General features: G+C 54.3%; 3 protein-coding genes across 6 annotated transcripts; all 3 read left to right on the top strand.

The window, feature by feature from the left end:
* The first annotated feature begins 1,951 nt into the window (after positions 1 to 1,951).
* Positions 1,952 to 17,112, top strand: FRS3 (fibroblast growth factor receptor substrate 3). The gene is made up of 7 exons (XM_064733094.1): positions 1,952 to 2,138; positions 5,938 to 6,055; positions 6,241 to 6,329; positions 7,512 to 7,698; positions 10,956 to 11,117; positions 12,433 to 12,584; positions 13,394 to 17,112. The coding sequence occupies exons 3-7, from the start codon at positions 6,264 to 6,266 to the stop codon at positions 14,258 to 14,260; spliced, it is 1,434 nt and encodes a 477-aa protein (XP_064589164.1). The 5' UTR covers positions 1,952 to 2,138; positions 5,938 to 6,055; positions 6,241 to 6,263; the 3' UTR covers positions 14,261 to 17,112.
* Positions 17,113 to 21,998: 4,886 nt separating this feature from the next.
* On the top strand, positions 21,999 to 31,959 carry PGC (progastricsin). The gene is made up of 9 exons (XM_064732813.1): positions 21,999 to 22,033; positions 24,227 to 24,380; positions 25,006 to 25,123; positions 27,217 to 27,335; positions 28,032 to 28,231; positions 29,252 to 29,374; positions 29,488 to 29,632; positions 30,413 to 30,511; positions 31,702 to 31,959. The coding sequence occupies exons 1-9, from the start codon at positions 21,999 to 22,001 to the stop codon at positions 31,852 to 31,854; spliced, it is 1,146 nt and encodes a 381-aa protein (XP_064588883.1). The 3' UTR covers positions 31,855 to 31,959.
* A 2,502-nt stretch (positions 31,960 to 34,461) lies between these two features.
* TFEB (transcription factor EB) lies at positions 34,462 to 57,925 on the top strand. 4 transcript variants are annotated; one of them, XR_010442864.1, is made up of 10 exons: positions 34,462 to 34,976; positions 48,374 to 48,618; positions 49,525 to 49,779; positions 50,479 to 50,559; positions 51,077 to 51,197; positions 51,293 to 51,349; positions 52,277 to 52,352; positions 52,847 to 52,994; positions 55,312 to 56,832; positions 57,196 to 57,925. XR_010442864.1 is itself a non-coding variant. In XM_064733108.1 (9 exons), exons 2-9 carry the CDS (start codon positions 48,424 to 48,426, stop codon positions 55,738 to 55,740), a joined length of 1,362 nt encoding a protein of 453 aa, XP_064589178.1. In that variant the 5' UTR covers positions 34,462 to 34,976; positions 48,374 to 48,423; the 3' UTR covers positions 55,741 to 56,949. The 4 variants fall into 4 exon arrangements, 1 of the variants encoding a protein (XP_064589178.1); XR_010442862.1 differs by having other exon boundaries at positions 56,999 to 57,925; XR_010442863.1 differs by having other exon boundaries at positions 56,956 to 57,925.
* Positions 57,926 to 58,190: the final 265 nt, after the last annotated feature.

Below are 58,190 nucleotides of genomic sequence, written 5' to 3'. Positions count from 1 at the left end.
ACCGCGCTGTAAGATTTTCCTGCCCGCTGATGTGGTTTTGGGGGTGAGAATTGACACAGCATCCCCCAAAACCCCTCCAATTCCGCAGGGACCAGGCTGGATCTCTGCCACCTGCGTGGTCCTGGGAGCTGGGGCTGCTTTGGGGAGCCCTGAGGGGTGCAGATGGCTGGTGTTGGTGCTGGGATCAGGGCTGGGAGCGCAGCCAGAGCTCACGGGGGTGGTGGTTTGGCACAGGAGGTGCCAGGCTCCGTGACAGTGCCCGTGGCACTGCTGGGCGAGGCCGTGCAGGGCGGCGCTGGGCACGGCTCGTGGTGCTGCTTTGTGGAAGTGGTTTCCCCATCCCAAGGTCAGGTTGGATGGGGTTTGTGATGCTTTCTTAGGATTTTAGCTTTTCTCTTTTCCATACGTTTATAATCCTGTGATTCTTAAGTGTATAACTCTAAACTCCACACACAGAGTCAGCTGCTGCTTTCCCATTTTGACACAATTCCTCTCCAGGCCTGGGAATCAACAGCACCTCAGGCCCTGAGAGATGGCAACAAAACTGATTTATTTAGGGGGAGCAAACTTGAGGTCAATGACTTCATTACCTGGAGCTGTAATTGGAATATTAACCCCCAATATGCAAATAAACCAAATTGAAAAAAGTGTGAAAACCCCGTGACCCGTGGTCCATTTTTGGGTGGGCTTCATCTGCCCTAAATGCACCTGAAGGCCCTTCAATAAATAAATAAATAAATAAATAAATAAATAAATAAATCTGCTTTTTATTTTATTTGATCTCTCTTTTTAGGTAGCCTGGATAAGGAGCAACCTGGGACAGTGGAAATTGTCCCGTTTACAAAGGGATTTTTAAAGTTCCTTCCAACCCAAACCATTTGAGGATCCTGTGCACAATCCCCTGAGCAGGAGGAGGAGGAGGAGGAGGATGAAGCACCTCCATGCTGCTCTCCTCCCCTCTGCAGGGTCCCTGTGAGGTCCCCAATGTCCCCACGCTGTTATTCTGCTCCCTGCACCTTTATCTCGGCCCCGTTGCTGTTGGACTTTGTCCCCGTGGGTGGTGGCAGAGCCCCCCCTCGTCCCCTGCTGCCCCCACGCTCCTCCATCCGTCCCCAGGGAGGAAAAATTCCCGGGCAAAGTCCTCCCTGGGCACGGCGAGGGGGACAGAGGGGTCACCGGGGCTCTCCTGTGTCCCCTCGAAGGGCAGGACACGGCTCGGTGGCTCCGTGTGGCCGCAGTGTCCCCAAAGAGGGCGGGACACGCTTGGTGGCGCTGCCATGAGGAGCTGGCAGCTCCCCCGATGCCCCTCTAGAGTCTCTGTCTGCTCCAGACCCCCCAAATCCCCCTCCAGGGACCCCCGAGGGCATCCTTCCATCCCAGAGCCCCCCAAATCCCCCTCCAGTGATCCCCCTCCAGCAACCCCCAAACCCAGACCCCCAAATCCTCCTGTGATGCCCCTCTCCTTCCCCAGACCCCCCAAACCCTCTCACTGACCTCAAAATCCCCTTTCCCAGACCCCCAAACTCTCTTACTGATCCCCCAAACCCTTTGTGACATCCCCAAACCCTCAACTGACCCCCTAAACCTCCACTGACCCCCAAATCCTCTTCCCCAGACCCCCCCAAACCTTCCCCAGACCCCCAAACCCTCTCACTGATCCCCAGATCCCCTTCCCCAGACCCCCAAACCCTCCACTGGCCTTCAAACCCTCTCAGTGACCCCCTCAAACCCTCCCCAGACCCCCAAAACCTTTCCACTGACCCTCCTCAGATCCTCACCTTCCCCAGAGCCCCCAAAATCCTTCCAGGACCCTCCAAACCCGCCCGTCCATCATCTCCACCATGACCACGCCCACAAGACCACGCCCACCCAGGCCACGCCCACCAGACACCGCCCCCTCGGCGCGGCCGCTCCCCCTGGCGCCCCCTGGCGGCCGCGCGGCGCTGTCGCGGTGTCGCTGCTCCGGCGGGCCCGGCCCGGCCCCGATCGCTCCGGGCCCCACCGGGGACCCCCGGACCCGCCGGGCCGGGCAGGGCCAGGGCCGGGCCGGGGGCCCCGACGCGCTCCGGGCCCCGGGAAGGGCCGGGCCGGGGGCTCCGGGCCGCAGGTCCCGGACGGCGGAGCCGGGAGCGCCTCAGGTACCGAGCAGCGCCCGGAGCGAGCGGGGCCGCGGCATCGCCCCCGTCCCCCTCCCCTCGTGCCCTCCCCGGGCTGCCCCCGCCGCTCCTCGCAGCCAAATCCCCGGGAGCCCCCCGGGACTCGCCCCTTCTTCCTCAGGGCCCTCGTTCCCACGGGCTCTGCAGGCCCGTCCTTCTCCCTCCATCATTTTCCCCATCCCTTCATCCCCTTCCTCATCCCTCCATCCCCTTCCTTCTCCCTTCATACCCTTCCTCATCCCTCCATCCCCTTCCTCTTCCCTCCATCCCTTTCCTCCTCCCTCCATCCTTTTCCCTATCCCTGCATCCCCTTCCTCCTCCCTCCATCCCCTTCTCTCCGTCCCCTTCCTCCTCCCTCCATCTCCTTCCCCATCCCTCCATCCCTTCCCTGTCTCCCCGTCCCCTTCTCCCTCCCTGCAGCCCCTCCTCAATCCCCCCATCCCTCTCCTCTTTCCCCCATCCCCTTTTTGCCCCTCCTGCCCCCAGAGCTGCCCCCCTGCTCCCTCCTTTTCCCGGCTCTGTCCCTGCGTGTCCTGGAGGGGCTGGTGTGGGTCCAGCTGCTTTTCCACACCTGGTGTCCGTCTGTCCCTTTGCAGGGGGTGTCAGGGAGCCCCCCTGAGCCTTTGGGATTCGGGGAACCTTCTCCAGCTCTGGCTCTGAGGAGGGTGAAGGCACGAGGGGGTTTTGGGAGGATGGGAACAACCTGGGAATTTGGGAGAGGCTGCTCCAGGCAGGGCTCTTGGGGAGGGTTTGGGTTGGGATGTGGGTGTCTGGATGGGGCTGGTGGCCTTAGAAAGGACCCTGTCCTGCTGTGGGGCCGTGCTGGGCTCTTGGGGTGGTTTTAGGGCCTGGCTGGGCTCTGAACTGGCAAACAGGGCTGGGGAGGAGAGCTGGAAGTGCAGAGCAGGAGCCTGGGGAGTTGGGAATCTCTGTGGAAGGGATGCTGCTGAAATATTCACCTGCGAGGAGCAGGGGGAAGCACCCAGGGAGTGCTCAGGGAGCTCCTGGTGGGTTTTTGGTTCATTTGTTCTGTTTTCAGTGTAAAAACTGCCCTTGGTAAGCCACAGCACTTCAGGCTGACCCCTCACAGATGGGGTGGAGGGAGAGGAGTGAGGAAAGAGGAGAAAAGGCAGAATGTTTTCTCCTTGCTGTTATTCCTGAGGGAGTTGCTGGGGTGGCAGTGGGAGAGCCCAGGCAGAGAGGAGCCAGCCCCCAGTGCACAGATGAGCTGGAGCAGGATCTGTGCTAAATTCCTGTGAGGGAATAAATAAATAAATCCCTCAGCTGGCTGGGGCAGGGTGTGGGGTGGCACAGGGGAAGGGCTGGTGCTGCTCTAGGGCGGGCAGGTGTGTGCAGGAGGGCACCTGGCGCCGCCTTTGTTTGTTCTCAGCTCGCACAGAAAGAAACTTTTCCTTCTCTCCTGGGCACTTGGCAGGGTGTGGGGCACGGTGGGGAATTCTGCAAGGGCCGAGAGGTGCAGTGGGAGGTGATTTATGGAGCTGGTTTTGGTGTGTAGAAATGGAATGGGACCCTTGGGCAGCTCTGCCACTCTGTGAGCTGTGGGTTCATTGGGAGGAGGGGGAGGCAGAGCCTGGCAGAGGGAGAGACTTGAAATGGAAAGAGATTTCCAATGGAAAGAGGTTCCCAATGGAAAGAGATTTCCAATGGAAAGAGGTTCCAATGGAAAGAGATTTCCAATGGAAAGAGGTTCCCAATGGAAAGAGATTTCCAATGGAAAGAAGTTCCCAATGGAAAGAGATTTCCAATGGAAAGAGGTTCCAATGGAAAGAGATTTCCAATGGAAAGAGGTTCCAATGGAAAGAGGTTTCCAATGGAAAGAGGTTCCAATGGAAAGAGATTTCCAATGGAAAGAGGTTCCCAATGGAAAGAGATTCCCAATGGAAAGAGATTTCCAATGGAAAGAGATTTCCAATGGAAAGATATTCCCAATGGAAAGAGATTCCCAATGGAAAGAGATTTCCAATGGAAAGAGGTTCCAATGGAAAGAGGCTCCAATGGGAAGAGGTTTTAATGGGAAGAGGGTTTCAAATGGAAAGAGATTTCCAATGGAAAGAGGCTCCAATGGAAAGAGGCTCCAATGCAAAGAGGTTCCGAAAGAGGTTCCAATGGAAAGAGGTTCCAATGGAAAGAGGGTTTCAAATGGAAAGAGGTTCCAATGGAAAGAGATTTCCAATGGAAAGAGGTTCCAATGGAAAGAGGTTCCAATGGAAAGAGGTTTCCAATGGAAAGAGGTTCCAATGGAAAGAGATTTCCAATGGAAAGAGGGTTTCAAATGGAAAGAGGTTCCAATGGAAAGAGATTTCCAATGGAAAGAGATTTCCGATGGAAAGAGGTTCCCAATGGAAAGAGATTTCCAATGGAAAGAGATTGCCGATGGAAAGAGATTTCCAATGGGAAGAGGTTCCAATGGAAAGAGGTTCCAATGGAAAGAGGTTCCCAATGGAAAGAGGTTCCAATGGAAAGAGGTTCCCAATGGAAAGAGGTTCCCAATGGAAAGAGGTTCCCAATGGAAAGAGGGTCCCAATGGAAAAAGGTGTCCAATGGAAAGAGGTTCCAATGGAAAGAGATTTCCAATGGAAAGAGGTTCCAATGGAAAGAGATTTCCAATGGAAAGAGGTTCCCAATGGAAAGAGGTTCCCAATGGAAAGAGGTCCCAATGGGAAGAGGCTCCAATGGAAAGAGGTTCCCAATGGAAAGAGGGTTTCAAATGGAAAGACGGTCCCAATGGAATAAAGTTTCCAATGAAAGAGGTTTCCAGTAGAAAGAGGTTCCCAGTGGAAAGACATTTACAATGGAAGGAGGTTTCCAATAGAAGGAGGTTCCAAATGGAAAGAGGTTCCCAATTGGAAGGAGATTTCCAATGGGAAGAGGTTTCCAATGAAAATAAGTTTCCAACGAAAGAGGTTTCCAGTAGAAAGACGCTCTCAGTGGAAGGAGGTTCCCAAATGGAAAGAGGTTCCTAATGGAAAAAGGTTTCCAATAGAAAGATATTCCCAATGGAAAGAGATTCCCAATGGAAAGAGATTTCCAATGGAAGGAGGTCCCAAATTGCCGTTTCCTGCCCTGGTGCCAGGCTGGGGATCCTGGTGGATCAGGTGGGGACACTGAGCTGCTCTCAGGGCACACCTGGCATCATCCCCTGTCACCTGCCCAAGTTCCCATCAGGGATCGCAGAATTTCCCATTTCTCACTACAATTAAAAAAAAAATCAACAGAAAAACCTAGGAGTATTTCTCACTGTGAGTGCCAAACACAGGAGTGTTCCTCCCTGCCTGATCCTTGCACTGACCGGGTCAGATATCAGAATTTTTGTGTTTTCTGGGTCAGATATCAGAGTTTTTGTGCTTTCTGTGTGTTTTTTTTTTTCCTTCTCCTCCTCCAGAGCAGAGCAGCTGCTGTTCTCTGACCCTGAAGGACCTTCCCTGCTCTGAAGGCACCTTCACATTCCTCAGCAGCAGCTGCCTCACCACCCCTGGCTGCTCACTTTTATTTCCTTCACCCTGCTAAACCCCACTCCTCTCTAAGATCCCAAAGCCAAGAAATAAAATATCTCTTATTTAAATTTTTTAAAAATTATTTTTAGCTGCGTATTTTTCATTGGCTGTGCAGAGTTTTCTGTGTTGATATAAATGTAATTAATTCAACACAAAATGCACCTGCTTTCCCTGGGTTGTCTGAAGGGAAGTTCAGTCACTCTCCCACCCCCTGCTTTTTAATTTTCTCTGCTTTTATCATTGTTTAATTGTGTTCTCCTTGCCAGGTGGAAGATGGGATGTTTTAGGTGAAACCTGCTTGCCATGAAATCCCGAGGGAGATAGAGGGACTGCAGTGGGAACTCCTTCTCACTCCTCCACAACAAATCCAACAACTGCCTGATGGTGAGAATTGGTTTTAATTAACATTTGTGACGTTAATCAAGGAGCAGAGCAAAGAGTTGGAGCTCCAGCCCCGCTGGGACGGGGAGGGCACAGCTGGAGAGGTGGGATTGGGATTTGGGATTTGGGATTTGGGATTTGGGATTTGGGATTATCTGATTGTGCCGCCTTTTGTGCCCTGTCCCCAGGGATTTCCTCTCTGCCTGGCGTCATGGGGAGCTGCTGCAGCTGTCTGTGCCCAGACAGCATCCCAGACAACCATCCCACCAAATTCAAGGTAAATTTGTGTCCTTCCCACCCCATCAGAGGGTCTGGGACATCTTGGGGGGGAGCAAACTCCTGCGCACCAACATTTGCAAATTCATCACTTCTTGCTTTGGGGTTTTTTTGTTTTATTTTTCCCCCTTTTCCTTAAGAAACTCCCGCTGAAAATGTGATTGTGTTTGCTGCTAAACTGCCTCTGCTTGGGAAATGCAAGGAAATGGGGGGAGTGGAGAGAAAAACCTTTTATTGCTCAGGGCTGTGCTCCAGACAGGGCAGCTGAGCTGCCAAGGGCTGCCAGCTCCTGCCAGCCACGGATCCCTGCTGGCAGCTGGGGAAAAGGCAGCAGGAAATGGGGGAAATCCGTGGAATTGCAGGAAATGGGGGAAATCCTTGGAATTGCAGTGCCTGGGGCTGCCCAGGAACACCTGGGGGCCCTGTCCAGCTCTGGGTGCTCAGAGCAAGGGGGATGTGGAGGGGCTGGAGCGCCTGGAGAAGGGTCTGGAAAATCCTGAGGGAGCTGGGAAGGGGCTGAGCCTGGAGAAAAGGAGGTTTAGGGGCAATTTGGGATCTCATCCCAGGGAACAGGGACAGGAGGAGAGGGAATATCAGTGATGTTGAGAGACTGAGAGATGGTCACAAGAATCCAAATTTATTGTGGACTAAAAATGCAAATTTATCGTGGACTACCTATGCTCATATACTATTTTGGGAAGGTTAGAAATGTTTTATTACAATGATTGGGTTAATCATCACATAAACAAATTTAGTATTTTACAACATCTCTCGCTTGCAGAGATCTTGATGTGATTTTCTTATCCAGCAAGTCAGCTTGGTTTAATCTTGCAATCTTCAAAGCTGGTTGTTCTTGTAAAGGCATCCTGATGATCAAATCTCTTATGGTAACCAGATCCAAAGTGTTGTGTGTGTCCCAAAAAGGGGAGGTTTGGGCTGGAAAGCAGCAGGAATTTCCTCATGGAAAGGGTGGTCATGCCTTGGAAGTGCCCAGGGAGTTCCCCACAACTTTCCCAATCATTGTTCTTGGGAAAGGCTGTGAGAAGATGAGGAAAAAGAATGAAAAACAATTCTGATGTTAAGCTGTTACTGTGAACACGCGGAGTGAGTTATGGAGATGACAAAAGGGTGGTTTGTTAATTAACCAAGGTTAATTTGTTAATGGACACTGGTGTCCCTGCAGGTGACCAACGTGGACGACGAGGGGCACGAGCTGGGCTCGGGGGTGATGGAGCTGACGCGGCGGGAGCTGATCCTGCACTCGCACAAGCGCGACGCCGTGCGGTGGCCGTACCTGAGCCTGCGGCGCTACGGCTTCGACTCCAACCTGTTCTCCTTCGAGAGCGGCCGCCGCTGCCACACCGGCCAGGGTCAGTGCTGGGGAGCTCCCTGGGACAGGGACAGGGACAGGAGGGACAGGGACAGGGGGGCTTCAACTCCAACCTGTTCTCCTTCAAGAGTGGCCGCCGCTGCCACACCGGCCAGGGTCAGTGCTGGGGAGCTCCCTGGGACAGGGACAGGACAGGGACAGGGGCTGGGACAGGGACAGGGACAGTGCCTGGGGCAGTGCCTGGGACAGGGCAGGGGCAGGGGCTGGAACAGGGACAGGGGCTGGGACAGGGGCAGGGGCTGGGGGCTCCCTGGGGACAGGGCAGGGACAGGGCACGGACAGGGACAGGGCCTGGGGGCTCCCTGGGGACAGGGACAGTGCCTGGGGCAGTGCCTGGGACAGGGACAGGGACAGGGACAGGGACAGGGCCTGAGGAGCAGGGACAGGGATGGGACAGGGGCTGGGACAGGGGGGCTTCAACTCCAACCTGTTCTCCTTCGAGAGCGGCTGCTGCTGCCACACCGGCCAGGGTCAGTGCTGGGGAGCTCCCTGGGGACAGGGACAGTGCCCAAAGGACAGGGACAGGGCAGGGGCAGGGACAGGGACAGGGGCTGGGACAGGGGAGCTCCCTGGGGACAGGGACAGGGACAGGGCAGGGACAGGACAGGGACAGGGGCAGGGACAGGGACAGGGGGGACAGGGCCTGGGGGCTCCCTGGGGACAGGGACAGGGACAGGGACAGGGACAGGGACAGGGACAGGGCAGGGGCAGGGACAGGGACAGGGACAGGGACAGGGGCAGGACCTGGGGCTCCCTGGGGACAGGGACAGTGCCTGGGGCAGTGCCTGGGACAGGGACAGGGCAGGGACAGGGACAGGAGCTGGGACAGGGGGGCTCCAACTCCAACCTGTTCTCCTTCGAGAGTGGCTGCTGCTGCCAGGGTCAGTGCCAGGGGAGCTCCCTGGGGACAGGGACAGTGCCCAGAGGGACAGGGACAGGGCAGGGACAGGGGCTGGGGGCTTCGACTTCAACCTGTTGTCTTTCGAGAGCGGCCGCTGCTGCCACAGCCAACAGGGTCAGTGCTGGGACAGGGACAGGGCAGGGACAGGGACAGGGCAGGGACAGGGGAAGTGGCAGTGCCTGGCCAGGGTCAGTGCTCAGGCCAGGGGCAGGGCCTGGGGGCTCCCTGGGAGCAGCAATGCTGAGATTTCTCTCCCCTCGATGCCTAGAGAGGCTGCCTAGACAGAGTTAAAGGAGTAAAGTAGGGATTTGTTAAAACACAGTGACCTCTATTTATTAAAATATAGTGACAGAGCTGCTGGGGAAGGGCTGTCCCTGTCCCCTCACCTTGTCCCCCATCCTGCCTGCCCAAGGTGAATCTTCAAGGATACAGCCCAAGAGCCTTGGCTCCTTCCAACATGGACTCAGAGTCGTGAATTTTCACACTTTTATAAGTTTTGCTCCATTTCCCTGTTGGGGTTCATTGTCCAGTTCCAGCTCCAGGTTGTGCAGTCCCATCCTCCCAGTTTGCTCTCCTCAGTTTGCTGGTTCTGTTCAGAGCTCTGATTTTGGAACTCTGTGACAGAGGAGAAGGTTTCCCACCACGTTTCCCTGATGCTGAGGGCATGGAGAGGGAAGTGACTCACCCAGGAGCTGGTGCCAAGTCACAGCAGCACTGGGAATAGTCTGGGAATGGAGGAATCACAGTTTTACACTGGTGCCTCCTGGTTCCTTCACCAGTCTGGCCCTGATGCTTTTTAAAAGACCCAAACATTTCCTTGGCATCTGCATCCCCTGGGAGAGAAGCAAAAGTTGTTTCCTCGTTCTGTTAATGCGTTTGTAAACTCCAAAAGGGCGCCCGTGAGTGCTCAGGCTCTGTGTGAGTCTGCACTGGCATCTGCTGCTCTTTAGTGTTTATTTCAGTGGGGTTTTCCTCTCCCAGCAGGGAATTTGTCCTTTGGTTTCTGCTTTGCCTTTTGCAGTGGTGAAAATTTAATCCAGGGATAGAAGTTGTGCCCTCTGCGTGGTTTGGTTCTGTTCAGGCCCAGGCAGAGGGGATGAAGCAGAGCTCTCGCATCCTGCAGGGTTTTTATCAGGCAGAAATGAGAGGGGTGATGTGTTTTGTTGAATTTTCTCCCTTCTTTGAAGGATTTTATCCTGCTTATTAATTTCACCTGGAGCCTTCCTTGCTGATGCTGCTGCCCACCTGATGCAAGGCAGATCGAGCTGGGTGTTTTTGGTGGAAAATGAGGATGTTTGGGAGCAGCCCTTGTTGCCAGGCTGCTCCTGTTGCCATGGCTGTGCTGTGTGTGTGTGTGCCAGCCTGGGATTGGCTCCTGGGCTGGGCAGCTCCTTCAATCCCAGAGATTTTTAAAAAACATTTTAATTATTTTATTTTATTTTATTTTATTTTATTTTATTTTATTTTATTTTATTTTATTTTATTTTATTGTATTTCATTTCATTTCATTTTTTATTTTATTTCATTTTTTATTTTACTTTATATTTTATTTTATTTTATTTTTTATTTTATTTCATTTTATTTATTTTTTATTATTTTATTTTTATTTTTTTTATTTTATTTTATTTTTTATTTTATTTATATTTTATTTTATTTTATTATTTTATTTATTTTATTATATTTTATTTTTTAATTTTATTTATTTTTATTTTATTTTATTTTATTTATTTTATTTATATTTTATTTTATTTTATTTTATTATTTTATTTTATTTATATTTTATTTTTTATTTTATTTTATTTTATTTTATTTATTTTATTTATTTTATTTTATTTTATTTTTTATTTCATTTGTTTTATTTTATTTTATTTTACATTTCCATCCCTCCCTCATGTGCACGGGGCCCAGCCCAGCTTTGAGGAGTCACTGCCTGGATTTTCCTTTGGGAAAGGATGGAGGGGGTTCAATGGGAGAGGGGAGCAGCTCCCCTGGCCCCCCACACCTGTGTGGGGTGAGATTCCACTGCACTGAGGGGATTAAAGCCAGCCTGGGCTTGTGGCAGGCTGGGAGTGGAACTGGATGATTTTTAAGGTTTCTCCCAACCCAAACCATTCTGTTTTCCATGATTTCTGCTGTTATTTCCTGAATAATCCACAGGGTTCTTGGTTGTGGCTTGATGGTGCTAAACAACAGCAGAATAAATCAGAATTCATTTAGAAATGGGAACAACACATCTTTTTTAAATTTTTAATTTATTTTTTTTTTAAATATTTTAAAATATTTTTAAAGCAGAATAATTCCCTTGCTGTTCTCACCCTCCTCTCTGTCCCTGGCAGGGATTTTTGCCTTCAAGTGCTCCAGAGCAGAGGAGATCTTCAACCTGCTGCAGGACCTGATGCAGTGCAACAGCATCAACGTGGTGGAGGAGCCCATGGTGGTCACCAGGAGCAGCCGCCCCTCGGAGGGGGAGCTGGCCCACAGCCCCCAGGGCCCCCCCAGTAAGGGACAGCACGGGGACACGGGGCTGGTGTGGAAAGTCTGCTAAGGAAGGCAGGAACCTCCCTTGAAATGGAGAATTTAAACCCCTTCCCTCCTAATAATTGTAATTTTGAAATTAAGGGGTTCTCAAGGGGAGATGTGTGATAGGAATAACAGTTCTTTGTTAGGGAAAAAAATAAAAAGAAAATAAAAATGCAGTAATACAAAGCAACCCTGACAGAGTCAGAATAGGAGCGACCCCATGTGGGTCAGGGTGGTGGCACAGTCCCATTCCATGGTGGCAAGGGGACAGCACGGGGACACAGGGCTGGTGTGGAAAGTCTGCTAGGAAGGCAGGAATCTGCCTTGAAATGGAGAATTTAAACCCCCTTCCTTCTAATAATTGTAATTTTGAAATTAAGGGGTTCTCAAGGGGAGATGTGTGATAGGAATAACAATTATTAGCGAAAAAAAAAAATAAAAATGCAGTAATACAAAGCAGCCCTGACAGAATCAAAGCAGGAGCTGGGTGGTGGCACAGTCCCATTCCATGGTGGCAAGGGGACAGCACAGGGACACAGGGCTGGGCTGTGCCTTGGTTTGGAAAGTCTGCTAAGGAAGGCAGGAACCTGCCTTGAAATGGAGAATTTAAACCCCTTCCCTCCTAATAATTGTAATTTTGAAATTAAGGGGTTCTCAAGGGAAGATGTGTGATAGGAATAACAGTTACTAGCGAAAAAAAAATAAAATAAAGTAAAAATGCAGAATAAAAAGCAATCCTGACAGAATCAGAATAGGAGCGACCCCATGTGGGTCAGGGTGGTGGCACAGTCCCATTCCACGGTGGCAAGGGGACAGCACGGGGACACGGGGCTGGTGGGGAAAGTCTGCTAAGGAGGGCAGGAACCTCCCTTGGAATGGAGAATTTAAACCCCTTCCCTTCTAATAATTGTAATTTTGAAATTAAGGGGTTCTCAGGGGAAGATATGGGAGGAGGAATAACAGTTCTTTTATTAGGGGAAAAATAAAAATAAAATAAAAATGCAGTAATACAAAGCAACCCTGACACTCTGTAGGTCAGGGTGGTGGCACAGTCCCATTCCTTGGTGGCTCAGCCCTCCTGTGTTCTGCTGGAGCATTGGAATGGCTCAATTCCTGTCTCCATGAGAAATTCTTTAGATTTAAAGGAGGGCCTGGCCCTTCTGTGTGTACTCCAGCCTCCTAGAAAGGCTGGTTTTACCTTCCAGGGTGTCCACAAGAGCCCAGCTCCCTCTGAAAGTGTAATAATTCAATTTTGTACCAATGTAATGCTCCTCTGCCTTGATTCCCTCACAGGTCTGGGCTACACTGGGCTTCCCAATGGATTTCACAGCTTCCCTGGAGAATCCCTGTCCTGCTCTGCAGCCCAGCAGCCCTCAGTGAGCAGCCTGAGACATTCCTCTGTGGGGGAAGACTCTACCCATCCCCTGCTGGGGCCTGACGAGCAGGTAAACCCATCCTCAGCTCTGCTGGCTGCACTTCTGCGTTTCCCTCACCCAAAGCTCAGGGGATCCTCACACCTTGTCACTCTTTTTATTCTCTTCATTTCATTTCGCTCCTGGCGGCTCCTGCTCTTTGAGACTTCACTAGAACTGGTGTTCTGTCAAAAAAATCTGAGTTTTGTCCTCAACTCATTGGTATTTGGGAGGCAGTGACCTGCCAGCTGTCGCAAAAACAGCTAAATAAATTCATAAATGAAAGCTAAATGAATTCATAAATTCAGACTTAGAAGGCTTAATTTATTATTTTATGATATATATTATATTAAAACTATAGTAAAAGAATAGAAGAAAGGATTTTATTAGAAGGCTAGCTAAGAATTGAAAAAGAATGATAGCAAAGGCTTGTGACTCACTGAGTCTGGACAGCTGGACTGTGATTGGCTATTAATTAGAAATAATTCATATGGACTAATCAAAGATGCACTTGTTGCATTCTACAGCAGTAGATAATTATGGTTTACATTTTGTTTCTGAGGCTTCTCAGGAAAGGATTTTTCATAAAACGTGTCTGTGACAGGGAAATTCCTGCAGCTGTCCATCCATGAGGACGCACAGTGAGATTGTGCCGCTGCGCTCTCATCCCAGCCCACAAAACCCAAACCAACTTCTACATTTTACCTCCCAAAACCTCCCCAAAACTTCCAAAATCCTTTCTCCTCTGAGGAATCCCCCTCTCCTGGTGGTTTCTCAGCTGCTTTGCCCTGGCCTGTGCTGTCTCCTCCTTTCACTGTCCCTCTGCTTCTCTCTCCTTGCAGTCCCACACCTACGTCAACACCGGCGAGCCGGAGCCGAGGGGCCGCCACTGTTTGCACCCCCTGCCTGAAGCCCACCCTCCTTTCCCCCCTAGGAACCACAGCTGCTCCCTGGAAGACCGAAACCCCCAGGTCTTCCTGCAGCCAGGGGAGGTGAAATTCGTGCTGGCTCCCACCTCGGGTTACCGCCGGCTGTGCCGGCAGCCCCGGCCATGCCGGCCTCACCTCTGCGCCCCCAACAACAACAACAACGAGTGCCAGCAGGGCTGTCCGTCCCCACAGTGTGTCTATGAGAACCTCAACGGGCTGGTGGTGCCCAGCAGCTCGTCCCTGTGCCGGGCTGGCCGCTCCAAGGCGTCCCGGGAGGACGGCGGCTGCTCCCAGCGCCGCTCGGCGCTGCTGCACTACGAGAACCTGCCGGCGCTGCCGCCGGTGTGGGAGCTGCAGCCGGCCCAGCACAGGGATGAGGACGCCGGCATGGCGCCCACGCCGTCCCCAAACGGCTTCTCTGAGGCTGGAGAGGAGGAGCCCCTGCAGAACCCCGCGGGCTCGGAGCCGCGCCGCGCTTTCCTGCCCAGGCCCCGGCGCAGCCGCCTGCCCAACGTCTTCAGCTTCGACTTCCCCCGGCCCTGCCCGGAGCCGCCGCGGCAGCTCAACTACATCCAGGTGGAGCTGGAGCCCGAGGCCTGCAAGGGACAGCAGGAGCCCAGGGTGGCGGCCCCTGGCAGCCCCGGTGCCCGCCGCACCGACTCCTACGCCGTCATCGACCTCAAGAAGACGGCGGCCATGTCCAGCCTGCAGCGGGCCCTGCCCAGGGACGATGGCACCTCGAGGAAAACTCGCCACAACAGCACTGACCTGCCCCTCTGAGGGCCCCAAGTGCCAGCCCCGTGTCGTGGCTTTGGTCCCTGCCCCTCGTTGTGTCCTGTCCCCCCTGAGTGTGGCTCCCTCTCTCGCCATTGCCATCGCCGGGGCCCAGCGTGGCTCCTGCAGCTGCTGCTCTTGAGGCTCTGTCTGTCTGTCTGTCTGTCCTCCCCTCTCTGTGTGTTGCTCGTTTTTCAAGCCTTGTGGGATGTGTGGTGGTTTTTCAAGCCTTGTGGGATGTGTGGTGGTTTTTCAAGCCTTGTGGGACGTGTGGTGACTCTGAGGGTGGAATTGCGGTGGCACAGCCTGGGCTGGGGCAGGGCAGGGGCAGCTGGGCAGTGCCTGGGGCAGTGCTCCCAAAACTGAGCTGCTCCAGGAGCTCTGTGCAAATGGAGCCTGTTCCTCATGGATTTCACACCTCCAGGAGAGCTCTGTGGTGAGGCCACTCCAGAGCTGGGCTTTGCCTTGTGCTCCCACTGGTGCCTGGAGATGAGGAGCTCGCGCCGTGGCCTTTCCCCCCTCAGCTCGCTGCTCGTTCCTGAAGCTTTTTATCCTTCTGTCCCTGTCTCAGATCCAATTTCAATTGGGCAGCTGCAATGAAACCAGGAGGACACAGAGCCATGGGCACACACTGTGATCACAGAAACCTGATTGCCTAAATCCTTAAATTCCCTCCCCTGCTTTAGAAGAGGAGGGAAAGGCCACAACCATGAGGGAGACTGAAAGTTTGGTCTAGAAAACTTCACTTGTGCCATACCCTGCTTTGTTTTTTTTTTTTTTTTTACCAGGGTTCTATTTGGCAGCTGCTGAGAAGTGCTGTGGGTTTATTTATTTGTTTACTTATTTATTTATGAGCTGCTCCTTTGCATCCCAGTTCGTTGCCAAACTGGTGCCAGTCTGCAGCCTGTGCTCGCCGGGGCTCGCTCCTGCTTGGGAGGGCAGGTCCCAAAAGAGCTTGGTGGCTTTGCTGAGCCACCAACTGGGGGAAAACCACAGCGGAGAGGAGCAGCTGGGCATGCAGAATGTGTGAACTGGGGGGCTGAGTGTCGGGGGGTGGGTGGGAAATGGAATGGGAGCCGTGGGAGTGGGAGCGGAGCCGCCGGGCAGCCGAGCTTGGAGCGGCATCAAAGCGACACCCACGAGCCCGGCTGGGGCTGGGAGCAGCCCAGCTCGGTGGCACGAGGGGATGAGCACTTTGTTCTCTCAGCTGTGGGCCTGGGAGGGCTCAGGTTCCGGGTACATTCGTGGCCTTTTGCTGTGGATTTCTGTCCCGATGCCGGGGTGGCGCTGGGCTGCCCCGGGATGTCCCCTCGTCCCTCCCTGTGGGACACGTGGCACCTCGGCCTTTCCCTGGATTTCTGTGCCTGTTCTGATGGAGAGCGGTGCTCTGGGGTGCTCTGGGATCCTCTGGGGTGCTCTGGGATGCTCTGGGATTCTCTGGGGTGCTCTGGGGTCCTTTAGGATGCTCTGGGATCCTCTGGGATTCTCTGGGGTGCTCCAGAATCCTTTAGGAGGCTCTGGGATCTTCTGGGATGCCCTGGGATCCTCTGGGATGCTCTGGGATCATTTAGGATGCTCTGGGATGCTCTGGGACCCTTTAGGATGCTCTGGGATCCTCTGGGGTGCTCTGGGATCTTGTGGGATTCTTTGGGGTGCTCCGGGATCCTTTAGGAGGCTCTGGGATGCTCTGGGATTTTCTGGGATGTTCTGGGATCCTCTGGGTTGCTCTGGAGTGCTCTGGGATGCTCTAGGATTCTCTGAGGTTCTCTGGGATGCTCTGGAATGCTGTGGGATCCTCTGGGGTGCTCTGGGATTCTCTGGGATGCTCTGGGATCCTTTAGGATGCTCTGGGATCCTTTAGGATTCTCTGGGATGCTCTGGGACCCTTTAGGATGCTCTGGGATCCTCTGGGATGCTCTGGGACCCTTTAGGATGCTCTGGAATCCTTTAACATTCTCTGGGATTCTCTGGGGTGCTCTGGGATCCTCTGGGATGCTCTGGGATCCTTTAGGATTCTCTGGGATGCTCTGGGATCCTTTAGGATTCTCTGGGGTGCTCCAGGATCCTTTAGGAGGCTCTGGGATCCTCTGGGATGCTCTGGGACCCTTTGAGATTCTCTGGGATGCTCTGGGATGCTCTGGGACCCTTTGAGATTCTCTGGGATGCTCTGGGATCCTTTAGGAAGCTCTGGGGTGCCCTGGATCCGCCCTCCGTGCCAGCTGTGCCCGTGTTCCTGCTGGGACAGGGGCTGGCTGCAGTGCCAGCCCTCGTGTCCCCCTTGTCCTTGTCCCTCTGTTGACCCCCCATGGGAGAGGAAGGAGCCCCATCCCCCAGCTCCAGCTCCAGGCCTTGCAAATTCACAAGTTCTGCCTTTTTTAATTTTGTTTTTTTGGTGCTGTCCTGTCCTGTTGAGCCGTGACCCTGTTGGGGACAAGGCCAGGTGTCCCCAGTGCCATGTTTGTGTCGCAGAACGTGCAGTCCTTGGCTTGCTGTTGCACTGTCAGTTCCAAGTGTGCCACCTGCTTCAATCCACTGGTTTTTCTTTTCATTTTGGAGGTCCTTGTGCTCGTCTTCCATTCTTTCATCTGTCCTTTGTGCCACCTGTAACTGAAAGGAGACCCAAGTAATATATTTTTATATGTATAACAAATGATTTTATTTGAAGGAAAAAAAAAACAAAACAAAACAAAAAACAGCCCCCAACCCCAAGTAATGTATCCTCCTAAATCCAGCTTTCATTTAGGGAAGTGAGAGAAGAAATTGTTTATATCTATCTATCTATATAAATATATATATATACATATATATATATGAAAGTTAACTGCGTTAAGCTTTAAATAAAGTATTTAAATAAAGAATTTCTAAGCTGTCTGTGTCGCCCTGTGGGACAGCACAACTCCCTCCGGAGCCTCTGTAGGAACGCTTCTTTTTTCTACCTTTTCCACCCTTTTTCTACTCTGTCAAGGTCGGGATTGAAGGCACGTGAGATGATGGTTTGTGTTCAGGTCAAACACAGAAAATCCAAAATTTTCAGCATCCACAACTCCAGCACTGGGGTTCCTTTAAAAATCTGGCAAAATCCCATTTTGGTGGCTCCACCAGAGCTTTGTGTTGGGAAATCGCTTGTTTTTAAAATTTTAAAAGTTTAATAGTAATAAAATGGTTATAAAAATAGTAATACAGTTGGACTAATAATAATTTGGACAATTTGAATTGGGACAATATGAGACAATAAAAACAAAAAGTTATGGACAGGCTGGGTATACCTTTTTGTGGGCAAAATAAACCCGTAAAAGGACCCACATTAACAAAGGATTAACCCTTAAAAACAACAGCCTGTTGCATATTCATACACCTCATCCATGATGCATAAATTGCATTCAAACACAGGATTCTGTCTGGTCAGTGCCAGCTTCTTCCTCCTAATCCTTTGAGGTGGAAAGAAATTAATTTCTTCTGATAATGGGGCAATAAATTCCTTTTCTCTGAAAGATTCAGGTGTCCTGTGGCTGATAATCTCACTGCAAGTCCTTTCTTTTAAAAAAGCATCCTACATAGCATAGTTTCTATTTTAATTTTTTTTTTATATAACCTAAAACTAATATTTAACACACTAGTTAAGAGAATTAATACAGCGTCACTTTCTAACACAACACATATAATATTAATTTGAATATTTGCCAAAAGCCAATTATAAAATATGCATTTTTCACATCTAAACCTATATTTAACACACTACTTAAGAGAATCAAAACAGCATCACTTTCTAACACAACATATATAATATTAATTTGAATATTTGCGAGAAGCCAATGATAAAATACGCATTTTTCACAGGATTCTCCCGGGGTGTTCGGGGCTGTCCCCACACTTTTGGGACTCTCCCTGAGCAGTGTCGCAGCTTCCTCTAGTGGCCGTGGGGGAAACGATGCCAGAGGAGGGTCGGAATTCCAGTCCGTGCTCCCTCATCCCTTCAGTTCTGTGATTTGGGCTCTGGTTTTCCCTGTGGTTGTTTTATTCTGGTTTATTTATCTGGTTCCATAAGGACACAACAGACTGTTCCCCCAGTCTGTTGTGTCCTTATGGAACCCTGTAAAAGTGGATTTTTATGGATTTTCCTTTGGGTCTGACACTTTCTGCTGGGGTTTCCCCTGGTGAAGTCTGTAAATGTGGATTTTTATGGATTTTCCTTTGGGTCTGACACTTTCTGCTGGGGTTTCCCCTGGTGAAGTCTGTAAATGTGGATTTTTATGGATTTTCCTTTGGGTCTGACACTTTCTGCTGGGGTTTCCAGCTCCCTGTTTTCTCATTGTCTCTCCGTGCGACGCTGCTCGAGTGGAGGATCATTAATGAATGATTGTTAATGAACCCCATTTCCTAATTGCAGCCCCTGGGAAGGCTGCATTGAGTCTTCCTGGGAATTGTGTCTTTTCCCCAGGCTTGGCTGGTCTGGAAGTGCCGCTCAGAGGCAGCAGAACAGGTTTGGGTTCCTGTGCTGGAGGTGGATTCATTACTGAGAGCCCCGGCAGCTTTGAAGTTGGCAATTACAGGCCAGGAGATGGAAAAAGCTCCTTGTAAAGATGGGATCTCATTTGTTTTCCCTTCCCTGAGTGAATGGGATTTTTCCAGGCGCTTCAGTGTCACCTCCAGCTCCTGCTGTCATTGTCACCTGTGCTGGGGCCGCTGAACATTTCTGTGTGGCAGAGAAGCAAAGGTGCTCTGTGCAATTGCTCCTTTGGGCCATTCCCAGGGAAATCCAGGCTGAGCCTCTCTGAGGAGCAGCTCTGTGTCCTGAGGTGTCGGATCTCAGGATCTCAGTCCTGAGGTGCTGAGCCACCGAGACCACCCTTGGGGGGCTCGGGACTCCTGGAATGTTGCCAGAAGTGTCTGGTGGCTGCACTTTGACCCTACACAGGATGAGGATAGGAGGACTTCACCAGGGTGAATGGTGAAGGGATTAGCTAATTAGAGGGTGAGACACAGGGTTTAGGATTTATGTACAAGGGGGTTTGGAGGAGTAAGATGGAGGAATTGGGGCGTGTCCTGTCCTTCTTCTTCTTCTTCTACTCCTCCATCTTCTGTGGTGATGGTGGCACCTTTGGATTGGTTATTACTGAGAGTGCACCGAGTAATAAGAATAAATGGTATTGGGGAAAAATGATAAATATTGTACACGTAACAATGGGTATAAAGATAGGTGGCTGCCCCGGAGGGCAGGGAGTGTGCTCATGGCTGACTGCTGAGCAGAGCTCTGTTCGGCTGAAAGAACATCTTTTAGATAAACAATTAATAAACATAAAAACCGAAAGAAGAACTGAAGCCTCTTCTCGTCCTTCGATACGCGGGCTGCCCCAAGGCCACCCCGGGCCTTTCCAGGCCCCTCAAACAGCCGAGATAAACCGGACACTGAGGAGGCTCCTGAGGTGTGGAACTGCTCAGAATGAATGCAGTGGGGTGGTTGTCCCTGCTGGGAGACCTTTCCAGGACAATTCCTGGTGCTGCTTCCCCTCCAAAATCCCTCTCCAGCTCCCTTAGAGCCCCCTTTAGGTTTTGATCATCAAGAAGTGGCTGATCCTCACCTGGTTTGGGAATTTAAATACCAGACCTGGAGCCCAACCATGTATTTACACTTTATTTACCCATCTTTTGCTCACAGGAAAAAGAGGAATCTTTATTTTGATGTGAGGGAAGCTGTTCCCGTGTGCTGTGACCTCTGTTTTGGAAACAAAGCACCAAAAGCAGCTCGTGAAGGATCCCAAGTGCTTGTGTGGGTTCATAAACACAGCTGCTCTGGGGGCAGAGAATGCCAGACTGGTTTGGGTTGGAAGAAAATTAAAAATTATCTGAATCCACCCTTGGCATGGCAGGGACACCTCCCACTGTCCCAGATTGCTCCAAACCCCATCCAGCCTGGCCTGGGACAATTCCAGGGATCCAGGGGCAGCCACCAGCCCCTTCCACCCTCACAGGGAAAAATTCTTTCCAATATCCAACCTGAATTTCCTCTCTTTCAGCCTGAACCTCTTCCCCTTTGTCTCTCTCTCCAGTTCCTGGTGAGCAGCCCCCTTCCAGCTCCTTGCAGCCCCTCCAGGTCCTGGAAGGGGCCGTGAGGAATCCCCAGAACCTCCCCTGCTCCATCTCCCATGGGTTTGGGTGCTGCAGAATCCCAGGAAATCTCCTGGTGGAGAGGTGGAACTCGCTGAGCTGGAGCTGGGCCACCAAGCCAACGCTGAAGAGAAACTGAAAGCAAAGCAGAGGGAATGCCCAGAGCCTGGCCCCGAGGGAAATGTGGGTGTGAGATCCCTGCTCTGTGTGGGATCACCGCATCTCTGCTGCTGGAATCCCTAAATCCTGATGGAAACCCCAAATCCTGATGGAAACCCCAAATCCTGATGGAAACCCAAAATCCTGCTGGAAACCATAAATCCTGCTGGAAACCCTAAATCCTGATGGAAACCAAAAATCCTGATGGAAACCCTAAATCCTGATGGAAACCCCAAATCCTGCTGGAAACCCTAAATCCTGCTGGAATCCCTAAATCCTGATGGAAACCCCAAATCCTGATGGAAACCATAAATCCTGATGGAAACCCCAAATCCTGATGGAAACCCTAAATCCTGCTGGAAACCCTAAATCCTGCTGGAAACCCTAAATCCTGCTGGAAACCCTAAATCCTGCTGGAAACCCTAAATCCTGATGGAAACCCCAAATCCTGATGGAAACCCCAAATCCTGATGGAAACCCTAAATCCTGATGGAAACCCCAAATCCTGATGGAAACCCCAAATCCTGCTGGAAACCCCAAATCCTGCTGGAAACCCCAAATCCATAATTCCTGCTGCAGCAACTCCCACAGGTGTCTTCTCCAAGAGCTGTCTTGCTTGGATTTGGGATGCAAGCAGTGGAAAATATCTGGGTATCAGCCCCTTTGCTGGAAGATATTTCATATTTTTCAAAAAAGCTTTGGTTTGTTTGCTAGAAAATATTTAGATGGTGACCAAACCCAGTTGGGGGATTTCTGTCCAAATAGTGAAAGCAGGAGCAGGTAGGACAGCTCTGGGGAACACCTCGGAGCAAAGCAGAGAAGGAACCTGGGAACCACCTTGGAGGGAATGAGAGGAGGAATCTGGGACCACCTTGGAGAAAACAAGAGAAGGAACCTGGAGAACATCATTGAAAAAGGAAGAGAAGGAACCTGAGGATCACCTTGGAGGAAATGAGAGGAGGAACCTGGAGAACATCACTGAAAAAGGAAGAGAAGGAACCTTGGAGAAATGAGGGAGAACCTGGGGATCATCCTGGAGGAAATGAGAGAAGGAACCTGAGGACCATCCTGGAGGAAACAAGAGAAGGAACTGGGGATCACCTTGGAGGAAATGAGATGAGAAACCTGAGGACCATCTTGGATGAAATGAGAGGAAAAACTTGGGACCACCTTGGAGGAAACAAGAGGAGGAACCTGGAGAACATCGTGGAAAAACAGAGAGAAGGAACCTGGGGATCATCCTGGAGAAAACAAGAGAAGGAACAGGGGATGCCCTTGGAGGAAATGAGATGAGAAACCTGAGGACCATCCTGGAGGAAATGAGATGAGGAACTTGAGGACCACCTTGGAAAAATGGAGAGAAGGAACCTGATGACCATGCTGGAGGAAACTGGGGACCACCTTGGAGGAAATGAGAGAAGGAACTGGGCATCACCCAAGAGGAAACGAGAGGAGGAGCCTGGGGACCACCTTGGAGAAAATGAGAAGGAACCTGAGGACCATCCTGGAGGAAATGTAAGAAGGAACCAGGGGACCATCCTGGAAAAGGCAAGAGAAGGAACCTGGGGACCCATCCTGGAGGAAACAAGAGAAGGAACTGGGGATCACCTTGGAGGAAATGAGAGGATGAACTGGAGAACATCATTGAAAAAGGAAGAGAAGGAACCTGGAGACCACCTTGGAGGAAATGAGAGGAGGAACTTGGGACCACCTTGGAGGAAACAAGAGGAGGAACCCGGAGAACATCATTGAAAAAGGAAGAGGAGGAACCTGAGGATCACTTTGAAGGAAATTACAGGAGGAACCTGGGGATCTCCTTGGAGGAAATGAAAGAAGGAACCTGGAGAACATCATTGAAAAAGGAAGAGAAGGAACCTGGAGACCACCTTGGAGGGAATGAGAGGAGGAACTGGGGACCATCCTGGAGGAAATGAGAGGAGGAACTGGGGACCATCCTGGAGGACACCACAGGAGGACCCTGCTGTTCTCCATCTCCTTGCCCGTGCCCTCCCCGCCTCCATCCCTCTCTCCACGGGCGGAAGGCGAGCAGACCAAAGCCTTTCCCTTTGTCCCTCGGCCAGGGCTGGCGAGCAGCTCCGGGGATTTTGGCCAGCGCAGCCCGGACACAGCGCGGTGACGTCGGGTCCCCGGTCCCTGATAAGAGCTGCCCCTTATCTCCCGCTGCCCTTTGATGGCGCCGATCCCGCAGCGTCCCGGGGCACAAAGCCGCCCTTGAGGCCGGCCCGGATCAGAGCCGGCGCTGCCTCCCGGGATAAAAGCGCAGCCCCGGCGGGCTCTGCCCCTCCCGAGGGCTGCGAGCACCATGAGGTGGCTGCCGGTAAGGGCTGGCGGGCTGCAGTGGCCCAGGGTCGCGCAGGTGGGCACGAGGGGCAGAGGTGGGGATGAGGTGGGAGCAGAGGATCGGGGTGAGGACACGGCAGGACTGGGGCTGAGATCCTGGTGGGATCCGGAGGAGATCCTGGGAGAGGCTAGAGGAGATCCTGGGGGATGGAGAGATCCTGGGCATGGAGAGATCCTGGGCATGGAGGGATCCTGGGCATGGAGGGATCCTGGGCATGGAGAGATCCTGAGGGATGGAGAGATCCTGGGGGATGGAGAGATCCTGGGCATGGAGAGATCCTGAGGGATGGAGAGATCCTGGGGGATGGAGGGATCCTGGGCATGGAGAGATCCTGAGGGATGGAGAGATACTGAGAGAGCATAGAGAGATCCTGAGGGATGGAGAGATCCTGAGGCATGGAGAGATCCTGAGGGATGGAGAGATCCTGAGGCATGGAGAGATCCTGGGGGATGGAGAGATCCTGGGGGATGGAGAGGTCCTGAGAGAGCAGAGAGGGATCCTGGGGGATGGAGAGATCCTGAGGGATGGAGAGATCCTGGGAATGCAGGGATCCTGGGCATGGGGAGCAGATTCTGGGCAGGGAGAGATCCTGGGATGTGGAGAGATCCTGGACATGGAGAGATGCTGGGGCATGGAGAGCAGATCCTGGGCAGGAAGAAATCTTGAGCATGGAGAGATCCTGGGGGATGGAGATATCCTGGGCATGGAGGGATCCTGGGCATGGAGGGATCCTGGGAATGGAGGGATCCTGGGAATGGAGGGATCCTGGGAATGGAGACATGCTGGGATGTGGAGAGATCTTGGGGGATGGAGAGCAGATTCTGGACAACGAGAGATCCTGGGGCATGGAGGGATCCTGGGAATGGAGGGATCCTAGGGATGGAGAGCAGATCCTGGGAATGGAGAGATGCTGGGATGTGGAGAGATCCTGGGAGAGCATGGAGAGATCCTGGGGATGGAGAGCAGATTCTGGGCATGGAGAGATCCTGGGTGATGGAGAGATCTTGGATGTGGAGAGATCCTGGGGATGGAGAGCAGATTCTGGACAATGAGAGATCCTGGCATGGAGAGATCCTGGGAGAACATGGAGGCATCCTGGGCATGGAGAGCAGATTCTGGACAATGAGAGATCCTGGGGCATGGAGAGATCCTGAGGGATGGAGAACTCCTGGACATGGAGAGCAGCTCCTGGGATGTGGAGAGCAGTTCCTGGGGATCTGCAGAGCTCCTGGGCATGCAGAGCTCCTGTCCTGTCTCAAAGGAGCCCAGAGACCAAGCCCTTTGAAAATGCTGAAATTTTCTTCTTTCCTGCTGTGCTCTGCTGTGCTCTGCCTCTGCCTGTGCAGGATCAGCCTGAAGAAAGGCCTGTCCATCCGGGAGCAGATGAGGGCAGCTGGGGTGCTCGATGATTTCCTGAAGCACATCAAATACGATTCGGTGAAGAAATACCAGCCCAGCCAGGGGGCTGTGGTGAGGGAGCCCATAGCCAACCACCTGGATGTGAGTGCCCTCCTGCCCGTCCTTCCTCCCTTCCCGCTGCCTCCAGCACCCCTGAACCTCCAGCAGTGAGAAACTGCTTGATCCCCACCTTCAATTGCTTTTCCCCCCACCCTTAAATTGCTTTTTCCCCCCACCCTGAAATTGCTTTTTCCCCCACCCTTAAGTTGCTTTTCCCCCCAGCCTTAAGTGGTTTTCCCCCCCACCCTTAAACTGTTTTTCCCCCACTCTTAAATTACTTTTTTCCCCACTCTTAAATTTTTTTCCCCACCCTTAAATTTCTTTTTTCCCCCCACTCTTAAATTGCCTTTTCCCCACTCCTAAATTGTTTTTCCCCCGCTCTTAAATTGATTTTTTACCCACTATTAAATTGCTTTCCCCCCCACCCTTAAATTGCTTTTTCCCCCGCTTTTTAACTTCTGGTTTGAACCCCAAGGAAGTTTACCCCCCAGCCACAACGAGCCAGGCTTTTCTGTATGAAACAAACCCACAATAATGATTTAATATTTCATTTTCTGGGGGAAGTAGAAGCAGGATAAAAGCTCAGCCTGGCTGGGGGATGCCAGGGGGGAACCTGCTCTGTCCCTGATCCCATGGCCAATGAAAATTCCCTTTTTTTTTTTCCCAGTCCTCCTACTTTGGGGAGATCAGCATTGGGGAGCCCCCGCAGAAGTTCCTGGTGCTCTTTGACACCGGTTCCTCCAACCTGTGGGTGCCCTCCACGGACTGCAAGAGTCCTGCTTGCTGTGAGTAGCCCGGGATGCTGTGAGCAGGGACGTTCCTGCTCCTAGGAGTAATTCGTGGTCATTAATTAGTGCCAATTATCCCAGCACTGTGGGGCTCAAGGCTTGATGTGTTTCAGAGCACTCCAGGATGGGTTTGGGTGCCACAGGTGCCCAAAGCCACATCCTTGTCCCTGTTCTTCCCCTGTCACCTTGGGGACATCACGATGCCAAAAAAATGACCCTGGGATGCTGATCTGGGGTAGCTGGTGCCTTTCTTGGGGAGCTCAGAGCCCTCAAATCCTCACAGCCACCCCAGGGATCTCAGGGGTGCTCCCTGACCATCCCAGCAATCTTCTGGGTGCTCCCTGGCCATTCCTGGCAATCCCACTGATGGGGCACCCAGAAATGAAATCCCACTGCAGAACAGGACCTGCACCTTGGGGATTATCCCAATGGAGCACCCAGCAGTGAAATCCCACTGATGGGGCACCCAGAAATGAAATCCCACTGCAGAACAGGACCTGCTCCTTGGGGATTATCCCAATGGAGCACCCAGCAGTGAAATCCCACTGCAGAACAGGACCTGATTCCTGGGAATTATCCCAAGGAGCATCAAGCAGTGAAATCTAACTGATGGAGCACCCAGAAATTAAATCCCACTCCAGAACAGGACCTGCTCCTTGGGAATCACTCAGGAATCATCCAGCAGTGAAATCCCACTGATGGACCACCCAGAAATGAAATCCCACTGCAGCACAGGACCTGATCCCCAGGAATTATCCTAAGGCACCATCCAGCTCCCTTAGGATAATTCCAGGGGATCGGGTGGAATCCCATGTGAAATCCCATGGCAGAACAGGACTTGCTCATTGGGTAGTTAGCCTCTAGGGCAGCCAGCAGTCAATCCCACAGCCACCCCAGGGATATCCAGGGGTGTCCCTGAATCCATCCAGCAATCTTCTTGGGGTCCTGGCGGTTCCTGGCAATCCCACTGATGGGAGCACCAGAAATGAAATCCCACTGCAGAACAGACCTGTCCCCTGGGGATTATCCCAATGGAGCACCAGCAGTGAAATTCTAAAATTGATTGGGGACTCAGAAATGAAATCCCACTGCAGAACAGAACCTGATTCCTGGGAATTATCCCAGGACCATCCAGCAGTGAAATCAATTGATGGGCACTCAGAAATGAAATCCCACTGCAGAACAGGACCTGCTCCTTGGGGATTATCTCAGGGAGGTTCCAGCAGGGAAATCCACTGCAGAAACGGACCTGCTTCCTGGGAAATTATCCAAGGAGCATCAAGCAGTGAAATCTAACTGATGGAGCACCCAGAATTAAATTCCACTCCCTGGAACAGGACCTGCTCCTTGGGAAATCACTCAGGATATCCAGCAGTGAAATCCCACTGATGGACACTCAGAAATGAAATCCCACTGCAGACAGGACCTAATCCCCAGGATTATCTAGGCACCATCAGCCTTGGTATTCAGGATGGGTGAATCCCATGTGAAATCCCATGGCAGAACAGGACTTGCTCCTTGAGAATTACCCCAAGGAGCACCCAGCAGTGAATTCCCACTGCAGAACAGAACCTGATTCCTGGGAATTATCCCAGGGAGGTTCCAGCAGTGAAATCCCACTGCAGAACAGGACCTGATCCCCAGGAATTATCCAGGGACCATCCAGCAGTGAAATCTCACTGATGGAGCACCCAGCAGTGAAATCCCATGGCAATGCAGAACCTGATCCCCATGATATCAGGGACCATCCAGCAGTGAAACCCCACTGATGGAGCACCCAGCAGTGAAATCCCATGGCAATACAGAACCTGATCCCCAGGAATTATCCCAGGGAGGTTCCAATAGTGAAACCCCACTGATGGAGCACCCAGCAGTGAAATCCCATGGCAATACAGAACCTGATCCCCAGGAATTATCCCAGGGAGGTTCCAGCAGTGAAACCCCACTGATGGAGCACCCAGCAGTGAAATCCCACTGCAGAACAGGACCTGACCCTTGGGAATCTCCCCAAGGAGCACCCAGCAGTGAAACCCCACTGCATGGCATTTCGCTGCCCATGCCCAGGGCTTTCCCTCTTCTTCCTCCCCCAGTCAACCACGCCAAGTTCCAGCCCAGTGCCTCGGCCACCTTCACGCCCAGGGGCCAGTCCTACAACGTGTCCTACGGCAGCGGCTCCGTCACCATCGTGCTGGGCTCCGACACGCTCAGGGTGAGTGCCCAGGGCCAGGTTCATGGGTAGCTGGGTGGTTGGGGTGAGTGTGTAGGGTAGCAGGAGGAAGATGATGAGGGATGTTAAAATTAAGGCTCATTTGTGTCCTTTTTTTGTCTAGGGGCGTTATTGGTTGTTTTGTGACTAGGTTGATAAACTATAGTTGGAGGGTTGAGAGTCGGTTAGTTGTCACAGACATCTTTTCGTGAAAAATCCTTTCCTTAGGATTTTTCCTCCTGAGAAGCTGATAGGCCTCAGGAACAAAATGTAAACAATGGTTATCTGCTGCTGTGGAATGCAACGGGTGCATCTGGGATTGGTCTCATGTGGTTGTTTCTAATTAATGGCCAATCACAGTCAGCAGGCTCGAGCTCTCTGTCCAAGCCACAAACCTTTGTTATCATGCCTTTCTATTCTTAGCTTAGCCAGCCTTCTGATGAAACCTTTTCTTCTATTCTTTTAGTATGGTTTTAATGTAATATATATCATAAAATAATAAATCAAGCCTTGTGAAACAGGGAGTCAGATCCTCGTCTCTTCCCTCATCCAAGAACCCCTGTGACAAACCCAGTCACCAGCTGGCCTTTGGCTGGGTTTTACCCCAATTCCTGTTTTTTTTCCCCAATTTTCCCCTCTGCCTGGTGCTGTTGGCACCTTGGGAGCAGCAGCCCCTCCTCAGATCCCCTTTCCCTGCAGATCCAGAGCATCACAGTGACCCAGCAGGAGCTGGGGCTGAGCCAGGAGGAGCCCACGCAGCCGTTCTACTTCGCGGCCTTCGATGGCATCCTGGGCATGGCCTTCCCCTCGCTGGCCGTGGGGGGCATGGCCACGGCGCTGGGGGGCATGCTGGAGCAGAACCAGCTCGCCGAGCCCGTCTTCAGCTTCTACTTCTCACGGTGAGAGCCCTGCAGGGCGCTCTGAGTGTCCTGGTGTGCCCTGCATGTCGTGGTGTCCCTTATCTGCATGTCCTGGTGTCCCCTCTCTGCATGTCGTGGTGTCCCCTGATCTCATGTCCTGGTCCCCTGCATGTCCTGGTGTCCCCATCCCTCATGTCCTGCTGTCCTCTATCTGCACATCTTGGTGTCCCCTGCCCACTTGTTGTGGTGTCCCCTACTTTCACATCCTCATGTCCTGGTGTCCCCTGCGTGTTGTGGGGTCCCCTGCCCTCATGTCATGATGTCCCCTATGTGCACATCCTGCTGTCCCCTGCCCTCACATTGTGGTGTCTCCTGCTCTCATCTCCTGCTGTCCCCTGCCCTCATGTCCTGGTGTCCCCTGCTTGCACATCCTGATGTCCCCTGCCTGCATGTCACAGTGTCCCCTGCCCTCACATCTTGGTGTCCCCATCCCTCACATCCTGGTGTCCCGCTTGCACATCCTGATGTCCCCTGCCTGCATGTCACAGTGTCCCCTGCCCTCACATCTTGGTGTCCCCATCCCTCACATCCTGGTGTCCCCTATCTGCACATCCTGGTGTGCCCTGCCCTCAGGTCCAGGTGTCCCCTGCATGTTGTGGTGTCCCCCTATCTTTCCCTATCCTGGTGTCCCCTGCCTCAATCCTGCTGTCCCCTGCCTCACGTCCTGGTGTCCCCTGCTGTTGTGGTGTCGTCGTTTGGGTCCCCTATCTGCACATCTTGGTGTCCCATGCCCTCATGTCATCATGTGCCCTGCACATCCTGGTATCCCTACATCATGGTGTCCCCATCCCTCACATCCTGCTGTCCCCTGCCTGCACGTCCTGGTGTCCCTCACATCCTGCTGTCCCCCACCTTCACATCCTGCTGTCCCCTGCCTGCACGTCCTGGTGTCCCTCACATCCTGCTGTCCCCTGCCCGTCCCCCTGAGGGTTCCTCGGGCACTCCCCCCTCTCCATCCCACGTTGACCACAGGGCTCTCCTGGCTCTGTTTCCTCACAGCCAGCCCACCTACGACTACGGGGGCGAGCTCCTCCTGGGGGGCGTGGACCCCCAGCTCTTCCAGGGGGACATCACCTGGGCACCGGTGACACAGAGGCTCTACTGGCAGGTGGCACTTGAGGAGTGAGTGGTGTTTGCACCCCTGGCCATCACACCCTGCTCTGCAGGGCTCCAGGCTCGATGCTTTGGGTTTAGGGGTGCCCAAAGCCACGTCCTTGTCCCCATTGTCCTGCCAGGGTTGCCATCGGGCAGTCAGCGACCGGCTGGTGCAGCCAGGGCTGCCAGGCCATCGTGGACACGGGGACATTCCTGCTGACCGTGCCCCAGGAGTACATAGAGAGTGTCCTGGAGGCCCTGGGAGCCCAGGAGACCAGCTATGGGGTGAGTGTGGGGGTTTGGGGGGTCTGGAGCAGTGGGGAGCCTGTGTGGGAGTCAGAGCCCTGGGTTTGACCAGGTCCCACAAAACTCAGGTGGCACCTGCAGGACAAGGGACTGCAGGGGGACATCAGGCTGAGAAAGGTGGGGATGCTCAGCCTGGAGAACAGAACATTGTGTGGGAACCTCACAGCCCGTTCCAGATCTGAAGGGGCTACAGGGAAGCCAGAGAGGGACTTGGGAGAAAGGTCTGGAGTGACAGGGCAAGGGGAGATGGGTTCAGAGTGAAAGAGAGGGAATTTAGGGTTGATGCAGGGAAGGAATTCCTCCCTGTGAGGGTGGGGAGGGGCTGGGGTGATGTCCCAGAGCAGCTGTGCCATCCCTGGCAGTGTCCCAGGCCAGGCTGGAGCACCCTGGCACAGTGGGAGGTGTGGGACCCATGGTGGCACTGGATGGGCTTTGAGGTCCCTCCAACCCAAACCATTCCAGGATTCCATGGGCAGGTTTAGATGGGATTTTGGGAAGAAATCTTGGGAGAGGGGCTGGGGTGGAATTCCCAGAGCAGCTGTGGCTGTCCCTGGACCCCTGGCAGTGTCCCAGGCCAGGCTGGAGCCCCTTGGGGACACTGGGAGGTGTCCCTGCCATGGCAGGGGTGCCACCGGGTGATTTAAATTCCCTTCCCACCCAAACCTTTCCATGATTCCGTGGTGTGGCGCTGCCAGGGGCGGGGTGTTTGTCCCCCCCCGTGTCCCCTGGCTGCCACGAGCCCTGTCCCTGTCCCCTCAGTACGCTGTGGACTGCAGTGACACCCAGAGCATGCCCCAACTCACCTTCGGCATCGGCGGCGCTCGGCTCGCGCTCCCCCCGAGCGCCTACGTCCTCAACGTACGTGTGGGCTCTGTGGGGTCCAACCCAAAATTCCACAGGGTTCCATGGGTACTGGGATCCATCCCCAGGGTTCCCAGGGTACTGGGATCCATCCCCAGGGTTCCTGAGAGTTCCCCAGGGTTCCACGGGTACTGGGAACACCTCCAGGCACTGGGAACATCCCGAGGGTTCCTGAGAATTTCCCAGGTACCAGGAGCATCCTGAGAGTTCCCCAGGTTTCCCTGGGTACCAGGGGCATCCCAAGAGTTCCTGAGAGTTCCCGAGGCACCGGGAACATCCCGAGGGTTCCCCAGGGTTCCCAGGGTACCAGGGACATCCCCAGGGTTCCTGAGAGCTCCCCAGGGTTCCACGGGTACTGGGAACACCTCCAGGCACTGGGAACATCCCGAGGGTTCCTGAGAATTTCCCAGGTACCAGGAGCATCCTGAGAGCCTAGTCCCCAGGTTTCCCTGGGTACCAGGGGCATCCCAAGAGTCCTGAAGTCCCGAGGACGGGACTCCGGGGTACACCCAGGGTTCCCTGGGTACTGGGATCCATCCCCAGGGTTCCTGAGAGCTCCTCAGGGTTCCACAAGTACTGGGAACATCTCCAGGCACTGGGAACATCCCGAGGGTTCCTGAGAATTTCCCAGGTACCAGGAGCATCCTGAGAGTTCCCCAGGTTTCCCTGGGTACCAGGGGCATCCCAAGAGTTCCTGAGAGTTCCCGAGGCACCGGGAACATCCCGAGGGTTCCCCAGGGTTCCCAGGGTACCAGGGACATCCCCAGGGTTCCTGAGAGCTCCCCAGGGTTCCACGGGTACTGGGAACATCTCCAGGCACTGGGAACATCCCAAGGGTTCCTGAGAATTTCCCAGGTACCAGGAGCATCCTGAGAGCTCCCAAGAGTTCTCCAGATACTGGGAACACCCCAAGCATTCCCAAGAGTTCCTGAGGCACTGGGAACACCCCAAGCATTCCCGAGGCACTGGGAACATTCTGAAAATTCCCAGGAGTTCCCCAGTCACTGGAAACACCCCGAGAGTTGCCCAGGCATTGGGAACTTCTCAAGCATTCCCGAGGCACCAGGAACATGCTGAGAATTCCCGAGGCACCAGGAACATCCCAAGCATTCCCGAGGCCCTGGGAAGATCCCGTAGCTCCCTCTGTGCTGCTGGAGATGCTGACCCCCCGTTATTCCCCCCTCCAGAGCAATGGCTACTGCACCCTGGCCATCGAGGCCACCTACCTGCCCTCCCAGGACGGGCAGCCCCTCTGGATCCTGGGAAACGTTTTCCTGAAGGAATTTTACACCGTCTTCGACATGGCCAACAACCGCGTGGGCTTCGCCCCCTCGGCCTAGAGGAAGCAAATTCCAGCCCCTCTCCCGGCCCACGGGGTGCCACAGCATTCCCAGGGACATTTCTGCTCCTTTCCATCCCCATCCCTCGGGATTTGTGTGCCCACGGATCCTGTAGCAAATAAACCCTGCCATCCCAAATGATCTCTGAGCTCCTGGGTTTGTGGGGAGCAGCCTGAGGGGTTCCCTGGCTCACAATTCCCTTCTCCAGCAAGGTAAGTGCTGGGATGAAGCCACAGGGATGGGATTCCATCCCCATCCCTCGGGATTTGTGTGTCTGTGTGCCCATGGATCCTGTAACAAATAAACCCTGCCATCCCAAATGGTCTCTGAGCTCCTGGGTTTGTGGGGAGCAGCCTGAGGGGTTCCCGGGCTCACAATTCCCTTCTCCAGCAAGGTAAGTGCTGGGATGAGCTCCATGGCCCGGGATAAATCCTCAAGGATGGGCTTTCCATCCCCATCCCTCGGGATTTGTGTGCCCACGGATCCTGTAACAAATAAACCCTGCCATCCCAAATGGTCTCTGAGCTCCTGGGTTTGTGGGGAGCAGCTTGAGGGGTTCCCTGGCTCACAATTCCTGAGGGGTTCCCTGGCTCACAATTCCCTTCTCCAGCAAGGTAAGCGCTGGGATGAGTTCCATGGCCCGGGATAAATCCTCAAGGATGGCTTTCCATCCCCATCCCTCGGGATTTGTGTGCCCACGGATCCTGTAGCAAACAAACCCTGCCATCCAAATCTCTCTGAGCTCCTGGGTTTGTGGGGAGCAGCTTGAGGGGTTCCCTGGCTCACAATTCCTGAGGGGTTCCCTGGCTCACAATTCCCATTTCCAGCAAGGTAAGTGCTGGGATGAGCTCCAAGCCCCAGGATAAATCCCCAGTCCCCACCTCCAGCCCTCGGGAAGCCTCAGAGGAGAAGCCCCTGAGCCTCCCTGCAGCTGGAGAAGCTTTGCCAAAGCCCCGTGGTGTATCCAGGTGGGATCCTGAGGCTGTGGGGTGAGTCAGGACACCCAAATGACCCCTGAGCCCTGAAATGGGGCTGGAAAACTGCACTGGAATATCGGGAATGGCAGGGCGTGCCCCAAGGGGATGGGGAACACCCCGGACAAGGGGAGGTTGGGTGACCCCGCTGTTTCCCAGAGTTTCTGAGAAGTTCTTTATCACCAGAGCTGAGTCACGACATCCAAATGACCCCTGAACCCTGAAACGGGGCTGGAAAACTGCACTGGAATATCGGGAATTGGGAATACCGGGATGGGGAACGCTGGGCAGGGGGAGGTTGGATGACCCCGCTGTTTCCCAGAGTTTCTGAGAAGTTCTTTATCACCAGAACTTCTTTATCACGACACCCAAATGACCCTTGAGCCCTGAAAAAAGCCTTGGAAAACCTCATTGGAATATCGGGAATGGCAGGGAGTGGCCCAAGGGGATGGGGAACACCCCGGGCAGGGGGAGCTTGGGTGACCCCGCTCTTTCCCAGCACCCAGAGTGGTTTTTTAGGTTTTTAGCAGTTCTTGATCACCGGAGCTCGCTCTCAGATGCGTTCGGGGCTCTGTCACCTCCCGGGGGAAGGACACAAAGTCAAAATATTGACACAGGCTGAGCGCGCTGAGACCGAGATTAGGAGGGCACCGACAGCAGGGAAGGGCATTCCTCCTCCTCCTCCTCCTCCTCCCTCTGGAATGGGAATTTTCTGCTGGAAACAGGGCGGTGGTGCCCAGCAAAGACTGACCACGTCCCTCTGCTCTTCGCTGTCCCCTTTGCTCCCTGCAGGACCTGCCCGGACCCATCAGGAACCTCGTGGGGATTTCGCGAGCTTCTGAAGGATTCCCAGCATCATTCCACGGCCAAAAGCTTGGATGGGAGCTGGAAGGCTCCTGCCCATTCCCAGAACATCAGCAGCAGGAATTTCCACTTGCTGGAAGGGGTGTGTGCGGCTGTGCCTTTGTTTTCCGGAAAGCTGGAGCTGGGAGAAAAAAAAATCCTTTAATTGGGTGATAACGACGGCGTTTGGCTTTTGATCGGCGTCCCGTGTTCGGGCTGGGGGTCAGGAGGGGAATCAGGGTGGATGTGGGGACATTGTGCCCTGCCAGGGCCACAATCGGATGGAGGATCGTGCAAGGAGTGGTGAAAACCCGGTGCGAGGAGCTCCAAGAGCCCCGTGTGGTGCCAGTTCAAAGGGATGTAGGATCGTGGTCCAAAGGGATGCAGGATCCTGCTCCAAAGGGATATAGGATTGTGGTCCAGAGGAATGCAGGATCCTGGTGTAAGGAGCTCCACAATCCCCCTGTGGTCCCAATCCCAAAGGATGCAGGATCCTGGTCCAAGGATTTCCACGATCCCCCGTGTTCCTGACAGAAAGGGATGCACCATCCTGCCTCAGGGCACTGCACAACCCCAGCACAGCGCTGCCTTCACCTCCCACCCCATCCCTCCTCTCCCGAGCCGTTTTTGGGGTGGAAATTCCCACTTCAGAGGAGAAAACACACATTTTGTTTTCTCCTCCGTTTCAGGGCAGGAAAGCGCCGAGCCCGAGCTCCGCCGTGGCCGGGCGGGGACTACAAGTCCCGGCAGGCGCGGACTGCAGCTCCCGGCGTGCCCGGGACCGGCAGCGCAGCGAGGGCAGCGGAACGGGCCGGGCGGGCGCTGCTGCTGCCCTCCCTCGGCACGGGGCCGAGCCGGGCCGAGCCGAGCCCAAGCGGGCCGGACTGCGCCGAGCCCAGCGGAGGAGCCCGACAGAACCGAGCCGAGCCGAGGAGCCCGACGGAACCGAGCCCAACCGGGCCGGGCCGAGCCGAGCGGAGGAGCCCGACAGAACCGAGCCGGGCCGAGTGGAGCCGAACTGAGCCGAAGAATCGAGCGCAGCCGAGCCCAGTCGAGTGGTGCCGAACCGAGCCGGGCCGAGCGCAGCCGAGGGAGCCGAACAGATCCGAACCAACCCGAGTGGGGCCGAACTGAGCTGAGAAGAGCCGAGGAGCCGAACCGAGCCGGGCCGAGCGCAGCCGAACGAAGCCGAGCCGGGCCGAGCGCAGCTGAACGGGGCCGAGCCGAGCCGAGCGCCCGAACCGAGCGAGGCCGAGCAGAGCCGAGCGCAGCCGAACCGCTTCGTTTCCTCGCCCTTCCCCACGGGTGAGTGCGGGGCCGGGGGTCCCTGGGGACAGGGGGGGCTCGGCAGCCGCGCAGCGGGGCCCCCTCGGCTCGGAGCCCACCTTGTGGGGTGCTGGGGCGGCTTTGGGGTGCTCCCCCCTGTCCTGCGCCATCCCGGAACTCGGAGTTGCTTTTTTCCCCCTTATTTTGCTGTAAATAATCGCCCTCCCTCGCCCCCGGGAGGCTCCAGAAGCTCGTCCCGGTGCCCTCTCCCAAAACTCGGCGGTCCCAGGGGTTTTGAGACTCCCGGCAGCTCGGGGGGACCTGCCCGGGTCGCTTTTCCCATGGGGAACCCCCCGAACACGCCTGGGGAAACTGAGGCACGGATGCTCCGGGACACCTGGCACCCCCCCGGTTCGGGGGACGCAAAGTGGGGACTTTTCCCATTTAGAACAAATGGGAAAATTGGGATACCTCGTGTCACTCGGCTTTTGGGGGGGTCGCCAAGAGGACACACAGCGTGTTCCTCCTTCCTGGGGAAATCTGGGGGGGAATAGAGGGGGCTGCCCCGGAGCGATTAATGACATTCATGAATTAATTACGAGGCAGGAAAGGATTACGCAGCCCCCGGAGTTTGGGGGCAGTCAGATGATGGGGGGGGAAATTTCCTTAAAAAAAGTAAAAACGAAAAAAAAAGTAAAAAAAAAAAAAGAAGAATAGAAACACGAAGAAAATCTGGTGGTTATTGTGCTGGTGTAAGATAAATAAATAAACCGGTGCGAGTCCGAGGAAAGCAGGGCTCGTTTCCAGGAATCCCGGCGTGTTTTCCCCCTTGGGTGTTTTTTATATAACAGAGGCCGGCAGGCAGCGGAGGGAGCCTTTGGGGGGGTTATTTTATTTTTTCTTTGCCCCCCCTTCTCTGTGCTTCCCTGCCGTGTTTGCTTGGCTTCATGCACGGCTGCTCCGGGCTGGGAACGGGGCTGGTTTGGCCCAGCCTGCTCTGGCTCACCTGCTGCAGGAGGGGAGAAATCCCAAAGCGGGGCAAGGGTGGGAGTTTGGCAATGGGGTGGCTGGGTTTGGGGGGGATACCCCGATTTAGTGGCTGGATTTGGGGGGAATATCCAGATTTGGGTGGCTGGGTTTGGGGGGATACCCGATTTAGTGGCTGGATTTGGGGGGAAATACCCAGATTTGGGGTGGCTGGATTTGGGGGGAATATCCAGATTTGGTGTCTGGATTTCAGGGGAACAGCCAGATTTGGGGTGACTGGATTGGGTGGGAACACCCAGATTTGGTGTCTGTATTTGGGGGGAACACCCAGATTTGGTGGCTAGATTTGGGGGGAATACCCAATTTTGGTGGCTGGGTTTTGGGGGGAACACCCAGATTGGGGTGGCTGGATTTGGGGGGAACACTCAGATTTGGTGGCTGGATTTGGGGGGAAATACCCAGATTTGGTGGTGGTGGGTCAGGGCAGCACATGCTGAGGAGCAGTGGGAATTTGGGATTGGGGTGGCTGGGTTTGGGAGGAACACCCAGATTTGGGATGAATACCCAGATTTGAGGTGGCTGAACTGGGGGGGGAATACTCAGATTTGGGGTGGCTGGATTTGGGGGCGACACTCAGATTTGGTGGCTGGATTTGAGGGGGAGCACCCATTTTGGGGTGGCTGGATTTGGGAGGAATACCCAGATTTGGTGGCTGGATTTGGGGGGAATACCCAGATTTGGGGGGAATACCCAGATTTGGGGTGGCTGGATTTGGGAGGAATACCCAGATTTGAGGGGAACACCCAGATTTTGGTGCTGGTGGTGGGTCAGGCCAGCACGTGGAGGTGTTTTCCGAGGGATGCTTGGTTTGTTTCCTGCTGAATTCTGGGTTTGCTTCCCGAGGGATGCCGGCCCCGCGTGTTTTGTGTTTTCTGAGCCATCTGCCCGCCCTTATCAGTAGGAAACTGCAAACTGTGCTGGGGTGGAGCTGCTGCATGGGGCCATCCGGGTGTTTGGGATGGAGCCCTGAGCCCAGCCTGGGATTTCAGATTTTATTGCTTTTTCCACTCTGCACGTGTGTGTGTGTGCTCCTGGTCTGCCCTGCCCTGTTTTCCTGGAATGCTGGAATGGGGATGGGAAAAGCCCCTTGGGATGATGTGTGGGGTGACCATTCCCAGCACAAAAAAAGCAGGGAAATGGGATTTTGGGAGGGTGTCCCCCTCTAAAAATCCACAGTGCTGAGGATAAAAACATCCTGGTGTTGTGGGGTGTTGGAATGGGGAGCTGGGGGTCTGGATTTAATGTTTCTCCCTCATTTCCTGGGGTGTAGATGGCAGGGATGGAGCTGCCACACCCCTGTCCCCTCTGTGGGGACAGAAATTCCCATCTGGAATTTTTTTGGGGTGGTTTTAGGGGGCACCTCAAGCTGGGTTTGCCTCAAGGGAGCTGTTTTGTCAGTGCCCTGTGTGGGGTTATCCCATATCCCAGGCAAAGAGGAAGCGGGCAGGGGCCGGCAGCAGTCAGGGGCAGTCAGGTGATGGGGGAAATTTCCTTAAAAAAAAATATTTAAAACCCAAAAAAAACCCCAAGGTGGCCTTCACCACCTCCGTGAGCTTTTCCAAGCTGTGTGGAGGCAGCTGGGGTCACTCTGGTGGCTCTGTGACACTTTGGGGGGTCTCAAAGTGGGGATTTCTCCCTGACCACACTGGGATTTTGTGCTCATCTCTTTTTTCCTCTTGCTGGAGAGCCCCCCATGGCTGTGCCCTCATTCCTCCCAAATTCCTGTCCCTCCTGCTGGCACCTGGCTGCTGCTTGGGGCAGGATTTCCCTGTGGATTTCCCAGTTTTTGGGATAATTTCTCTCCACTTTATGGAGTTTCTCCCCATGTTTTATTAGGGATAGATGTTCTCCTGCCCCACTAAATGTCAGTGTCCCAGGTTTGGAAGTTTTCAATTTCCCCACTTTATGGGTGGTTTCTCCCCACTTTATGGGAGGTTTCTCCCCAGTTTTTAGGATAATTTCTCCCCACTTTATGGGTAGTTTCTCCCCAGTTTTTAGGATAATTTCTCCCCACTTTATAGGATGATTTCTCTCCACTTTGTGGGATGGGCATGGGATGGTTTGGGTGGCATCACCTGGCCGGGCTCACCTGGGGAGGCCTCAAAGTGTCCCCAATGTCCCTACAGGTTGTGCCACCTTATCTTGAAAGCCTTTTCTAGGAATCGCCCCCGGGGCTTTGTCACCTTTTGGCTGCAGACAAACTCCCCACACCCTGAGCTCTGCCTCCTTTGCTTAAATGGCTGCAAATTCCGGATAAACCTGAAATTCCCAGTGTGGGGATGGCCACGGGGGGTTCTTGGAGCCTCAGGGACCAGCAGAGCTGGCTCCTGCTCAGGCTGTGCCCTCGGGATTTTGGGAATATTTTGGGGGAAATGAGGAAGGGGCTGCACCCACCTGGCACAGGTTGCTGCCAGCAGGTTTGGCTGAGCATTTTGGGCAAAAAGGGTCAGGAAAAGGAGAAATCTGAGTGGGAAAAAAACCTCTGAGCTCTTGCACTGCTCCAAGCAAACGTGCCTGGGAGATTTTGGGGAGTGGGAATATCTTGGGGGAAATGGGGAAGGGGCTGCACCCACCTGGCACAGATTGCTGCCAGCAGGTTTGGCTGAGCATTTTGGGCAAAATAGGGCAGGAAAAGGAGAAATCCCAGCTGGGATTTTGGGGGGTGGGAATATTTTGGAGGAAATGAGGAAGGGGCTTCACCCACCTGGCACAGGTGAGGAGAGAGCAGGTTTGGCTGAGCATTTTGGAGAAAAGGGGCAGGAAAAGGAGAAATCCCAGCTGGGATTTTGGGGGGTGGGAATATTTTGGAGGAAATGAGGAAGGGGCTGCACCCACCTGGCACAGGTGAGGAGGGAGCAGGTTTGGGCTGAACATTTTGGGCAAAACGGAGCAGGAAAAGGAGAAATCTGAGTGGGAAAAAAACCCTCCGAGCTCCTGCAGGGCTCCAAGCAGAGCAACGTGCCCGGGAGAAGGGGCACCGTGCCAGGCCAGGGGCTGGGCTGGCACCAGGGGCTGCCAGGGGAGCAGTTTGACCTTGAGGGAGCAGGAAAAGCTGCGGGCAGAGCCTGGCACCAAGGAGGGCACAGCACAAACCCCTCAGAGCGGGTGAGGTGGGCACGGCAGGGGATGCCAGGGGGGGCTGGTTGGGGAGGGCAAGGCAGGGGCTGTCCCCGATTTGTTTATTTATTTCTGAGGCCTGGTTCCACGAGGAGCTCCGAGGCTCCGGGCTGGGTGCTGGGGGCTGGACGTGGTGTATTTATAAATGTGACATGCTTGTGGCAGCACGGGGATGGATGGATGGAGGCGGTGGTGGGAGTGCCTCAGGCTCCAGGAAGGGGACAGGGGGTGGCCGCTGTCACCTGGTGCTGGTGGCACCAAGAGCTTGGGGCGCCCGGAGCTCCTGGGAGGGTTTTGTCGAGCATCGTCACTTTCTGGGGTGGTTTGTCCTCAATTTCTGGGCGGTTTCTCCTCACTTTGTGGGATTATTTCTCGCCACTTTCTGGGGTGGTTTCTCTCAATTTTCTGGGATGATTTTCCCCACTTTATGGGGTGGTTTATCACCTCTTTTTAGGATGATTTTTCCCCATTTCTGCGGATGGTTTCTCCCCTTTTCTGGGATGATTTCTCCCCACTTTATGAGGTGGTTTATCACCTCTTTTTAGGATGATTTTTCCCCATTTTATGCGGTGGTTTCTCCCCAGTTTTTAGGATAATTTCTCCTCACTTTCTGGGGTGATTTCTCCCCACTTTATGGGGTGGTTTCTCCTCCCTTTCTGGGATGGTTTCTCCCCCCCTTTCTGGGGTGATTTCTCCCCATTTCTGGATGATTTTCCCACTTTGGGGTGGTTTTTCCCCTTTTAGGATGATTTTCCCCACTTCTGTGGGGGGTTTCTCCTCAGTTTTTAGGATGAATTCTCTCACTTTTGGGATGGTTTCTCCCCTTTCGGATGATTTCTCCTCACTTTATGGGGTGGTTTCTCCCCACTTTTTAGGATAATTTCTCTTCACTTTCTGGGGTGATTTCTCACCACTTTGTGGGTTGGTTTCTCTTCATTTTCTGGAGTGATTTTCCCCCACTTTATGGGGCAGTTTCTCCCCACTTTATGGGTGGTTTCTCCCCAGTTTTTAGGATAATTTCTCCTCACTTTCTGGGGTGATTTCTCCCCACTTTATGGGGTGGTTTCTCCTCCCTTTCTGGGATGGTTTCTCCCCCCCTTTCTGGGGTGATTTCTCCCCATTTTCTGGGATGATTTCTGCCCCCTTTCTGGGATGATTTCTCACCACTTTGTGGGGTGGTTTCTCTTCATTTTCTGGAGTGATTTTCCCCCACTTTATGGGGCAGTTTCTCCCCACTTTATGGGTGGTTTCTCCCCAGTTTTTAGGATAATTTCTCCCCCCTTTCTGGGGTGATTTCTCCCCATTTTCTGGGATGATTTTCCCCACTTTATGGGGTGGTTTATCCCCTCTTTTTCGGATGATTTTTCCCCACTTTGTGGGTGGTTTCTCCTCAGTTTTTAGGATGAATTCTCCACACTTTGTGGGATGGTTTCTTCCCCCTTTCTGGGATGATTTCTCCTCACTTTATGGGGTGATTTCTCTTCATTTTCTGGGATGATTTTTCCCCACTTTATAGGATAGTTTCTCACGACTTTATACGATGGTTTCTCCCAACTTTTTGGGATGATTTCTCTTCATTTTATGGGGCAGTTTCTCCCCACTTTATGGGTGGTTTCTCCCCAGTTTTTAGGATGATTTCTCCACACTTGGTGGGGTGGTTTCTCTCTACTTTTCTGGGATGATTTCTCCCCCCTTTCTGTGATGATTTCTCCCCACTTGTTAGGCTGATTATTCCCCATTTTCTGTGATGATTTCTCCCCATTTTTTGGGATGATTTCTCCCCATTTTCTGTGATGATTTCTCCCCATTTTTTGTGATGATTTCTCCCCACTTCTTAGGCTGATTTCTCGCCATTTTCTGTGATGGTTTCCCCCCCTTTTCAGGGATGATTTCTAGGATTTCGGGGCGGGTTGCAGCGCTGTCCCAGCCGCCTGGAGCAGTGTCAGCCCTGCCAGCTCCCCCGATTGCTCATTTATTTATGCGCTCCTTTCCAAAGGCCAACACCCAAACCCCGGGCCGGGCTTTTCCTTTTTCCCAAATCTCCTTTTTTCCCTCCTTTCCCGGGATGTGCAGCCGGACCTGGAGCCTCCCAAGGTCACCTCGGTCCCCTCCTCTGTCCTGATTAATCACCGTGCCCGGGGTGGTGGCTCTGCCCATCCTCCTGCCTTGTTCACACTTTTATTTTTAATTGCTGCCCCGGAGGGGGCAGGAGCTGTGAATTCCCGGTGATGTTTCCATCAGGGCTCTCCTGCAGCTCCTGCCCAGCTTTGTTTGGGGGGTCTGGGCCCTCTTTTGGGGGTCCCTTTGCCTTTCCGTGCCCCCAAACCTGGCCAGGAATTACCATCCTCCCCATCATACCCAGCTGGGTGATGCTCAGCAGCCATCCCTATGCTGGGTGGGTTTTTGGGGGTAAAAAAGGTGATTTTTTTGGGGTGGAAAGACACCAGAGCAAGGCTGTGTGTGTGTTATTAACCCCTTAGTGGCTGCCATGCCCAGCTGGGTGATGCTCTGCAGACATCCCTATGCTTTTTGGGGGTAAAAGAGGCGATTTTGGGGATGGAAAGACACCAGAGCAAGGCTGTGTATTATTAACCCCTTAATGGCTGCCATGCCCAGCTGGGCTCTGCTGCCCACACCTTGGCACCACCAAGGGGGTTTTTAATGGAAATGGAAATGGGTTTTTAATGGAAACCGTGGCACAAAGGACAGATAGCCCTGTGTGAGATCAGGGCTTGATGCTTTTCCTTCACCAACTCCCTGCTCCCTCCTGGGCGTGCCAGCCTTACCTGGCTGTTTGGGGAATGTTTTTTTTTTATTTTATTTTTTCCTGTGGGATCCCTCAGCCCTTTCCAGGGAACAGGGGGCAGGGCAAACACTTGGCCTCTGCCCCAGCTCCTGTTAACAGCGTCCAGCTCCACGTTGCTGACATGCCGGGGCTAAAAACAGCCCTGGTGACTCAGAGCCTCGGTGCTGCTGTCAACTGACCCCGGGCTGGCTCTGCCAAGCCCCTCCTCTGCCTGCTCCTCCTGCCTTCTGCAGGGCTGCGAGCTCGGGGTGTGGGCAAGGAGCCTCTGATGGAGCTGGGATGGCTCCCAGGGATCTCAGGAGCTTTGCTCCAAGCAGCTCCTGGGTGGAAGGAGCTTCAGAATGGGGTTTGGATGGTTCCCAGGGGTCACAGAAACTCTGATCATGGGTGGAAGGAGCTTCTGGATGGAGCTGGGATGGCGCCCAGGGGTCACAGGAACTCTGATCATGGATGGAAGGGGCCTCTGATGGAGTTGGGATGGTGCCCAGAACCCTGCCCCAAACAGCTCCTGGGTGAACGGAGCTTCTGGATGGGGCTGGGATGGTTCCCAGGGGTCCCAGAACCCTGCTCCAAACAGCTCCTGGGTGGAAGGAGCTTCTGGATGGAGCTGGGATGGTTCCCAGGGGTCCCACACAGCTCCTGGCATGGCTCCCAGGGGTCCCAGGAACTCTGCTTCTGGGTGGAAGGAACTTCTGGGTGGGGCTGTGGGGCTGAGATGATTCTCAGGGGTCTCAGGAACTCTGATCCTGGGTGGAAGGAGCTTCTGAATGGGGCTGGGATGGTTCCCAAGGGTCACAGTAATCCTGTCCCAAACAGGTCCTGAGTGGGAGCCTCTGGATGAGGCTGGGATGGTTCCCAGGGATCTCAGGAACTCTGATCATGGGTGGAAGGAACTTCTGGATGGAGCTGGGATGGATCCCAGGAGCTCTGATCCTGAGTGGAAGGGGTCTCTGATGGAGCTGCGATGGTTCTCAGAACCCTGCCCCAAACAGCTCCTGGGTGGAAGGAGCTTCTGGATGGGGCTGTGGGGCTGAGATGGTTCTGCAGTGTCCCCAGGCTCAGGTGTGCCTCAGAAACCCGAGCTGCCCCCTCGGGAGGCATTTTCCAGATTTAACCTCAGGGATCGTGTTACCCTGCGGGGGAGGTGGCACTGAGGTGGCACCGAGTGCCTGACGGGTGCCACACACCTCCTGCCACCCTCTGAGTGATGAGAACCCCCAAAGCCACTGCACCAGGGCCCTGCTGGGGTTTATTTCCAGCTCGATCAGGCCGTTTATGAATGGAAAAATCAATGAGCAGCTCTGGGAGGGAGAGGGGACAGCAGGGGGACAGCAGGGGGACAGGGCAGGGAGCATCACCCACCCAGGCCCAGCTGGGCTGGGGACTGAGGGAAAAGGAGAAGAAAGAAGTGAAAACAGCTTTGTGTTCACCACGGGCTGGCCCAGCCTTCTCTTCCTTCCTTCTTTCCTTCCTCGTTTTTGGCTTTCAAACCTGAGGGTGGCAGGGAGGGAGCACCAGGGACCCCAGCCGGGGGTTTGTTCTGATGTCACCAAGGTGTCACCTTGCCATGCATCCAAACCAGCCCATGTGTGCCCCAGCCTGGGGACGGGCTTTGCTGTCACCCTGCAGGGACAGGGGACAACGAGGCTGGGGTCACCTGGGTGCAGAACAGAGGGGCTGGGGGACCCTGGAGGTGTCAGCAGGTCACTGAGGGGTTTGGGGACCCCGCAGGTGGCAGGGCTAGCAGGTCAGTGAAGGGATTGGGGATCCTGAAGGTGCCAGGAGGACACTGAGGTGATTTGGGGACCGTGAAGGTGCCAGCAGGTCAGTGAGAGGATTGGGGACCCTCCCAGCCCAGGCCCAGCAGATCACTGAGGGGATTTGGGGACCCTGCGGGTCCTGAGGGGATTTGGGACCTCCATGCAGGCCAGCAGATCACTGAGGGGATTTGGGGACCCTGCATATCACTGAGGGGATTTGGGGACCCTGCAGGTCACTGAGGGGATTTGGGGACCCTGCAGGTCACTGAGGGGATTTGGGGACCCTGCAGGTCACTGAGGGGATTTGGGGACCCTCCCATTGCCAGGCCCAGCAGGTCACTGAGGGGATTTGGGGACCCTGCAGGTCACTGAGGGGATTTGGGGACCCTGCAGGTCACTGAGGGGATTTGGGGATCCTGCAGGTCACTGAGGGGATTTGGGGACCCTGGAAGTGCCAGCAGGTCACTGAGGGGATTTGAGGACCCTGCAGGTCACTGAGGTTTGGACCTGCAGGTCACAGAGGGGATTTGGGGACTCTCCCAGCCCAGGCCCAGCAGGTCACTGAGGGGATTTGGGGACCCTCCCATTACCAGGCCCAGCAGGTCACAGAGGGGATTTGGGGACTCTCCCAGCCCAGGCCCAGCAGGTCACTGAGGGGATTTGGGGACCCTGCAGATCACTGAGGGGATTTGGGGACCCTCCCATTGCCAGGCCCTGCAGGTCACTGAGGGGATTTGGGGACCCTGCAGATCACTGAGGGGTTTGGGGACCCTGCAGGTCACTGAGGGGATTTGGGGATCCTGCAGGTCACTGAGGGGATTTGGGGACCCTCCCATTGCCAGGCCCTGCAGGTCCCAGCTCCCCCTCACCCCAGGCCAGCCCCAGTTCCTCATTTTCAGCAGCCACGAGGGTTGCAGGGAGGGGAAGTTACAAAAACTCCTCCTCCAAACCTGCTCGTTTGTTTTGTGTCCCTGCAGCCCCAGAGTGAGAAAAAGCGTGGAAAAATTGATACAGCTGCTGCCCCAGGGGACAGGGCTGGGTGTGTGCCAGGGACACCTCTGCACAAAGCTGTCCCTTGTCCCTGCAGGGATGTGGCACACAGGGATCCCTCGCCCCCCGTGTGCCCAGGGTGGGGGCAGAGCAAGCACCTGGGTTGTGAAGGAAAAAGGGGCTGGAAAAGGCAAAGTTTGGGGAGCTGACAGGAAAGATTGAGAGCGAAAAGAGCCTGGAGTGCCAGGACGAGGGGGAATGGCTTCAAACTGCCAGAGGGCAGGGATAGATGGGATTTGGGGAAGGAATTCCATCTCCCACTCCCTCCCAGCAATAACTGGGTGGAGCTGCCATGCCATGGGCTCCTGTGGGCCAGGGGAGGGTGGGATGTGTCCCCAGGGTGGGCCCCATGTCCCCATCCTGTCCCTCCTGACTCAGAGTGAAAGCAGAAGCTGCTCAGCATTTTGGGGGCTGGGGTGGGGAAACCAAGCAGAACCAAAGGGGTTATTTTAAACCTGACCCAATTTCCCCCTTTCTCCTCACCAAACCAAGCCCTGGCCGCCCTTCACCATCCTCATCCTCATCTCCTGCAGCTCTTCCTGGCAGTTTTTGGCTCTCCCAGCCCTGTTTTGTGTAAGGGGGGTTCCTGCAGCCAGGCTGGGTGGTGGCACCAGGGCCAGCAGGGCTCAGTGGGTGCTGTGGGTGGCTTCCCGTGACACCCACGAGTGCCAGCCCTTCCTGAGAAAAGCCTCCCTCCCTTCCCTTCATGTTTGGGGTTTTACATCCCCCGTGGGCATCCCCTGTGGGGTTCCCCCCTTAATTCAGCCTTGGTTTGGGGTTGTCCATCCCCATGGGTTTCCCTCTTCATTCAGCCTTGGTTTGGGGTTGTCCATCCCCTGTGGATTTCTCCCTTAATTCTTGGTTTGGGGTTGTCCATCCCCCATGGATTTCTCCCTTAATCCAGCCTTGGTTTGGGGGTGTCCATCCCCTGTGGATTTCTCCCTTAATTCTTGGTTTGGGGTTGTCCATCCCCCATGGATTTCTCCCTTAATCCAGCCTTGGTTTGGGGTTGTACATCCCCCGTGGGTTTCCCTCTTAATTCTTGCTTTAGGGTTGTCCATCCCTGGTGGGTTTCCCCCTTAATCCAGCCTTGCTTTAGGGTTGTACATCCCCTGTGGATTTCCCCTTTAACTCAGCCTTGGTTTGGGGTTGTCCATCCCCTGTGGGTTCCCCCCTTAACTCAGCCTTGTTCCATCCTCTCTGGGGTCTTTTCCAGGGTTCTGTTTCTCACCCCAAATCCCCTCCCGTGCCCTCCTTCAGGTCTGTTCCCACATTTTCCTTCACGAAGCTCCAGTGGATCGCTGTCCCGGGCTCTGGGCTCCCATCCCCCTGGGGCCAGGCCACCATGGCTGATGAATTCCCTTCCTCTAGTCCTCAATAACTGCTCTTGAGCTGTGTCATCCTTAATTCCCCTCCCCTGACCACTCAATAGCTGCTCCTGAGCTGTGTCATCGTCCACACTGCCTTGATTTCATTTCCCCTCCGGGTAACTCTGTGGCACAGCTCGGTGTGGCTCTCACCACCGAGGCCCTTCCATGTCTGAACTTGCATTTAAACAGCAAAACCCTGTTTAAATTTCTCTGCTTTCCCCTCGCAGCTTTCCCTCTGCCTCCCGTGCTCCGCTTCCCTGCCATGCTGCTGCAGCATCTCCTGCATCCCAGCGGTGCCGCAGCATCTCCTGCATCCCAGCGATGCTGCAGCATCTCCTGCATCCCAGCGGTGCCACAGCATCTCCTGCATCCCAGTGGTGCTGCAGCATCTCCTGCATCCCAGCCCTGCCGGGGTGGCCGGGGGTGGCTCCTGGAGCCCCGGCAGGCGTCCCCCACCCTCCGGAGCCGCCGTCCCCTTTGTCCCAAGGAACAAGGGCCGCTCTGTGCCGGGCTGGGGCCGCTGTGGTCCCCCCGTCCCCGCGCTCGCGTGCGGCTCCGGCACAGAGCACAGAGCCGGCCTTGTCCCCAGCCAGCTTTGCCAGCTCCTGCCCCCGGGCTTTGCCAGCTCCTGCCCGCGGCTCCTGGCACCCTCCGGCCTTTTCTTGCTGCTCTGCCCTCACTTTCTGTTTCCCTTTCGCTGCCGGGCTCGCTCTGGGTTCCGCTGGCTCCGGGGTGAGTGCACAGCGCGGGGTCCTGGCTGCTCCATCGGGGTTCCCTTCCTGCCAAACCCTAAATTCTCCTCGCCAGTTCCATCTCTGGCCACCCTTCCCCATCCTCATCCTCGATAATTTCCCTTCTCTAGAGCTTCCTGGGGGTGCTTTTGGCTTCCTCAGCCTGGTTTTCTGTAAGGAGGCAGCTGGGGAGGGGGTCTCACAGCCAGGCGGGGTGGTGGCACCAGGTCCTCAGCCAGCCCTGGGATGCTCCCCATGGTTTAATCATGAGCCAGAGTGGATGTCTCTCCGTGCCTCAGTTTCCCTGCTGTGCTGGGCTGTGGGTGATGTGCAGTGTCCTCCTGGCAGGGTGTTGGTGACGTGCCGTGTCCTCCTGGCAGGGCGACCTCTGTGACAGGGTGGGCACTCTGGGATGTCTCTCCGTGCCTCAGTTTCCCTGCTGTGCTGTGGGTGATGTGCAGTGTCCTCCTGGCAGGGTGACCTCTGTGCCACAGTGGGTGCTCTGGGATGTCTCTCTGTGCCTCAGTTTCCCCGCTGTGCCAGTCTGTGGGTGATGTGCCGTGTCCTCCCGGCAGGGTGACCTCTGTGACAGGGTGGGCAGTCTGGGATGTCTCTCCGTGCCTCAGTTTCCTGCTGTGCCAGTCTGTGGTGATGTGCAGTGTCCTCCTGGCAGGGTGACCTCTGTGCCAGAGTGGGTGCTCTGGGATCTCTCCGTGCCTCAGTTTCCCCACTGTGCCAGTCTGTGGGTGATGTACCATGTCCTCCTGGCAGGGTGTTGGTGACATGCCATGTCCTCGTGGCAGGGTGACCTCTGTGCCAGCGTGGGTGCTCTGGGATGTCTCTCTGTGCCTCAGTTTCCCCGCTGTGCTGGGCTGTGGGTGATGTGCAGTGTCCTCGTGGCAGGGTGACCTCTGTGCCAGAGTGGGCACTCTGGGATGTCTCTCCGTGCCTCAGTTTCCCCGCTGTGCCAGTCTGTGGGTGACATGCCGTGTCCTCCTGGCAGGGTGACCTCTGTGCCAGAGTGGGCACTCTGGGATGTCTCTCTGTGCCTCAGTTTCCCCATGGTGCCAGACTGTCAGTGCTGTGCCGTGTCCTAGGAGGCTGTGGGTGATATGCCATGTCCTCCTGGCAGGCTGTGGATGATGTGCCATGTCCTCGTGGCAGGGTGACCTCTGTGCCACAGTGGGTGCTCTGGGATCTCTCCGTGCCTCAGTTTCCCCACTGTGCCAGACTGTGGGTGATGTACCATGTCCTCCTGGCAGGGTGTTGGTGACATGCCATGTCCTCGTGGCAGGGTGACCTCTGTGCCAGCGTGGGTGCTCTGGGATGTGTCTCTGTGCCAGAGTGGGCACTCTGGGATGTCTCTCCGTGCCTCAGTTTCCCCGCTGTGCCAGTCTGTGGGTGACATGCCGTGTCCTCCTGGCAGGGTGACCTCTGTGCCAGGGGGCTGGTGTGCCTCCGTGCATGTCCTCTGTGCCCTCAGTGGTCCCCGCTGTGCCAGGCTGTCAATGTCCTCCTGCCAGTCTGTGGGTAACATGCCGTGTCCTCCCGGCAGGGTGACCTCGGTGCCAGGCGGGCTGCTGGCCTCCGTCCCCGCGTGCCGCCATGGCGTCGCGCATCGGGCTGCGGATGGAGCTGATGAAGCAGCAGGCGCAGCAGGAAGCCGAGCGGGAGCGGGTGCAGCAGCAGATGATGATGAGCTACATGCAGCAGCAGCGCATGCCCGTGGCCTCCAGCCCCGCCATCAACACCCCCGTCCACTTCCAGTCCCCTCCGCCCGTGCCCGGGGAGGTGCTCAAGGTACCCTGGTGTCCCTCCAGGTGGGGGTGGTGGTCACAGGGGTGCCAGGGTGAGGGGAGAGATGACTTGACTCCATGTTTCAGGAGGCTGATTTATTATTTTATTGTATATATTACATTACATTACATTACATTATTATATTATATTATTATATAGTATTATAATATATAATATATTTTATATAATATATTTTATATAATATATAATATATAATATATAATATATAATATATAATATATAATATATAATATATATAGTTATATATTATATATTATATAACATACTGTATATTATATATTATACAATACTGTAATATGGTATGATATAATATATCATATTACATTATATACATATTGCAATATATTACACATTACAATATATACATATTATATTACATTACATTACATTACATTACATTATATTATATTATACTATATTATATTATATTATGTTATGTTATATTATATTATATTATATTATATTATATTATACTATATTATATATATTATATTATGTTATGTTATGTTATGTTATATATATTATATTATTATATCGTATCATATCATATTATATGAAAATGATATACTAAAACTATACCAAAAGAATAGAAGAAAGGATTTCATCAGAAGGCCAGCAAGGAATAAAAAGGAATGGAATGATAATAAAATCTTGTGACTGACCAGAGTCTGAGACAGCCAGACTGTGATTGGCCATTAATTAGAAACAACCCCATGAGACCAATCCCAGATGCACCTGTTGCATCCCACAGCAGCAGATAACCATTGTTTACATTTTGTTCCTGAGGCCTCTCAGCTTCTCAGGAGGAAAAATCCTAAGGAAAAGATTTTTCATAAAATATGTCCGTGCCACCTCCACCCGGGTCCCTGATGGGTTCTGTCCATGCAGGTCCAGTCCTACCTGGAGAACCCCACCTCCTACCACCTGCAGAAGTCCCGGGACAAGAAGGTGCAGGCTTATCTCTCGGAGACCTACGGGAACAAGTTTGCTGCCCACGTCAGCCCCGCCAGCCACTCCCCCAAGCCACCCCCGGCCGCGTCCCCCGGCGTCCGGCCCGGCCACGTCCTGTCCTCCTCCGCGGGCAACAGCGCTCCCAACAGCCCCATGGCCATGCTCAACATCGGCTCCAACCCCGAGAGGGAGGTGAGCGCTGTCCCCTGCTCTGGAAATTCTCCAGAGTAGAAATGCGTTTTGGTTTGGGTGAAATGTGTGTCTTTGAGTTAAGTGTGTGGATTGAAAGTTGATGTTGAACCTTCGCCTCCTCTCGACTGTGGGTGAGAGGAGAGGGATGGAAGTGAGCAGGCAGCAAGCAGGGAAGGCTCTGTGTCCCTCCCACGTGTCCTTCCTGTCCCTCATGTCCCACATCCCCCTGTTGTGCCCCAAAGGAACTGGGGAGCCCAGGATGAGGAAGCTCAGGCAACATCTGGCTGCCTGTTCTCGTAAAAGCCCGTGCTCAGAGAAGCTGCTTCAGCCAAAAGTGGTGGCCAGACAGAGACAGACAGACTGCTACGAGAGCAGGTCAACCTGACCCAAGAGTTCTTCCTGATAAAGAAGAATTAGTGGCAAATGTCACGCGAAATCTGTAAAAATATGTATGAACCTGTTGTGAAATGGCAGGCATGGGTATTGAGAGGGGGATAAAAAAGGATCTGGAGCTCCCAGAGATGGACATGTCTGTTAAAGAGAGTGATCTCCACATGCTCCAGCACTGTAATAAACATTTACAGCTTTACAACTTTCACAAAATTGTAGAATTTGTTTGCTTTCCCCAGGCTGCCTGGGGAACTCAGGGTGTTGGGAATGGCAGAGGAGCCCACGGTCACTTGTCCCTTTCCCTTTCAGTTTGATGAGGTCATCGATGACATCATGCGCCTGGATGATGTTTTGGGCTACATGAACCCTGAAGTCCACATGCCCAACACGGTGAGTGGGGGGTGACAGGGAGGGCCTGGGGGTGCCACAGCCCTGTCCTGGCAGGTACACAGGTGGCACAGGGGGCACCTTCTGCCACGTCCCCACAGTGGTCCCTGAGCCAGCCTTGTCCTCGGAGGCAGTAACACCCACAAGAATCAATTTTCCAGCTTTTTTTCCCCTTGAGGACAGTTTGGACCCTTTGAAAAAGCTGGAGAGGTGGGAGAGAGGGTGGGGAATAGAGCCAGGAGAGGTTTCCCTGCCAGGACCTTCCCCAGAGCAGCACCAGGGGCAGATCCATGGGGCAGCTGGTGCCTCCCAGTGGGATTCATCCTGCCCAGCCCTTCTCAGGTGTGATTCACCTGCCCTGTTGTGGATGTTGGCCATGGGAGTGGATCAACTGTGCCCTTTCAAGTCCTGTTTTCTTTCCTGCTCTGGTGAAAGCTGCTTTAAGGCCCTGGGAGGACAATTCCACCTGCCTGGCTGGGTGTGATCCCAGAGCTAACCCAGCTGTCCCTCTGCTTTCCAGCTGCCCATGTCCAGCAGCCACATGAATGTCTACAGTGGGGACCCTCAGGTGACGGCGTCGCTCGTTGGTGTCACCAGCAGCTCCTGCCCCGCCGAGCTCACCCAGAAGAGAGAGCTCACAGGTACGTGCTGGCCCCAGAGCAAGGGGCAGGAATGGGGGTACAGGGACCCCAGGGGCAGCTTTGTCCCCTCTGGTGACACCCGGGGTCTCTTGCAGATGCTGAGAGCCGAGCCCTGGCCAAGGAGCGGCAGAAGAAAGACAATCACAACCTGAGTGAGTTCAGCTCTGCTTTCTCCATCACTCTGCATCCCCATTCCTCTGAGCTGGGGCCCCTTCCCATCCCAGCTGACCCTCAGGGGAGCCCCCTGAGCCCCTCCTTGCTGGCTGTGCACAGTGGGGTACAGGGGACACCTGGGGGGATCAGGTTGGTTGGGAACCCTTTGGAAGAGCTGGAGAGGTGGGAGAGAGGGATGGTGAGGGAGCAAGGCTGGGGAGATGGGAGAGCCAGGAGAGGTTTCCCTGCCGGGACCTTCCCCAGAGCAGCACCAGGGGCAGATCCATGGGGCAGCTGGTGCCTCCCAGTGGGATTCATCCTGCCCAGCCCTTCTCAGGTGGGAACCCTGTGGTGGCGCTCACAGGGGTCTCAGGATGAGGGAAGAGACGAGGATCTGATTCCATGTTTCAGAAGGCTGATTTATTATTTTATGATATATATTACATTAAAACTATACTGAAAGAATAGATGAAAGGATTTCATCACAAGGCTAGCGAAGAATAGAATAAGAAGGAATGATAACAATGGTTTGTGACTCGGACTCTCTGTCCAAGCCAGCTGTGATTGGCCATTAATTAGAAACAACCAACATGGGCCAATCACAGATTGCTGTTGCATCCCACAGCAGCAGATAACCATTGTTTACATTTTGTTCCTGAGGCCTCTCAGCTTCTCAGGAGGAAAAATCCTAAGGAAAGGATTTTCCATAAAAGATGTCTGTGACAAACCCAAAGGGAGGATCAGAGCTGCTGGGCCAGGCGTGGAGCAGGGCTGGCTCCTGAGCTTCCTCATCCTGGGCTCCCCAGTTCCTTTGGGGCACAACAGGGGGATGTGGGACATGAGGGACAGGAAGGACACGTGGGAGGGACACAGAGCCTTCCCTGCTTGCTGCCTGCTCACTTCCATCCCTCTCCTCTCACCCACAGTCGAGAGGAGGCGAAGGTTCAACATCAACGACCGCATCAAGGAGCTGGGAATGCTGATCCCCAAAGCCAACGACCTGTAGGTATCCATGGCTCCTGCAGGAGTGGGGTGGTGCTCACAGGGGTCTCAGGATGAGGGAAGAGATGAGGATCTGACTCCATGTTTCAGAAGGCTGATTTATTATTTTATGATATATATCATATTAAAACTATACTGAAAGAATAGATGAAAGGATTTCATCAGAAGGCTGGCTAAGAATAGAAAAAGAATGATAACAAAATCTTGTGACTGAGACAGTCTGGACAGGTGGGCTTTGATTGGCCATTAATTAGAAACAACCACATGAGACCAATCACAGATCCACCTGTTGCATTCCACAGCAGCAACAGGTATCATTGTAAATCAATGTTTACATTTTGTTCCTGAGGCTTCTCAGGAGAAAAAAATCCTAAAGCAAAGATTTTTTAGAAAATATCATGGCTACACAGGACTGGGGTCACCGAGGGCTTTTTGGGTGGAGTGGCCACACTGCTGGCAGCCAGGTCCATCCCATTTTCCATGCTGGGTGACAGGGACGTGCGCTGGAACAAAGGGACAATCCTGAAGGCGTCCGTGGACTACATCAAGAGGATGCAGAAGGACCTGCAGAGGTCCCGGGACCTGGAGAACCACTCGCGGCGCCTGGAGATGGCCAACAAGCAGCTGCTGCTCCGCATCCAGGTGAGCTCCCCTGGCTCTGCCCTGTCCTCTCCCCACCAAACCCTCACTCCTGCCCTGCTGAGGCCATGGCCAGGGTGTCTGCTGTGACCGCGCTCACAGGGCTCTGAGGATGAGGGAAGAGACGAGGATCTGACTCCATGTTACAGAAGGCTGATTTATTACTTTATTATATCTATATCTATATCTATATCTATATCTATATCTATATATCTATGTATCCATATCTATATCTATATCTATATCTATATCTATATCTATATCTATATCTATATCTATATCTATATATCTATATCTCCATATCTATATATCTATTATATTTATATTTTATTATATATATTATATTAAAACTATACTAAAAGAATAGAAGAAAGGATTTTATCACAAGGCTGGCTAAGAATAGAAAAAGAAAGAATGATAATGAAGGTTTGTGGCTCGGATACACAGTCCAAGCCAGCTGGGCTGTGATTGGCAATTAATTAGAAACAACCAACATGGGCCAATCACAGATTGCTGTTGCATTCCACAGCAGCAGATAACCATTGTTTACATTTTGTTCCTGAGGCTTCTCAGCATCTCAGGAGGAAAAATCCTAAGGAAAGGATTTTCCATAAAAGATGTGTGCGACAGTCTCCCGCCTTTTTTTTGGCTGGGAAGTCACCAGGAGCAAGGTCTTGATTCAAACCTGATGGCTGAGGCTCACTGCAGCGTGCTGAGCTTTGTGTGGATCTTCCAGATCCTTCCCTGGGGGCTTCTCACCTCCCTGAACGTCCCTGTGCTGTGTCCCTGAGTGTGACATCCCCTCAAAACCCCTGTGTCCGATGCAGGCCCGTGTCCATGGGCTGCCCACCTCCTCTGTAAACGTCCCTGTGCTGTGTCCCTGAGTGTGACACCCCCTCACAGCCCCTGTGTGTCCCCTTGGCAGGAGCTGGAGGTGCAGGCCCGTGTCCATGGGCTGCCCACCTCCTCTGTAAACGTCCCTGTGCCATGTCCCTGAGTGTGACATCCCCTGTGTCCGATGCAGGCCCGTGTCCATGGGCTGCCCACCTCCTCTGTAAATGTCCCTGTGCCATGTCCCTGAGTGTGACACCCCCTCACAGCCCCTGTGTGTCCCCTTGGCAGGAGCTGGAGATGCAGGCCCGTGTCCATGGGCTGCCCACCTCCCTGTAAATGTCCCTGTGCCATGTCCCTGAGTGTGACACCCCCTGTGTGTCCTGTTGGCAGGAGCTGGAGATGCAGGCCCGTGTCCATGGGCTGCCAATCTCCTCTGTAAATGTCCCTGTGCCATGTCCGTGAGTGTGACACCCCCTGTGTCCGATGCAGGCCCGTGTCCATGGGCTGCCAATCTCCTCTGTAAATGTCCCTGTGCTGTGTCCCTGAGTGAGACATCCCCTCAAAACTCCCGTGTCCGATGCAGGCCTGTGTCCATGGGCTGCCCACCTCCTCTGTAAACATCCCTGTGCCATGTCCCTGAGTGTGACATCCCCTGTGTCCGATGCAGGCCCGTGTCCATGGGCTGCCCACCTCCTCTGTAAACGTCCCTGTGCCATGTCCCTGAGTGTGACACCCCCTGTGTGTCCTGTTGGCAGGAGCTGGAGGTGCAGGCCCATGTCCATGGGCTGCCCAGCTCCTCTGTAAACATCCCTGTGCCATGTCCCTGAGTGTGACACCCCCTGTGTGTCCCCTTGGCAGGAGCTGGAGATGCAGGCCCGTGTCCATGGGCTGCCCAGCTCCTCTGTAAACATCCCTGTGCCATGTCCCTGAGTGTGACACCCCCTGTGTGTCCTGTTGGCAGGAGCTGGAGATGCAGGCCCGTGTCCATGGGCTGCCCACCTCCTCTGTAAATGTCCCTGTGCTGTGTCCCTGAGTGTGACACCCCCTCACAGCCCCTGTGTGTCCCCTTGGCAGGAGCTGGAGGTGCAGGCCCGTGTCCATGGGCTGCCCACCTCCTCTGTAAATGTCCCTGTGCCATGTCCCTGAGTGTGACACCCCCTGTGTGTCCCCTTGGCAGGAGCTGGAGATGCAGGCCCGTGTCCATGGGCTGCCCACCTCCTCTGTAAACATCCCTGTGCCATGTCCCTGAGTGTGACACCCCCTGTGTGTCCTGTTGGCAGGAGCTGGAGATGCAGGCCCGTGTCCATGGGCTGCCCACCTCCTCTGTAAACATCCCTGTGCCATGTCCCTGAGTGTGACACCCCCTGTGTGTCCCCTTGGCAGGAGCTGGAGATGCAGGCCCGTGTCCATGGGCTGCCCACCTCCTCTGTAAACGTCCCTGTGCCATGTCCCTGAGTGTGACACCCCCTGTGTGTCCCCTTGGCAGGAGCTGGAGATGCAGGCCCGTGTCCATGGGCTGCCCACCTCCTCACCCTCGGGCGTCAACGTGGCCGAGCTGGCTCAGCAAGTGGTCAAGCAAGAAGCCAGCGGGGACGAGGGCACCCTGGAGCCACTGCTGCCACCCCCCGAGGCCGAGTCACAGGCTCAGCCAGCGCTGCCCGTGCCCCCTCAGTCCCCCTATCACCAGCTGGACTTCACCCACAGCCTGAGCTTCGATGACGGCTCCTTCCCGGACAGCCTGGAGCCCAGCTCCTCCTTCCCATCCCTCTCCAAGAAGGAGCTGGACTTGATGCTGATGCAGGACACGATGCTGCCGCTGGCCTCTGACCCCCTGTTCTCAGCCATGTCCCCCGAGGCCTCCAAGGCCAGCAGCCGCCGCAGCAGCTTCAGCATGGAGGACGCGGACATGCTGTGATGGGGCAGCTGCCAGGGCAGGGGGTGCAGCTCAGCTTTGGGTGGGCACGGCCCAGGAGCCTCCTGGCAGGAGGAGCCCGTCCCAGCACGCACCTGGATCTCCTCAGGAGTTCCTTTGTCTATGCAAGGAGGGCTCGGGTGCCACCGAGTCTGTCACAGCTTCTTTTGGCCAGGAGGAGGAGGAGGAGGAGGAGGATGGACCTTCCTGGCTTGGCCTGACTGCAGATTGCACAGCCTGGCAGTGACATCTGGGCTGCTTTGCCTTTCAGCTGAAGCCTCCTGGCCTCACCCCCTTCCCCGGGGTGGTGCCTGGGAGCCTGGAGCCCCCGTGAGCTTTGTGTCCTGTTTGGTGTCTCCTCACCTTGCTCTGGGATCCTTCATCCCCACCGAGTCCTCCTCGGCCCCTGGATGCTTCCCAGTGCCCCCAGTTCCTCCTTGCTGGGAGCACTCACTGCCCATGGGGTCCCAGCAGGGTTAATTAGAGTGCATTCATTAATACAGCACCACTGGGGGTGTTTGCAGGTGGGTGTTGAAGGTTCCAGAACACCTGGAATGGGGGGATTTGATGCTCCACCAACCCCCTGTTGTCACCCCCAGCACCCCAAAACCTCGGGGCAAGGCTGCCAGGTGACCCTGGGTGTCCTGGAGGTGTCCCCAACCAGTGTTTGTGCCCTGTGACACCCCCAGCTCTGTCCTGGAGGATAAAAGGGTTAAAAGGGTTTTCTGGAAGGATAAAAAGGATTTTCCACTTATTTTTTTGGGGATACTCCTTGCAAGTCCTGCCCCACGTGGGCAGGAAGCTCCGGGCTATGAGCAGGGAATGGTTGGTGCCAGCTGGAATTCAGGGCTTGTTCCTCCTCCCAGTGTCACCAGTTTGTTCCGCAGCTCTGGACTGGGGAGCTGCTCTGGGCTCTGCCTCAGGTCCTGACTTCCCAAATGCAGCTGGGAATGAGCTGGGAAGGGCAGGGGAAGGATGGAAAACCCTCCTTATTTATTGAGGGAGAGAGGAGAGGAGAGGAGACCCCTTGGGAATGGTCCCCCCTGGGTCACTCTGTGCCCCCATCATGGGGCTGGGTGACCTGGGGGGACACAGGTGGCCCCTGGTGACAGGATTTGGGATTGGATGTGCAGGCCAGCCCCTCAGAGGGGTCTGTGCTGGTCTGTGGGGTCACTCTGTGCCCCCATCATGGAGCTGGGTGTCCTGAGGGGAACACAGGGATGTCCTGAGGGGAACACAGGGATGTCCTGGGGGAACACAGGGATGTCCTGAGGGGACACAGAGATGTAACCTGGTGGCCCCTGGTGACAGGATTTGGGGTTGGATGTGGAGGCCAGCCCCTCAGAGGGGTCTGTGCTGGTCTGTGGGGTCACTGTGTGCCCCCATCATGGGGCTGGGTGTCCTGAGGGGACACAGGGATGTCCTGGGGGGTCACAGGGATGTCCTGAGGGGACACAGGGATGTCCTGGGGGGACACAGGGATGTCACCCGGTGGCCCCTGGTGACAGGATTTGGGGTTGGATGTGGAGGCCAGCCCCACAGAGGGGTCTGTGCTGGTCTGTGGGGTCACTCTGTGTCCCCATCATGGAGCTGGGTGTCCTGAGGGGACACAGGGATGTCACCCGGTGGCCCCTGGTGACAGGATTTGGGGTCGGAGGTGGGAACAGCCCCACAGAGGGGTCTGTGGGACGTGAGGGTGTGGGGAAGTGCAGAGTGAGGAGGAGCTGGAGCAGGGCAGGGAGCTGAGGGGACGCTGGGTGGCCTGGGAGGGGCTCCAGGTGAGGAAGAGGAGGATCCAGGAGAGCTCAGAGCTCCGGGGGTGTTCACAGGAGGCCTTGGCACCCTTTGTGTGCTGCCATCAGTGCCTGCAAAGAGAATTGTCCCCACCAGGGTCACCCCTGGCCGTGCTGGGGACCTGGCTGTGGGACACTCTGTGCCCTCCAGGGCACGAAATCCCACAGGAAATTCAGATTTTTGTGGCTTTAGGGTGCCCTGGCCACTGCTCAGCACGAGATGTCTCCCCTGGCAGTGAGTACACAGTTGTGGATTATAATTACTCTATTTTTTTTTTAATCTTTTTGGGAGTTTTTTGTTTGTTTTTTTCTTTTTTTTTTTTTAATGCACTGTGCTCTGATTAAAAAATTTTACTACTGTTTTATAAATAAATGTATAAAAGAATGAACTGGAATGGAAGAAGAATCATTAAAAATATATTTATTTACAACATCCCTGGAGCGTGGCAGCTTCTTCTTTGTCTCAGGGTTTTCCAGAACCCCTCTGGGTGCTGGGCCAGGCAGGTTTTGGGGGCTCTCCTGCTTTGTGCAAAGGGAAAAAAATTACTTTTAAAGTAGAATTTAAAAGTTTGTGCCTGGTAAAACTTATCCCAAGCCACGTCTGCAGGCCCTCAGCCACGTTCCCATTCCCCTCAGTGCTGGTGTTAAACACACACACAG

Source organism: Zonotrichia leucophrys, chromosome 26, assembly GCF_028769735.1.
Source record: "Zonotrichia leucophrys gambelii isolate GWCS_2022_RI chromosome 26, RI_Zleu_2.0, whole genome shotgun sequence".
Classification (NCBI taxonomy): Eukaryota; Metazoa; Chordata; class Aves; order Passeriformes; family Passerellidae; genus Zonotrichia; species Zonotrichia leucophrys.
This window is presented reverse-complemented; position numbering and strand designations above follow the sequence as displayed.

What these genes read in the sequence shown, in the direction of transcription:
- FRS3 (XM_064733094.1), top strand. Translation starts at nt 6,264, where the DNA reads ATGGGGAGCTGCTGCAGCTGTCTGTGCCCAGACAGCATCCCAGACAAC. An exon ending in ACCATCCCACCAAATTCAAG is followed by an intron (nt 6,330 to 7,511) that starts GTAAATTTGTGT and finishes GTGTCCCTGCAG; the next exon opens with GTGACCAACGTGGACGACGA. An exon ending in CCGCTGCCACACCGGCCAGG is followed by an intron (nt 7,699 to 10,955) that starts GTCAGTGCTGGG and finishes TGTCCCTGGCAG; the next exon opens with GGATTTTTGCCTTCAAGTGC.
- PGC (XM_064732813.1), top strand. Translation starts at nt 21,999, where the DNA reads ATGAGAAGGAACCTGAGGACCATCCTGGAGGAAAT. An exon ending in AGGACCATCCTGGAGGAAAT is followed by an intron (nt 22,034 to 24,226) that starts GTAAGAAGGAAC and finishes CTGCCTGTGCAG; the next exon opens with GATCAGCCTGAAGAAAGGCC. An exon ending in CCCAGGAGACCAGCTATGGG is followed by an intron (nt 29,633 to 30,412) that starts GTGAGTGTGGGG and finishes CTGTCCCCTCAG; the next exon opens with TACGCTGTGGACTGCAGTGA.
- TFEB (XM_064733108.1), top strand. Translation starts at nt 48,424, where the DNA reads ATGGCGTCGCGCATCGGGCTGCGGATGGAGCTGATGAAGCAGCAGGCG. An exon ending in TGCCCGGGGAGGTGCTCAAG is followed by an intron (nt 48,619 to 49,524) that starts GTACCCTGGTGT and finishes CTGTCCATGCAG; the next exon opens with GTCCAGTCCTACCTGGAGAA. An exon ending in AAGTCCACATGCCCAACACG is followed by an intron (nt 50,560 to 51,076) that starts GTGAGTGGGGGG and finishes TCTGCTTTCCAG; the next exon opens with CTGCCCATGTCCAGCAGCCA.